Source organism: Paramormyrops kingsleyae, chromosome 18 (assembly GCF_048594095.1).
Source record: "Paramormyrops kingsleyae isolate MSU_618 chromosome 18, PKINGS_0.4, whole genome shotgun sequence".
Classification (NCBI taxonomy): domain Eukaryota; kingdom Metazoa; phylum Chordata; class Actinopteri; order Osteoglossiformes; family Mormyridae; genus Paramormyrops; species Paramormyrops kingsleyae.
In genome coordinates this window covers 27283891-27355979 of record NC_132814.1, presented here as the reverse complement: position 1 = coordinate 27355979, position 72089 = coordinate 27283891, and the positions used below count along the sequence as shown (strand labels likewise).

At 39.7% G+C, this 72089-nt stretch overlaps 4 protein-coding genes and 1 long non-coding RNA gene across 8 annotated transcripts in view; all 5 read left to right on the top strand.

Moving 5' to 3' along the window:
• The window catches only part of LOC111835467 (SLIT and NTRK-like protein 2), a 4892-nt gene extending 1158 nt beyond the window's left edge, over positions 1–3734 (top strand). Inside the window, exon 2 of the mRNA XM_023795821.2 lies at positions 1–3734. This exon is cut by the window's left edge and continues 15 nt beyond it. Coding sequence (XP_023651589.1) covers positions 12–1940 — 1929 coding nt within the window. The 5' untranslated portion in view covers positions 1–11 and the 3' untranslated portion in view covers positions 1941–3734.
• Positions 3735–47930: 44196 nt separating this feature from the next.
• On the top strand, positions 47931–50688 carry LOC111835469 (lysozyme g-like). Its single transcript, XM_023795822.2, has 5 exons — positions 47931–48321; positions 48668–48751; positions 49589–49785; positions 50120–50258; positions 50458–50688. The coding sequence occupies exons 1-5, from the start codon at positions 48318–48320 to the stop codon at positions 50589–50591; spliced, it is 558 nt and encodes a 185-aa protein (XP_023651590.1). The 5' UTR covers positions 47931–48317; the 3' UTR covers positions 50592–50688.
• Positions 50689–54718: 4030 nt separating this feature from the next.
• fam199x (family with sequence similarity 199, X-linked) lies at positions 54719–62744 on the top strand. 3 transcript variants are annotated; one of them, XM_072701895.1, is made up of 7 exons: positions 54719–54873; positions 57826–57996; positions 58206–58425; positions 58620–58772; positions 58893–59054; positions 59291–59545; positions 61311–62744. In XM_072701895.1, exons 2-7 carry the CDS (start codon positions 57833–57835, stop codon positions 61482–61484), a joined length of 1128 nt encoding a protein of 375 aa, XP_072557996.1. In that variant the 5' UTR covers positions 54719–54873; positions 57826–57832; the 3' UTR covers positions 61485–62744. The 3 variants fall into 3 exon arrangements, with proteins under 3 accessions (XP_072557996.1, XP_072557997.1, XP_072557998.1); XM_072701896.1 differs by having other exon boundaries at positions 54722–54873; positions 57823–57996; XM_072701897.1 differs by having other exon boundaries at positions 54729–54879.
• A 2754-nt stretch (positions 62745–65498) lies between these two features.
• On the top strand, positions 65499–69588 carry LOC140579391 (uncharacterized). The gene is made up of 3 exons (XR_011983451.1): positions 65499–65860; positions 68239–68346; positions 69441–69588. It is a non-coding gene; the product is annotated as an uncharacterized lncRNA (long non-coding RNA).
• Positions 69589–70824: 1236 nt separating this feature from the next.
• Positions 70825–72089, top strand: part of nono (non-POU domain containing, octamer-binding) — an 8005-nt gene continuing 6740 nt past the window's right edge. For both annotated transcript variants that reach the window (XM_023795978.2, XM_023795976.2), the window contains exons 1-3: positions 70825–70892; positions 71750–71889; positions 72036–72089. The exon at positions 72036–72089 is cut by the window's right edge and continues 140 nt beyond it. In XM_023795978.2, coding sequence (XP_023651746.1) covers positions 71751–71889; positions 72036–72089 — 193 coding nt within the window. In that variant the 5' untranslated portion in view covers positions 70825–70892; position 71750. The remainder of the gene's footprint in view (positions 70893–71749; positions 71890–72035) is intronic.

The window sequence follows — 72089 nt, the reverse complement described above, 5'->3', positions numbered from 1 at the left end:
TCGGAGGTATTATGGAGATTCAGCTGGAGGAGAACCCGTGGAACTGCACATGCGATCTGATTCCGCTGAAAGCTTGGCTGGATACCATTTCGGTTTTTGTGGGCGACATCGTGTGCGAGACACCTTTTAGACTTCACGGGAAGGACATTACACAGCTGATAAGGCAAGATTTTTGCCCCAGGAAAAACTCCGGAGATTCTGGCCAGCGCGCAATGAAACCTCCGACGGACTCCCAATACCAAGACCCATTCCCGACTGTACTCACGGGCTTCACGCAGGCAAAGGCACCAAAGGCGTCCCGGCCTCCGAAAATAAAGAATCGACCGACTAATAGAATGACAGAATCCAATAAGGACATGCAAGTATTTGGACCCATAATGGTTTATCAGACAAGGTCTCCTGTGCCGATAGTATGCCCCAAAGCATGCGCTTGCACGCCGCAGAAACCAGACAGCGGGTTAGGCATAAATTGCCAAGAAAGGAAACTGCACAATATATCAGACATCCAGCCTAAACCATCCTATCCAAAAAAACTCCTTTTAACTTCCAATTACTTGCAGACCATTTATAGCACCGATCTTACTGAATACAGTTCACTGGAGCTTCTTCACCTGGGGAACAACAGAATAGCGGTTATTCAGAACGGAGCCTTTAAAAACTTAACTAACCTACGCAGACTTTATCTTAATGGTAATTACATTGAAAGCTTATCTCCATTTTTGTTTGAGGGACTTCAGAGTTTACAGTATTTATACTTGGAATATAATATTATAAAGGATATATTACCGAAAACGTTCAACTATTTACACAATCTACAGTTGCTATTCTTGAACAACAATTTGTTGAAGTCATTGCCCGATGATGTTTTTGGTGGGACAATGCTGACACGGCTGAACCTTAGAAACAACCACTTTTCCCATTTACCAGTTAAAGGTGTATTGGACCAGCTTTCCGCATTTATTCAGATCGACCTTCTCGAAAACCCATGGGATTGCACCTGTGATATTATAGCACTTAAAAACTGGATGGAATTGTCCAGCACCAGCGTTGTAGTAAATGAAATCACATGCGACTCTCCTTCTAAGCAAGCGGGAAGGCTTCTTAGGGCACTGCGAAATGATGAAATTTGCCAAGAAAATGACATAGGGACCAGGACACCCAAAGTTATCACAAGCTCGTCGGCCGATTACACTGCGGGCGTAACTACAGACAGCATATATGATATGCAACCAGAAGTGCCATTGTCTGTTCTGATCCTAGGTTTACTAATCGTCTTTATTCTTTCCATTTGTTTTGGTGCGGGGTTATTCGTACTGATACTTAAGAGACGCAAAGGAGTTGACAATTTGCCAGCAAATGCTAACAATTTTGACTTGAACGTTTTCCAGGTCCCCTACCGTTCGTATAACACAGAAACTACTGCGGATAAATCCAATGCTCACGTTCATAATTACCTTCCTGCACCTGTGGGTCAAATGAGTCAGAACCCAATTTATCTGCAAAAAGAAGGCGATCAATTGTCTTACTACAGAAACATAAAAGAAGTGAGCTTCAGAAACCTGGATAATAAAAAGGACGAGCAATCGATAAATCCTGCATATACAATTAGCACAGCCGGATTTATCAAGAAGCAATCCAACGGGACGGGAGATGCGGAGATACTGTACCAGAATTTCGTGGAAAGGGATCACAAACTTCCAGCTGCAGGGGAAATGAAGTATACTTTTTACGCATTGCCGAAAGCACTTTCTACACCCATATACGAGCCAAATAAGAGCCACGGGCAAGGCCGTTTAAATAAGAACAAGTTGTCCACAAGTTGTACAAGGAAATATACAGAACAAACAAATAACGAACACTACCGGCAAACCTGGAAACGTAGGACGGTACCGGACTACCTCGAAGTTTTGGAGAAATACACAACTACCAGTCATTTGTAATTACTTCCCCTATATCGCAGTATAAATATTGCTCGCTCTCTCTAACTGTGAACTGTTGAATGTACCTCACTCCTCAAAGGAGAAGCTCCTTTTCGAGCTTTGTAAATTAGTGATTGTTAAGAATGATAGTTACACTCTGTTAAAAATGAAAGTGCTTGGTAGCAGCAGCATGTTATTTTTATCTCTTGCAAAAGTTATATTTTAGAACTCTGAGAGACTGGAATAATTCCGCGGCACTTCGTAGCATTTCAGTGTAGGTTATTGAAATAATACTGTATTTTATTTGTCGCTCTTTACATAGGCCTACGTCCTTGATGTGCCTAAGGACTTGACGTAGCTTATGGCAGTGTGTGTGCGCCTGTTTTGATGTGCTGTATGTCATGAGAGCAGTGCAGTTAGTCTTTGTGTTAAATGGAATTAATGGCTGCATTATTAGTATACTTAGACATTTAGTATAAGCCGGTGCCTTTTTAAAGTACAACATCGTGAATAAAACTTACCTTAGAATGTTATCAAGTTAATATACAGTGCAGGAAGGTCAGTCAAAGTTTTAATGCTTTCATGTGTTTAGCTTTTATCTAACTACAGGCGGGATTTCATGAAGCGAGTGAAGCCTCGTTTGAATGGTGTAGTAATGGAAGACTATGGGTACTATGCTATGTTTTTAATAGTTTTGGCAGCGTTTGGCTGGATTGCACTGTCAATGTAGAACAGTGATATAATATGTATTATTATTATTATTATTATTATTATTGAATTAAGTGTGGCAGCTGCTAATTTCACAGAACACTCATTCAGTCATTCATTATATTGCGTTTTGGTAATACTTTGCCGCAAAATATCACTAATTATCCATCAAGCAATCTGCTTACATTGGTTGGGATTTGGGGGGGGGGGGAGTTCAAATTAATTTATTATTTTATATTCTGCTAATTAGCCATGCTTTTCATACCCTGATATAGGTTCATCCAAATTCTCCTAAGGCATATCAGTGTCATTGTGCTTATGTTTATATCTAATTTGCCCAGACAACCATACAGTGATGATGACGACCATGAGGATGATGATGATGACGATCATGATGAAGCTCGTTGTTGTTATATTTTGTAGAATTAGCTTTTAAATGCCAGTATATTTTCCATTTACAAACAGCATTGTGAATTTAAAAAAATGATAATAATAAATAATAAGTTTTTTTTTTCAATATGTGTCTTTAACGCTGGAGTATTTTTATTTCCAGACCGGAGATTTGTAAATTCTGTTTAATCTTGAAGGAATATGTTCCAAGGCACAGTGGTAGACCTTAATCTTTGCACACAAAATACTGGAACTGAATCTTTACGAATATGCATTGTTAAAACTGAATGTACTTTAAGGATGATTGTGTACATACTAAAATCCTATAGAAATTGTAGTATTTAATCTTGGAATCGGTGTGGTTAAAATGTGTGTGGACAAAGCTCGCAAAACAATAAACAATAAGGAGACAGCTTTGGATTGCTACACATTTGCTGTTTTTATTTTTATTTTCTTTTTTTTTCTGTGGATCCTTATAAAACTTACCATGCCATAGTTTGACATTGTAATTCTTAAGGAAATCTGATTTTACCTTGTTGATGTTTTTTTCCCTTCATGGATCCATATAAAACAATGTGCCGCAATATTATAGTGTAAGTATTAAGGTTTTAAGTTTTGGGCAAACACTGATTGTGTATTTAAATAAATGCTATTTATATATATCTTCGAAGCAGAATTTATTACATATTTGCTTTTCCTCTGAATATGTGTACTTTTAAGTGAAATATATCATTAAAAATTATAGTTGTGCAAATATTTATATGTTTTATATAAATTAACTTATACAAATTAACTTATATAACTAATACAACTAATTTACCAAAATATGCATGGTGTTATTGTTTAAATGTATTATTTGGTCATAGAACTCTTATTTATCTGTTATTCAATAATTATTAATGATTATTCAATAATCAATTAATAAATGTTAAAAAGAGTCTGAAAATACACTTAAGTACTGATTCATCTATATTGCTTTACAGTCATGCATATCATATCTTTAGAAATTATACACACACAAATTCTGAGTATACTGACCTTATTAAACTGCAGCTCTGAGTGATTTAGTTGGTGTTTGTGTTTCTTATAGAGGGGACATTTACTGTGCAGTGCCCCAGAACTGCACGATTTCCTGTTGGCGTATCAATGGAACGTACTGAATGGTGTCCATGGAAACACAGGAGCACTATTATCAGCACTGACACTGTCAGCCAGGCCAGGAAGTAATAGCAAGCAGAACTTCTGCATTTTTAAACCAATCTCTAAACTGCCTTGCTATTCGTATTTGTTAAAATATTTTTAAGATTATATTTTATGGCCAGTACATATTTTTAAATAGAAACTTAATAGATTAAGTTAGCTAAACTTTGTTTGTCCCTGAAATGGAATGTTGGTTATTTGTGTGGTGTTTTCACATAGGTCTATAAATAAAATAAAATACAACATAAAATAAAAACGTTTTATTATAATTTTTTTTAATATTAACATAGCATTATTATATTAGAGTAACAAATATCGTTATGGGAAGATTAGAAATTTAGTGAATTGTCAGTTATTGGTATTATAAATAAACTTTTAATAATCAAAAACTATCGGGATTGGTTTTGGAATTTTCATTTAAAGTTTAGTATTTAAGTATTTTTTAAATAAATATTAAAAAATTAATTATATTAAATCACCCAGTTACAAAGGCCGGTACTCTCCAACATTTTCTTCTGTATCATGTAGAAATAGCATGTTTCACAGAGTCACAGAACTTGTGATCTTTTTCAGGAAGTGCTGTGACCTGCTTTTACTTGTTCTCTGCTTTTTGCACCATTGTAAACTCACCCTACACATCTCCCCATTTCAGAAAAAACACTGCGTGATTTATATTAGTGCCAGTCACCTCTGCTCTACATGAGTCTGACTGTTTCAGGTCTAGATCAATACGTTAAAAACCGCATATTTCTTTTTATTTTGTGAAAGACAACGGGCGTGTGCTTTGTGAATCTTTTGAAATGTAAGTCTCCCTCCTGTTTCATGCTAGTTGCCTGACAGCACAAAGAGGTCACATTGTACGCTTCTTCTTTCATTTCAGGAATCGCCACAGAATTCTAATGAAGATCTTGAACTGAAAATTTGCACTAAAAACTTTAACTTTTGGCACCCATCTTCTAGAGGGGAAAAAAAGTAGCAATCATTATTGCAATATAGTGAAAACGTATATTTTGGTTCTTTTAAACCTACATCAGAAGAAATAATAAGAGTTCTGAAGAAGCTTTAATGCCACATATCACCATTCTGTTATTGAATTTAACACTGACCAAAGTTAAAGTGATTTTTCAAATCGCCACAGCTGCCCATTGAAGCCCATATAACAGAAGAGTGATTGGGCTCTTCTCTGTAGTGTTTTGTTATGTAGTCTCGTTTAGTTACTGTATTCAGTTTTAGCAAACAGGGCAAAACTACAGCACTTAAGATTTCCTTAGGGAAACTATACCACTTCACTGTGAGGCTGAGAGAATGAACTCAGTCATGGGATTATAGTAACACTGTGGCACAATAGCACACTTATCTCTGGGGGGCAATTGTTTTTCTTCAGTGAAATCACTACCTGTAGCACAAAACAGGTAAGAAGTACTGTAGGGTCTTAGTGACATGGCAGCCTTTCTTTTCGCAATGTCTGCATAGCAACTAGTTAGCAGATCACAAAAACAATTTTATTATTTCATTGTACAGTTTCACAACCATAACAGCCTCTTTTCTCAGGACTACAGTAATTGCCGTAACTGATACTGCAGAGCACCACCAACAACAGGCTATCATTACCTTTTGTCTACATTTAGAACCGCAAATGTAAATGTGGGTCTTTTGGGGCTTGGAAATGAAGGGATCCTTATTTGCTTGTTGAAACAGGCCTAACCCAAGCATCCGAGGTAGGTTCTGGACCCTGTCCCAAGCAGCATAGGATCCCACACTGGGTACAACATGGATGGGATGTTAGTCCAACACTAGATACATTCAGTTTGGGCATTTCAGAGACACCATTTAGGATTTGGCTTCCCAAACCCGCAACCCCAAAATGCCAGAGACCTGCAATTGGCGGGGGAGTCCCCATTGGAAAATGGAATTTCTTGATGTGATAATATTTTTATAAACATATACTACAAATCATTTTGCAACCCCCTGCTCATGTCTCATCACCCTTCCAGGGGTCACAACCCCCACTTTGGGGTCCCCTGATTGATAGTGATTGCATGTCTACGGTCTACAGAAGGAAATCCACATACTATGGGGTGAACATGCAAACTCAGCAAACACAGGTCACAGGTGGGACTGGAATTCCAGTCTATGAAGGGATGAGACTACAGTGCTGCCACGGAGCCATCACAGCACTGAAAGCGAAATGAAACACAGAAGTAGGTGTGTTTGTGTGGGATGCATCATCTGTTAATAACCAGTGACATTCTTTTCATCTGTGAATGAGTTTTTACATCAGAAAATGCACACCACATTGCTAGGGCTACTGCATACTGACATTAAAGACAGCTGAGCTGGAAGCAGCAGCCTTCCCAGTCACAATATGTCAATGCATCTGAATGTCCGTGGGATGTGATCTGAATGTCCGTGGGATGTGATCTGAATCGTTAGGAGCAGAGGCCCCTTAGCAGCCAAGCTAGTCGTCAGATGAATTGGGGTCAGCATGGGTCAGTGTCCATGTGCAGCAATGAATTATGACTGTTTAGACGGGAAAACAAGGTGCAACGTAATATTCGAAACGAGGTTCCACATAAAACAAAAGGGTTTAGCATATTTTCTTATGACTAAAATAATTCTTGTGACTATGGTTCTTTATGGAACCTAAATTCCTTGTTCATGTCGCTGTTTTTATTTTGTGGGATTTTTAATTCAAATATTTCCCCAGCTAAGGAATCACCTCTGTGCCTGCTGCCATCTGCCTATGTACTATGACGCTGTGAGAATTCCATACGGAGGAGGGACCAGCCAAGAATGCAGCTCCCATAATCCCTCCAACAGGAACATTCGGCACAGAAAACGCAATGAGGGAACACAAGCAAGGCTGAGGAATCTACATGCCCATCTTCAGATAAGTTGTATATTTCAGGTCTCTACATTACAAAGATGGGGAAACAATAGCAGCATCTTGGACAATCCAAACTGATGGCTATATAAATACTATACATCATAATTTACAAGTAAATTAGTAGCGTAAACCGATATGATACACAAACCAGCATTAATATAATTCAGTTGCATAGGGATACAACTAATACTGAATTATGCGCAGTTTACAAGCTCAGCTAAACCAAATAAGTTTTCCATTAATTTTCCATGGGATTTTTTAAGGTGGGTGAAAAATTATCCATCAGTTGTTAATATATGATTTAGATGCTCTTTTATATGCACATCATTATATGACAGAATGCTACCATATAGCACCAAGGGGAAATACCAGGGAAGGACTGGCAGATCCTGCTATTACCCTCAACAGGTAAAAGGGATGAATGACTCTGTCACTCACTGCACCTGTCATACGACTTTCAACATAAGCTATACAAATCCAGTGCGACCTCCCGTGTTAATGTCTATGGATAATAGAGTCGTCATCTTATACTTAAATCGAACGTTCTGCTGATTCTGGGGCGCTGTGAAGTCACATGACTGGATGCAGTCAGTCATGTGACTTCAACTCCTTGGCCAAAAAAATACAGTGTAAATCCTACTTAATTATTTAACAAGTATTATTGGTTAGAAGATTAATGCAATGATTTGATTATGAAGAGAAAATTATGGTTATGGTGCCAAGACAAAACACTGATGTGCTTTATTTGATTTTACTGAATGATGTGATGTCACGAATTACAAAAATAAGAATATAGTACCTCATCCATTCATCCATCCTTTTCCTGAAACCGCTTAATCCCAACTGAGGTCATGCGGGGGACCGGAGCCTATCCTGGGAACAATAGGCACAGGCGGGAACCAACCCCAAGCGGGAGCCGACACAGCGCAGGGCGCACACACTCACACACACACACACACTCACACACACACACACACTCACACACACACGCACATGCACACACACACAACTACAAGGCCAATTTAGACTCACCAATGAACCTGCCCTGCACGCTTTTGGACCGTGGGAGGTAACCGGAGCCCCCAGTGGAATCCCATGCGATCACGGGGGGGTCTACAGATGCGCTAGAGGCTTTCTTCAAACTTTCTGTTGTAACAACACGTTATTTTTACACTGGCAGTCTGCATGTGAGCTTTGACAGTCAGATTCCTCTCCTCTAACATCTGTAATTTTATTTTTTTTTTTATCATCACACCGTAAACTCCAGATGTGAAAACCCCAGGAAGGTGGCTGCTTCTGAAATGCTGAAACTGGCACATTGGTCACCACCAATCTCACCACGGTGACTCTCACTTAGAATGTGAAAACAGTAGCTTGGCCTTCAGCCCTGTCAGTGTGCTGCATGTATCCACCTACAGCCACATGATTTGCTGCCTGCAGAAACAGGACGTTTGCATTAACAAGCAAGTATTATGCATATTACTATCCACATAATATTATTTTTACGTGCATAAAAAAGTGGCACATAAATTTATATTCAGCTGCAATATTTGATATCCACTGGGGGAGACTGAGAAGTGGTAACTCCATGAACAGTTTCCTTTAATGAGAATGACTGCAGCAGTCTGAGTACTAAAAGCAGAAGTATGTATATATATATATATATATATATATATATATATATATATATATATATATATATATATATGTATGTATTTTCTGTATAGGTTGTGCAGTTGAGTATGTGTTAGTAAAATCTGCCCACTGTGAGGGTCGTGCAGTACAGGGGTCACCCTGGACAGTTCGTAGGGACACTATCTGCCATTATGGATTCACCCTTCTGTCCTTTTTTACCACCAACTGCTTGTACATTTTTTGCACACTCTGTTTTATTTTAATTTCCAATACATAGTTACCAGTTTAAATTAGTAATACTTTTTAATGATGGGCCCACTGACTGAAAGAGTCCTTTTTATTTGCCAATTCATTAATCAATCAATCAGGCAAACAATTAAAATATAATTTTTAAAAGTGCTCACTAAATAATGAAACAACTGTTGTTGTTTTCAGTAAATATAAGCAATATGGTTTACTGTAAAATGGCAGGATAAATAGATTGGGCAGTGCCAGGAAATGTAACACCGTGTGTGCATGTAGAGACGTCACTTGTCCACTGGGAAATATCCCAGAGCTCACAATGGTCATGCCCCACTTAGCACGATGTCATCCATGTGAGATCTATCTAACTTCAGGTCAGGGTTTATGTGAGATTTTTTGAAACTCTTGAAACATTTTTTTTTAAAACCCCAGGATTAATTATAATACTGAAGACGACAGAAAATAATGTCCCAGATAGTTCTTTCTTTATAAATCGATCGATTGATGTAACCCTATAGCTTATCACAAAGGATTTGAATAGCACGTTTTCCACCATCTGCTACATCTGTCGTCGAGTTGTGGCCAAGAACCTGCCCGTGTTTTTTTAGCTAGCAGAGGCTGTCACAAATACACTGAGTACTAATTTGGTAGGTATCTATTATACAGGTATATCATTATGAGGTTATGTAACAACAATGAAATTCACAATAATTTGCTTATTAGTCCATATCCAAAATTGTGCAATGTGAGAGAGTACTGAGTAATGCTAATAGATGTTCATATTTGTAGTAATTGTATAAAGTCATTTGGGAGTCACACAATAAACATCTATGTGTCCAACTGACAACACTAAGGGCAGAGTCTTAGTTGATGTAAGTGCCGGAACCTAAATGCAGGTCATTGGTGGGTCATGGCATGGAGAGCTTATTAGCTGGATATGTTACTCTGTGAACATGATCTAAGAAATGAGGCAAACAAACATATAATAAGGTTGGGGGCAATAGCAAATTTGATCAAAATTAAATAGCTGTAACCGTCATTGAATTTGTGCAACAGTTTACACATATTCATGCAGTGAGTATGTTTTTTTTTTTGGTTTATATTTTTATGTATATGTATCAAGGATATTTCACAAATAGCATAATGCTCTTCTATTTCGTGTAGATTAAAAATGTTTAGACTTGAAGACTAAATCATTATTTGAAGTGCAGCAAGCCAAAACATAATTATTAATGCTAATAAACGCCTGGACCTTTTAAGCTCCTAAATTTTCATGTATAATTTTGAAACACCGTAAACTATCTTCGGTTTATTGGGCTTGTAAAATGCTGTAACGTCTAGGGAGAAGTGAAACAGCTTGTGAGGAATGAAATTAAAAGGAGGAAAAAAACTTTAACGCTTTGCTGTGTCTGCACCACAAAGGAGGAACAACAGGAAAATTAACAATTGGAATCAGTAATGATGTCAGGCCACAGAGATGAGAAGGACTTAGTGTAGTCAGTTGGTATTAACTATCCGAATGTGTGACACCGCTCTGTATTATCTTGCCATAATGTACCTTCATAGGTGACAAGGCATTTGGTCAGTCTGAAGAAAATATATACTGTAGGAAAAAGAATAAGTAAAATGCCCTTACTCTGGGAGAGTAGGAGAGGCAGACATTTAGTCATTCATAATTTAATAAGAGTTACAGAGAGGGACAGGGACGTAAAACATATGATGAAATTATACATTACATTCATTGTATTTGTTTGTTTTTTGTTCTCCGTATATTTCTATATATACCGTATATCCTAGCATCCTGGTTTATTGCCTTAAGTCAAAAATGATTTTCTATGATATCAAGAACCTAAAAAGCAACACAAAAGTAAAACAGTCTCAGTCCTTCTTAAAATGTTGTCATGCTAGTCATGAAGTATGTGTAATGAGATACTGAACAGCCTTCAGATGAACATCCTCAGCTTCTCTGAGAAAAGCAGGAGGTAGAATTTTACTTTGCAGTCTGATCTCCAGATTTTTCTCATAAATGTCCAAAAATGTTTGGATCTGGTGACTGGGAAGTAAAGGAAGACATTTGTGTTCATCTTGCTGTTCATTAAACTGCATCACTCTTAAATTTCGGACTAAAGGCTGCGATGGGTTAGCGCCCCATCCTGGGTTGTTCCCTTGCGCCCGAAGTCTCCAGGATAGGCTCCGAACCCCCCACAACCCTGAATAGGACAATTGGTTACAGAAAGTGGATGGATGGATGGATGGATGGATTGTGGGTTAAAGGCATGACTTTCTTCAAAAGTAAACCCATCCACATGTAGGAAATAGTGCATAGGATTACCCACCAGACCATTTTAGCCTTTTAATTGCTCAGGATTTTTGACCCTTATTCTAAGCCATGCATCTGTGTATTGGGTTGGAGCTCCTTGATATGATAAGCAGTAGCTTCTAGATTCTCAGTGCTATTAGTGTGGAAGTGCTTCTTTGGCACTATTGTAAGCACAGCAAGCAGCAGCCTGTGGGGCATGAAAAGCAGTTGGGTGCTTTACTGTATTAGCAAATCTACATTCATTCAGAATGTTATGATATTTATTGTTTGAGTCTTGTGATCAGCTCACTGCGTGTGCTGCTGTCCTACCCGCTCCAAAGAGGCTGGCGCCCATGATCTCGGAATGATGACTTAACAGCCCTGTGTGCAGGGGCTGTATGGGCAGAGCAGTGCACCCTGCTTGCAGTTCAATCTTGTAGCCCCTCTTCTGCAGCTCTTGTTGCTTCTCGAAAGGTTTCTCCAGCGCTTTGGGCCCCCTGGTTCAGTGCTCCTCAGCTGTTTTCCTGTTAGTGGTTCCGTTTTTGTAAAGCTCATTCTCCCACTTCCTAGTCCTCTCACCTGCTGCTTCTGATTTCCTATTTCCTTTTTTGCTGGTTCCTGTCTGCTGGTTCAGTTTCCCAGTTTCTCCTGGTTGAATTCTTGGTGCCTGTCCTCTGGCTACTTCCTGATCTTTCTGCCCAGTCTGCCCAGTAGGCAGCCCCAGGCCTGAGGCATTCACATTGTCAAGGCTGATTAAGTCTTCAGTGAACTACTAAGAAGAGTCTTTTTTATGCAAAGTGACTTAGTGGTGGATACTATATATGTGAAAACCTTACATCCCAATATACTATATAGGTAGAGACTTGTATTGAAGCAAAGGGAGTTAACATGGTTCACAAAACAAACAGAAAACTTAACTGAGATGAAATTTGTGACCGTTTAAAAGAGAGCATGTTGTCGTGTAACAGTGTAATTGCATTGTCCAGGATAATGACTACATTACAGACAAAACAAGCAGAAAGTCACAAGCACATATTCTATGCAATAGCTCTTTCATGTTATGTTATGGACTTTGAAATAAATCAAGCTTTTTTATTTGACACTAAAACAACCTGTGTTCTAGCCATCTGTAGCTGCAAAATAAATCATTATTCATCATGTGTCTGTGAGGAAACTGCAGCTTGTCAATAAAAGTAATGACTTCTCTGCTCCCTACTGTTCTGTTGAGCTAAGTGGCTGGCCACCGTTCAAGACTCAGAGGAAAGCAACTATTGATGCAGAGAAAACTCCCACAGGCTGCTGCTTCCTGTGTGCACAATAGCCAAAGAAACACTTCCACACTAACCGTACTGAGAATCAAGAAGCTACAGAACGTTTTTTTTTTTTTTCCCCATTTTGTACAAATACAGGTGGAACCAATGAAGTGATGCAAATAAGAACCATAATGAGCAATGCATTTTTGGAGGTTTGTAGAATACACCAATCACAATACATTTGGTGCATTCTCACTAATATCAGTACACTCCCTTAAGAGTATTGACACAATATATATTTGGATATATACATATGCAATTCAGAGTAAGATTACAATCATCACTTATCAGGTCTATGTAAATTTCAGCACTGTATCTGTCTCCACCACTGCCACAGATGTAAGCCGATAATTTAAACACCATTGTGCAGATCATTTACAAGCTTTACGGCAGCATTATATGGGTGAGGAATCAAAACTTACTAAATTTAGAGACAGATCATGCTTATTGGAAGGTTTCTCCAGTGCTTTAGACCTCCTGTTTCAGTGCTTCTTAGCTGTTTTCCTGTACACTGATAGCAAAATCAGGGCAGTTTTGATATTTGATTCCTTTAAAACAATAACTCAAAATGTGTTTTATGGATCATTTTCCAAGTTTGCAGAGACATCCTATGGTTGCCAAAGTGGAAGTGAATAAAGTTTGACACAGATTGACCCAAAATCAAAGTGATGCTGCTTAGTGGCAGCAAAGGGAAGGGTAAAAGCTAAAGAAGTTTAACCATGGGAATGTGGTAAGTCAAAAGGTATTTGATTATTATTATTATTAAAAACATTATAAGGATGAAGATCTATCTTCTTTCATTTTCAGGCAAATTGCCCCAAAACTGAAGCAGCAGCACTATGTGGCAGCAAAGGAAGGAAATGGCAGCTGTAGTATTTACTTGGACTTAGACATTCGATCCCACTAGCATGATAACAACTCAAAATGTATTCAACAGATCTTATTCAACTTTCGTAGACATGCTGGAAGGTTTAACCTGCGCAAATTTTGGGACAGATTACACCAGAATTGAAGTGGCACCACCGACACACAGATAACATATATATATATATATTAGTGCTATCAGGCGATTAACATTTTTAATAAGATTAATCACAGGGTTGCTGTGGTTAATATCATTCGTTTTTAATCTGTATTAATCACATCTCATTTTGCATGAGCAAACAGACTCAAGAAAAAAGGGAATATATATGTACTTAACATGTTTATTGAACATCCTGAACACAAGTCGGATGCATTCCATCTGCCACAGAAGTGCAATACCATGGACCCATATCAAAAAGATTTTGCTTAGCCGGACAACTTGTTGGATTTAAAGTACCTCAGTTTAAATGGTCTTTATCTTAGTTCACTTACAATTAGCCCGAACTACCATATATCCGACAAATAACCTGACTAATCATGAAATCCAATTCTAGCCCAGTTAATTGCCATTATTAGCAATATCAGTTGATAACACATTACGCGCGGTGCTTTACGTATAAAACTCCGTAGCAACACGTCCACAGATAAGTTGGACGGTATAGTGTGTGCGACCGATTTAATGAGCCACAAATGAGAAGTAGTGCTTAAACAGTATAAAACTACAACTTTCCCTTCTGTTGATAAAGGGCGCAGCCATCTTGGATTCTGAACTGGGGATCCTCTGTGCTGCTCCAAGATGTTTCTGGGATCTCCGAGAAACGGGAGCGCGCATGTCGTCACTTCTGGCTTCAAAACTCGGAATCCGACTCTTAATACGAGTTCCGAGGGCAAATGGAACGCACCAACACTGCCCCAAATGGGTTGACAGACATTTCAGGGATTTTGAGTCATTCTGCGCTGCAGATGGGTTAATTGCGTTAAAAATTTTAATCAGATTAATCATGATGATGGATTAAACCACGTTTGTTATTATTTAATCTACCTTATTCAATCTTAATTTGCTCCCAGGTAAAATGAAGCATCTAATGCACTGTATGTTGTGATCAAAGTGAATCAAGATCACGGTATTCACTGTATATATGTATCACTTGAATAAAACTCAATTGCAAACACATTCATGCCTCTGGCCCCCTTTTTACCATTTTACATACATAACTGCGTCTTGTATTTGCATTCACATGACTACCTATAAATCTCTCACCCGCTTACCCTGAGCAGGGTCAGTGGAGGTTGTACTCTGCTTTAAAGAATATAGTCCATTAGAAATGTTTATGAAATGAATAAAAATGCAGAAACACACAAAAAAACAGATTTATTATAAAAACAACCTGGGGCCCGCAGGGCTGCCACCGTGACCCTGTGTTTGGGTAGCAAACTCCACATGACAAAGCCGCCATGCCCCACACCTGCAGATCTGGTGGTGTGGGGCTCCTCTCTCACCCACGGAGCCACCTGCAGCCTGGTAATTACCCGGCGTCTTTGGCACTGCACCTGTGTTTAACTCACAGCCTCATGTTAAACTCCACCCATCCATACATCCACCAAACAGGTTCAGAGGGAGCCTGTGTGATTAGGAATCACCGTTCAGCCCCAACCTGGAATCTGTGAGGATCCTCTGCTAAATGTTCTATCTATCTATCTATCTATCTATCTATCTATCTATCTATCTATCTATCTATCTATCTATCTATCTGTCTATCCATCTATCTATCTATCTATCTATCTGTCTGTCTCCATTTGTCTATCTGTCTGTCTGTCTTTCTCTCTGTCTATCTATCTGTCTGTCTATCTATCTATCTATCTATCTGTCTGTCTGTCTGTCTGTCTGTCTTTCTGTCTATCTATCTGTCTGTCTGTCTCCATTTGTCTATCTGTTTATCTGTCTTTCTGTCTATCTACCTGCCTGTCTGTCTGTCTGTCTGTCTGTCTCCCAACAGCTGCCTTGCAGCAGATGCCCTTCTCTGCTGTAGTTGCCGCCCTCCCCCATGTTTCTGGTGGGAAACACTGGCACTTTTACAGAACAGTGTCGCACCCCCTGGCAGAGCAGCACACCCACTGTCACTACAAAAATCACCTCACGGAAATTCCTGAGACACAGCTGTCAGCCAATGTCTCTTTTTCTGTCTCCTCCATGGTCCCATTAATGTAGCAGAAAACCTGCGAGTATGAAAAGCAGAGAAACTACTTAGCTGCATGTACAACTAAAATGAATATTTTAAGAAATGGAATATGGGAAATAGTTCTCAAATGTAATTGTAGGGAAATCAAAAGGACAGGAGTAATATACCTTAGCAGCTTGTCCAATGATTGTGAAATAAAGCTAGAGCACAATTACCCAACAGTCTGAGGTAATGAATTATACATGACTCAGTTAGCAACGTATCCTACATGTATAATGACTCAGTTAGCAACGTATCCTACATGTATAATGACTCAGTTAGCAACGTATCCTACATGTATAATGACTCAGTTAGCAAAGTATCCTACATGTATAATGACTCAGTTAGCAAAGCATCCTACATGTATAATGACTGTTAGCAAAGCATCCTACATGTATAATGACTGTTAGCAAAGCATCCTACATGTATAATGACTCAGTTAGCAAAGTATCCTACATGTATAATGACTCAGTTAGCAAAGCATCCTACATGTATAATGGTATCCTACATGTATAAAGACTCAGTTAGCAAAGTATCCTACATGTATAAAGACTCAGTTAGCAAAGTATCCTACATGTATAATGACTCAGTTAGCAACGTATCCTACATGTATAATGGCTCAGTTAGCAACGTATCCTACATGTATAATTTGACTCAGTTAGCAAAGTATCCTACATGTATAATTTGACTCAGTTAGCAAAGTATCCTACATGTATAATGACTCAGTTAGCAAAGCATCCTACATGTATAATGACTCAGTTAGCAACGTATCCTACATGTATAATGACTCAATTAGCAACGTATCCTACATGTATAATGACTCAGTTAGCAAAGTATCCTACATGTATAATGACTCAGTTAGCAAAGTATCGTACATGTATAATGACTCAGTTAGCAAAGTATCCTACATGTATAATTTGACTCAGTTAGCAACGTATCCTACATGTATAATGACTCAGTTAGCAACGTATCTTACATGTATAATGACTCAGTTAGCAAAGTATCCTACATGTATAATAAAACAGGGATCCTCTGCCTATCCTCCTGTCTTCTAACTGCTCGTCCTGGTCAAGGTTGTGGTGGGGGCACGTAGACTGGAGCCTATCCCAGGCACTGCGGGGCACAAGCCTGGGATACACCCTTGATGAGATGCCCGATCACCAGAGGGTCGTGCACTGGCAGAATCTAATAAGCATTATGTTAATGACGGGTGTGCAGGGGCACAAAAGCATGTATAATAATAAAAATAAATAAAGCATGCATAATAATAAAAATAAATAAAGCATGCATAATAATAAAAATAAATAAAGCATGCATAATAATAAAACAAAAACAACAATAATAATAATACACATAATAACACCTGCACATAATTCAGTAACATCTTCTACTACATTATGCATGAAAAATTGTTACTGAAGGAGGATATTTATTAAAGTTTATCATCACAGTGCACCATCACAGTGTATCACCACAATGTATCATCATCTCATCCTTTAAAAGGAGGTAGCATTAGCTACAATGGCACTGCAGTGTGTCATCACAGTGTATCATCACAGTGCACCATCACAGTGTATCACCACAATGTATCATCATCTCATCCTTTAAAATGAGGTAGCATTAGCTACAATGGCACTGCAGTGTGTCATCACAGTGTATCATCACAGTGCACCATCACAGTGTATCACCACAATGTATCATCATCTCATCCTTTAAAAGGAGGTAGCATTAGCTACAATGGCACTGCAGTGTGTCATCACAGTGTATCATCACAGTGCACCATCACAGTGTACCACTGCAATGTATCATCATCTCATCCTTTAAAAGGAGGTAGCATTAGCTACAATGGCACTGCAGTGTGTCATCACAGTGCACCATCACAGTGTACCACTGCAATGTATCATCATCTCATCCTTTAAAAGGAGGTAGCATTAGCTACAATGGCACTGCAGTGTGTCATCACAGTGTATCATCACAGTGTACCACCGCAATGTATCATCATCTCATCCTTTAAAAGGAGGTAGCATTAGCTTCAATGGCACTGCGGCTTCACAGTGTATAACTGAAAGAAAAAAATGTCTGTGTGGGCACAGCCTGACTTTGCCCAGCATGTCTGTCCCTAATCCTGGTTTCTTGCCTTGGACATTTCAGACAGATCATAGTCATAGGACACCACTTGCATGACAGACTCTGATAAATATTTATGCAAACAGCCACGAGATTAGAGCAGAAGTTTGTAAGTTCCAGAATGAGGCAATGAGGCAAAACCGATCATTACTCATTGAAAGAGAGAGTGTGGGGAACATAATGAGTTCCACCTGTCTCTTGTTTATGCATTCTGACATGTTCAGTCTGTGTTTTGCCAGTCCACATCTCTTTACCAGTCATATCTGAATGCCAGTACAGTGACTGAGTATGAAGTGATCATTATGGCACACATCGGGCTGCATTTATGTCAGGTATGCAGTACTCATTTAAAGACAAATTGTCACAAACCTGGAGCATACCAAAGGGGATAATGGCATTGTACCACAATTTAATAAAATGGAAAATCAGTGCTTTGACCACCAGTTGTGTTGACAAGTAATGTGAGTTTACTGCATGTTGGTGTTTCACGGCTTGTTATGTGATGTAGGTTGGATTGGGTTGTACCATATTGTTTCATGTCAGTGTTTGTCTGAATGTTTGTGGAATTCCCAGGCTGGGATTTGTGCAGGTGGGGGGTTTTCCCAGTGAGAAAGCTGAACTGTGAATTCTGTGGTCATGTTGGATTACTTCAATACATGTATGAGAAAAGCAGGACATAGCTGGAGATGCGTGATTGGGAAGAACGCCCTACTGGTTCTAAGCCTGATAAGTGAACTCTTATTGGACTTCTGTTCTGCTAATATGTTTACTTGGTACCAGAGCATACAAGTGTCATTGATCAAATGTCACAGTGTGTCATCTGACTTAAGCTGATCACCACCTGATCAAGTGAATTGGATTCAAGATATAAAGAGGATGCCGCCTGGTCCAGAAAGATTGAGATGAGCAGTTCGGTTGCTGGGGATGTCGGACTGACATTGACGTATGATGTAAAGGCTGTATGAAGGCTTTCGTTTTCAAAATTCCCAGTTGTCACTGGAAAATACTGACCATTACTTATTGAAGCATATGTGGTCCTTTAATAAAGATCACAAAATTATAATGAATATAAAAAACTGTGATAAAAAGAAAACATAAACACAGACAAAATGCTCACTGTAGTACGGGTGCTATAGCTATTATTCTGCACATAGAATCAGACACACACTGGCATTTAGCCAGCATTTCCTCTTTGTTCAATGATTATTTATTTGTTATTAATTCGTTTAGAAGGACAATTTCATCTTTTCTAAAGATTTAACAGAAAAAGTGTGAGAATCACTTTGAAGTAATAATCCCTCCTTCAGGCTATGTTGTCAGCAAGGTTTGCAGAGATCCGAGCAGAGATTGTTGTGTTATTATGAAATATCAGGTGCAGTTGGGTGTCATCAGAAAAGTGATAGCAGAAGCCATGTATAGAGAGAAGGGGGGGGACCAAGAACTGAGCCATGGGGGACACCTATTACCTCTTACCTCATGTGATTTGGACACCTCTGCATCTCAAGACATTTGGAATGATCTGCCTGATATGTTATAATAGAAACATCTCACAGCAGTTCTTGTAATGCAATAATTAATTTAACAGAGGGTTGCCAGAGTGATCTGGTGGTTCACTGAGTTGAAGGCTGCCAAAAGGTCTGGTAGGATCAAGACAGATTGATATGCAGCTCTTGCAGATGTCAGGGCATCCACAATAGTCAAGACGGCAGTTTCAATTGAGTGCCCAACTCTGAAATCTGATTGGAGAGGGTCCAGATGTTGTTCCACATGAGAAAGTAACTGAATACAACATGTGCATAAGTTTTATATTGGAACGAGAGGAAAGACATTAGTCGGTAATTTTCGATTAGTGATGGGTTAAGTGTAGGTTTGTGTAGGTTACACAAGCTGGTTTAAATGTAGGGAATATACTAGTTGTAATTGATTTGTTGATCAAATTAGTGAGTGCAGGAGTAAGGATAGGACAGATGGTTTGGGGAAGATGAGAGGGATTAGGGTCCACAGGGTATTCTCCACCGTTTCCACGCATCAACACTGTGCATTGTTTGTTATTCCCAGATGGTGAGCCGGGGGGGTGGGTGTCAAGGTATGATATAAGGTCAGAAGCTCTATTAGCATCAAGTCAACAGAAGGACAGAAGAAACACAAAAGCAAGTGCTAGAGAGGCAGCTCAGTTCATGGTGGAAGGAAACTCAAGAGGAGGAGGCAGAAGGACTTATAGGGTGAACTGAAGACTGAACCAAAGAGACATGTGAAGGGCGGGGGACAAGTGGGTTATCAGTTACTTATCAGGATAAGGTTCACTTTGTGTCCAGCCTAGTTAATGGGAGGAGTGCAAAACCAGGTCAGGCAGAATGAGATCAGGAAGGTGACATGGTCATCACCCTCTGGTTTATTGACGTGGATGATTAGGTGCCCAAGGATGACGAATGCTGAGTTATCATCAGACATAGCTGACAGCAGAATTGAACAAGCCAGGGAAGATCTTAAATAGAATGTTGTAAATATTCAAGAGGTGCGCAGTTAGTCCACCTAGCTAGTCTTGTTGAGAATTATTGCTTGATGTACTGTATATTATTAATAAACTGGAGTCAACTGAGCTTCATTAACTGGAATTTCTTTAGGCCCAGTGCTATTTCAGTTTAGTGAGACTCAACCCTGTGCATTTGCTGTCCCTCCTGCTGGCTCACACAAATGCTCCTTAAACTTCAAGCGTACCTTACCCAAAGCAATCCTGCAGAGCGAGCTCAAAACAGCAGGGGGCATTTCAGGCACATCCTCATCTCATTTGATCCCTTTCCAGCATTTTCTACATAAAAATTCGGTATTTTCCTAAAAGTAAACAACACAACAATACAATAATAACTGTATTACAACAAAACAATAAATCATTGAATAAAGTATCAAAACAATTCATTCATACAAATATGGTGGAGGCTTGAAAAATATACATTGTGGCTTTGGGGAAATGCTGGAGTTTGAGGACTAGACTTTTCATCTTAACAGACAACAAACAACTAAGCTAGAAACCATCCTTGTATGTCATGTATGTTGTATGATTATATGCTCTTGATGAATCTGATAGTTGTTACTTGTTACTACCTCGCTAATTCTTTCTTTGTCAAGTCATAGTTTTTGTTATACCATAGAAGTACAACTGGCGCTTTCCTTAAACTAGCTATGTAGGAATGTAAGGGAGGGCATGATCAGTGTAATTAAAATTCCCATCGCTTGCAATGCTGAACGCAGTTCTCTTCTAGCTGCATGATATGGGGCAAAGATAATAGCCATTCCTAAAATACTGAGGCTTTTCCTGAAGCCTCGCTGATAGGAGGACGGCAGGAGTGTGGGCCCTTATACTGAAAGCAGCTGGACTAAAGTCACATGCTGATGTGAGAAACGGTTCCAATTTCTGGATCCAACAGACATTACTAGGTGTTGGGAGCAGATGGCAGCTGTTATTTGCCATAAATTTATTTTACAAAGTTACTCAGTGAAGGTCATTCCACTTTACATGGTCAGAAAACTTTTTTTTCTGAATTTGAAAATGCTACAAAATAAGTTGTGAAACATTTTTACACATGCACATGAGTGTGCATTCAGAAATGATTGGAAATGGAGAGCGGAAGCATATTAACAGAAATCTGGTTTCAACATGCCCAAATTCCCACCATCGGACGGCTTGCTGCCAAGCACGTAACTCACAATAAAAGCTCTGCTGATGCTTTTGAATATCGTCACACAAAACACAGAAGAATTTCAATTGCCTGTAACTTGACTTGTCACCAGTACATTCTAAAAAAGGTACTACGTCATCACTTTTACTATAGACTTAGATTTATATACGTCCTTATATATGTCCTTTGTCTCTTCTTGGATCAGAAATTAAATGGAATAAATGCATGGAAGAAAGCAATGCACTGCAGAAGTAATTATGTTTACTTGGTTCAGCCTGCAAATAAATACGTCTTTCTGTTTATTATCTCTTCTGAGGAGATTGCTCATGCTGAGACTTTGATCCAGGCTGCTGAGGTAGAGTAACGACGGCACTCCTTTTCAGTAAGCCACATATGGCACCTCTGTGTGCCCAGTGGGACAGCAGCAAAGCTGTCAAGCTTGATTTCATCTGATCAGGAGTGCTCATTCTGTCCCGAGAGGAGCTATTGGCAGCAAAAGGCATCAAAGGAAAACAAAAAGAATCAGGATCTATTCATTTTGCTCCAGGAATTCTGCCGGGTTTGAAAGTAATCTTCATATTTCAGCATGCGGCGGTGTGAGCTGAAATGTAATGTTACCGTAAATCACCCTGTATCACCTCAGCCATAGTTTTGGCATTGTGGGTTTATTGTTACCAACCAAAGCATTTATCTATCAAAAGAAACCATCAAATAATTATAAGCAGCCCATTCCCCAGTCAGTTATTAACTTGAATATTCCTCTCATATTTCATGTTCAAATCTGCTAACATGCAGTTTACATAATGTTCTCTTAGCATAAAATGTTTTATGGTAAAAAGTGTCCACAGTGTTACTTCTTTTTATGAGTAACTCTTATAATTCAGAATGTGGTTGATAATGTTCTTTTCTGGAGGATTAGAAAGGTGACTCCATACTCACTTTATCACATCATAGACCACTCCACATCATAGATTACTCTGTAACATTGGTTTCACCATTAAGGTAAATAATAACTTGAATATATGGGCAGTTGCAAAACAAAGCATGGTTCCACTAATCCATATTTCATCATATTTACCATCCATCCATCCATTTTCTATAACCGCTTCTCCAATACAAAATGGCAGTGCTCATTTCACTCCGCTCACTTCAAATATGTAGAAAGTAGATTTTCTCATGAATGAATCAATTAAAATGTTTAAAAACTGATAAAGCAGCATTACATTGCTGGTTATATATGAAGAGCTGCTTGCATCATTTGGGAAAAGGAAATCAACGACATAATATGTCATATTTCACATCACTATTGAAAATGCAGCCTTATATTTATTTCTTAAATATGAGACAAACTATAAAACAGTTAAGTTAATTTGACCCAGCACGCTGTGCGGTGTAATTACCGACTGGTGAACTGTCACAGCTTCATGCCGTCATGAAATATCCCTGAAAGCTGACACAGAATGGTGTGACTATATAAAGGAAAAAAACACTAACAAAGTTCCCAGACTGAAAATATATATTTTTTCTGTGGCAAGCAAATAGTTTCTTGAATCGTGTACCTGCCTGATAATGTACTGTATGAAGTGAAATAAAACATTTCACCTAAACATCTATACCTCCATCCTGAACCTTTTCCTCTGGATCCACATCACTGCAGTTTCTCCTTACAAGCAGAGCCCAAATGGCATTAAGCTATGCTATCCACATCACTGCAATTTCTCCTTACAAGCAGAGCCCAAATGATATTAAGCCATGCTGTCCACATCACTGCAGTTTCTCTTTACAACCCGAGCCCAAATGGCATTAAGCCATGCTGTCCACATCACTGCAGTTTCTCTTTACAACCCGAGCCCAAATGGCATTAAGCTATATTGTCCACATCACGGCAGTTTCTCTTTGCATGCAGATCCCAAATGGCATTAAGCCATGCTATCCACATCACTGCAATTTCTCCATACAAGCAGAGCCCAAATGGCATTAAGCCATGCTGTCCACATCACTGCAGTTTCTCTTTACAAGCCGAGCTCAAATGGCATTAAGCTATACTGTCCACATCACTGCGGGTTCTCTTTACATGCAGATCCCAAATGACATTAAGCCATGCTATCCACATCACTGCAATTTCTCTTTACAAGCAGATCCCAAATGGCATTAAGCAATGCTGTCCACATCACTGCAGTTTCTCTTTACAAGCAGAGCCCAAATGGCATTAAGCCAGGCTGTCCACGTCACTGCAGTTTCTATTTACAAGCAGAGCCCAAATGGCATTAAGCCAGGCTGTCCACATCACTACAGTTTCTCTTTACAAGCAGAGCCCAAATGGCATTAAGCAATGCTGTCCACATCACTGCAGTTTCTCTTTACAAGCAGAGCCCAAATGGCATTAAGCCAGACTGTCCACATCACTACAGTTTCTCTTTACAAGCAGAGCCCAAATGGCATTAAGCAATGCTGTCCACATCACTGCAGTTTCTCTTTACAAGCAGAGCCCAAATGGCATTAAGGCAGGATGTCCACATCACTACAGTTTCTCTTTACAAGCAGAGCCCAAATGGCATTAAGCCAGGCTGTCCACGTCACTGCAGTTTCTATTTACAAGCAGAGCCCAAATGGCATTAAGCCAAGCTGTCCACATCACTACAGTTTCTCTTTACAAGCAGAGCCCAAATGGCATTAAGCAATGCTGTCCACATCACTGCAGTTTCTCTTTACAAGCAGAGCCCAAATGGCATTAAGCCAGGCTGTCCACATCACTAGTTTCTCTTTACAAGCAGAGCCCAAATGGCATTAAGCCAGGCTGTCCACATCACTACAGTTTCTCTTTACAAGCAGAGCCCAAATGGCATTAAGCCAGGCTGTCCACATCACTAGTTTCTCTTTACAAGCAGAGCCCAAATGGCATTAAGCCAGGCTGTCCACATCACTACAGTTTCTCTTTACAAGCAGAGCCCAAATGGCATTAAGCCAGGCTGTCCACATCACTACAGTTTCTCTTTACAAGCAGAGCCCAAATGACATTAAGCCAGACTGTCCACATCACTGCAGTTTCTCTTTACAAGCAGAGCCCAAATGGCATTAAGCCAGGATGTCCACATCACTACAGTTTCTCTTTACAAGCAGAGCCCAAATGGCATTAAGCCAGGCTGTCCACGTCACTGCAGTTTCTATTTACAAGCAGAGCCCAAATGGCATTAAGCCAGGCTGTCCACATCACTACAGTTTCTCTTTACAAGCAGAGCCCAAATGGCATTAAGCAATGCTGTCCACATCACTGCAGTTTCTCTTTACAAGCAGAGTCCAAATGGCATTAAGCCAGACTGTCCACATCACTACAGTTTCTCTTTACAGGCAGAGCCCAAATGGCATTAAGCCAGGCTGTCCACATCACTAAATTTTCTCTTTACAAGCAGAGCCCAAATGGCATTAAGCCAGGCTGTCCACATCACTATAGTTTCTCTTTACAAGCAGAGCCCAAATGGCATTAAGCCAGGCTGTCCACATCACTACAGTTTCTCTTTACAAGCAGAGCCCAAATGGCATTAAGCCAGGCTGTCCACATCACTACAGTTTCTCTTTACAAGCAGAGCCCAAATGGCATTAAGCCAGGCTGTCCACATCAAACATCACAATCATTTGTTTCAAATCTGTCCCTTGCTGTGTTGTATCCTTGCCACCATCCTGCAGTCTGCTTGGCAACCTCTTATTGTTCTTCAGACAGTTACACAGTTACATGTTGGTTTTTGGCACACTCTCAAATTGCTAAATAACTGCATTAATTCATAAATGATCATAAAATGTATTAAGCAAACAGAAAATGAATAATAATGATAAAATCAGTTTATCCTTTTTATGGCTCTTCTTACTTTAAACATCTCAGCTAACAGAACAGAGAGAGAGATGAAGGAGAGCGAGACAGAGAGAGAGAGATTTTGAGGACAGCCTGTTAAAAAAATCCTACAGCGACTCTGAGTCTCAGGGGTGGCGCCGCAGAGGTGAGAAGATGCCTGATTAACTCAGCATGGCCAATTTGAGCCAGTTGGTAACTCATCTACAAGAAAATTTCAAACACCACAGTATACTGTTATGTATGCTGCTGCTTAGTGCTTTAATGGGAGAAGTAACTCACATATATAGATGAACCTTTTCATACCTGGCAGATTATCAAAGAAATATCCTTTTAATGAAAAACAAGAATTGCTGAAAATTCCACAAGTTCTAAAGCATGATGTCCAATTGAGTTGGCTTCAATATCTTGTTGTGTGTGTGTGTGTGTGTGTGTGTGTGTGTATGTCTCTTAGAACTTTGTAAGTAGTGTATATTTTACAGATACATTTATCATCATTTGAAACACTGCATACATCATTTTACTGTTTAGTATATTGATTTAATTGAACAAAGCAGTATTGCGTGATCCAATAAAAATTAAAGAACTATACAGTTTTACAGTTTCAGAAAGACCAATTTGTGTTGCTCAGTAAATTCTTTATATGGTTTGTTTTTATCAAGGGTGCGAGTGTAATCAGTTTCTCTAATTATTTTCTGTTGAATTTTAATTAAGAAAATGAAAGGAAATATTGAAGGTTTGTTGTATTTCAATTTCAGGATAAAGCCGTCCAGTTGGCAAAACAATAGATTGCATAAAAACATTTACATATAATATAAATTATGTAGAATTGCACAATGTTACACTGAAAACTTACAGGAAAAGATGGATCAAAAGATTGCAATTTTTAATTATAGAAATTATATCTTTAGGTGTATATTAAGTAAATTAGTCAATAAAATTTAAAATACTTAATGCAGTATTGCAGCTGTTACATTACAGAAGCAAACTCATACAGAAAGATTACTTTTAAAGCAAAGCACTGGTGACACCTAGTGAAGGATGTTTAAAATGTGCAGCAACCATAGAATATTGTATTTACATATATTTATTGTGTAGTAGTCTGTGTGCCTTTTATACCCATATCAATGCCATGATGTTATTATGAATTAATTTCTAATTCATGCACTAATTTTTGCCCTACAAAGGACTCGTGCATGACTCACATCCAGGGTGTCCTTGTGCCTTAGAGCTTTATGCTGGGCTCCAGCTTCACTGTCACTACAGGCAGGAAAAGTGGTTGTGAACGATAGATTGATGAACAGAATATTTTGGCATTTGACATTCAATTCACAGGCAATTCTATAAATACTGATTATATTCTGAAGCATTTTTCTCATTAGCCACTGATGTTTGAATAATGAGCATCTTGCTGTGTTTATGGTCTTAGGTTGAGTAGTTGGCTTTGTGCCTGTTGGGTGATGCCTGGAAGAGCAGGAAATAAGCCAGAATGACATCCATGCACAGAGCGTCAGAATAGAGAACAGAATTTAAGCTGTTTTCTAGTGCAGCTTTTCCAAAACTTACAGTCCTTTAAAAAATGAGGCCAAAAAAAGGCCAAAATGAGAACTCACTACATTTCTGCTATGGGAACATTTAAATCTCTATTTCTGGGAATTAAAAAAATTCAAAATGAATATTTAAAGAATAATATTATTCCAATAATGCAATTTAATTAGCATATGCACATAAAATACCGTATACACATAAAACAGTCACTAAATCCTTACTTTTTTGAGGGGATATTTGGTACTATTCCTTTTATTTCTTGCAATGGTTTATGAAAGAAATTGGCTTATTTTTATTCATAATTCTGTATTTCAATTATTTGAGGAGTATTCCGGATTCTACTTTTGGTTCAGACCGTGTAGGTTGGCACAGTTGGAATGTCGCATTTGTCATCTTCTTGAGCATTTTTGACATTTTGCCTCCAGCTAAAAGCTGTAAGTAGCTTATAATGGTGTGAAGGAGAGAGATTATGACAATGACTCATCGAACCCAGTGGAGAAAACATATTTGTCTTACTCCAACCATTGCTTTGATCTGGCTTCTGGGGCTCAAACATTCTGCCAAATTTCACACAATACCCAGACTAATATATTCAATTGAGGGGAAACAAGGGAGGGGGGGGGGTGCTCGACACAAGGATGCTCAGCTGTCACATTAGAATAAAGCAAGATGGTACATACAGGACTAACTCAGTGGGTAGCAGTGTTGCCTCATGCCTGGGGGGGTGTGGATCTGAATGCCACCCCTGCTCTGCGTGTGACGGTTGTCTGCTTTCCCTGTGTTCTGTGCGCCTTGTGCTGTCTAGGACAGGTTCCAGACCCCCTGTCCAGCTGACCAGGATAAGCATGGATATTTCTGCATTTTTTTCCTGCATTTGTGGCCATATTTGAATAGTTGGACTTTAGTTACAGAGGTCCAGATATTACCATAGTGCTCTGTATAATTCACCAAACAGCCACTGACATATATTGCTCAGTCTGAAGAGAGCTTGATGGCTGTGCTCTTTAAGGCTGTTTTCTCATGTCTACGGTGTGTCCGAAGCTGTTTAACAAAGAGAGAGGAAAAGGTGAAATGGAAAAATGTAGCATTTTAGTTAAGCGTGTGGAGCTGTAGCGTTTTCATATGGAGCCTGCAGGGGGCGCTCTCCCACTCACACATTTTTCAGCTGCATGCCCCCTTTAACGCGTGGAGCTGTAGCGTTTTCATATGGAGCCTGCAGGGGGCGCTCTCCCACTCTCACACATTTTTCAGCTACATACCCCCTTTAGCCGTAGCATTTTCATATGGACCCTGCAGGGGGCGCTCTCTCACATTTTTCAGTTACATACCCCCTTTAACACGTGGAGCTGTAGCGTTTTCATATGGAGCCTGCAGGGGGCGCTCTGCCACTCTCACACATTTTTTTTGTGTTTTTCTGCTTCAGATTCTGACCTCCTCCTGCCTCTGCGTTACTCTAAACCTTGCAATGCTAGCAATCACACGGCTAAATTACCATTTGAATTCAAATCCATGCCACTGAAACAGACTATTTATAGAGCTATTTCTCCAGAATGAATGCATACAAACATATTTAGTGTTCAAAACACTAACTGTATGATTATAAGATTTAAAAAAAGTAAATCATATGTAATGTTTCACACTGGCTTTAAAAGTGAGGATGAATATTAAATAAAATTATTATTTCATATCATGTGATATTTATAACAAAGGATGTGTCTGTGATTTGTCAGTTATATAAATGCCATTTCTGCATTTTACTGTCATACTTCATTTTTGAGCTCCCCTAATTGTCTGTGTAAATAGGAAATCAAATGCCAGATTATGTTTAATGATAATTTGTTTCTGTTTTAAGAAGAATCTGCTTTTATGTATAGAAAATTTACTTCATCAGTGAACATTTCTTGTAAACAATTCAGCTAGAAGAACTAAAGGATTTTTTGCTGGATGGGACATTTAATTCATTTAATTTCAGGCAGGCACATATGTATGCGTGAATCGAACTAGAAGGTGGAGTGGAGACATGTAGAGGAATATTTTTGCAATCAAAAAACAGCTACAGGAAACCGTAACGCTTTGTTCAGTTCTTACGCCTCGTTGTATGAGAAGGAACCTCGTTTTTTCAGCTTGGTTGATAACACTTTAGCTGAGACCCTGGAAAAACCCAGTGGGAAAACAGCCCGTCCTCCTACTTCTTATTTCTCCTGTACAGAAGAAGTGGCAGACAACAGGAGATTAGACAGAAGTCAATTAAACCATTGCTAGCACTTGAGCAGTCTAACTGTGCTGCATTCCTGACAGAAGGTAATCTGATTTTCACGTGTCACCAAGTTTAATGTGCAAAGCGTAATAACAGTATCTCCCTTCATTTAGCAAAAATTCAAACCTATTTTTAAACTTTGACCTCAGTGCTTCTTTAAGATGTTATCTACATTGTTTTTGCACTTTTATTTTGGGGGTGTCCCTGGCAGTACTGTACATTTTCTTATCAACCCCCATGTAACCACCTCCATATTCTCAATGTACCGGCTATAAAGATAAAGAGGAACATGATCTGAACAGCATACAATGTACTCCATCCAAAACCCTGCATTCAGCCTACAGGTACTCACCAGCTACAAGAGACCATTCCTCCCACACTGCAGATAACTAACAACTGGCTGACGATCTGTGGAGCAGACATTTACCAGTTCTACCAGAGACAAAAGCCCAGGAAAGAGCTACTGATCCACTTCTACACATTACTCATTGAGTCTGATATCAGTAAGCACCAAAATACACAAGAACAGGCTACAACAAACAGTCAGGTGAGGAGAAGAGACCATCAGCGTTAACCTGCTTACCCTCCCGGACCCATACTCAACGCGGGTCAGGAAACAGGAAAACCATCACAGACCCCTCACACCTGGGACATGATCTCTTAGAACTTCTCCCCTCCAGCAGGCTCTACAGATCACGGTGCATCAAAACCAACAGGTACAAGAACAGCTTCTTCCCATAAGCCATCACTGTCATGAACAGCCTGGCCAGTTGCCCCAGTTCAGTTGCACTGTTACCACACATTATCACACAATACCTCATTGTTGAAAATAACTCACTGTACTTCTCGTATTGTTTTGCACATATTGAATTTATTCCAACATTCCTTGCACTGACTACTGCACTTTTTATGCATTTATCAGCCACACATGCACATTGTATATATTAACTGGGCTTCATGAGACCATTGTCTTTTCTTTCCAAAAACTGTGTATGTAATGTGTATGTATGGGAAGCTGTGTCTGCAAACATGCTTGGCCAATAAACCCAAATCTGATTCCCATGATTCCTAACCAATCAGACATAGTGCAATACAATTTGGAATGCAAATTATGGAAAGGCTTGATTTTGGTTTTTAAACACTATCAAAATATGTCACCTTTTCAACAATTATACTTGTTAAATTTCACCACTTACCATTCTTCACTGCAAGTCCCTCTGTTTTTAATATACATCATATTTTTATTTAGAATGCAACTGAGAAATCTTGAAATGTTTAGAGGAGCATCTGATTTTTGCGAAGTGGACCATCTGATTTTTCAAGACAAGTTACATTTAAAATTCAGTATATACTACATTGCCAAGCTGAGCTTTGGGTGCTTCACTGCCTTGATGCTTCACTGCTTTGGGTGCTTCACTGCTTTGATTTAAAATTCAGTATATACTACATTGCCATGCTGAGCTTTGGGTGCTTCACTGCCTTGATGCTTCACTGCTTTGGGTGCTTCACTGCTTTGATTTAAAATTCAGTATATACTACATTGCCAAGCTGAGCTTTGGGTGCTTCACTGCCTTGATGCTTCACTGCTTTGGGTGCTTCACTGCTTTGATTTAAAATTCAGCATATACTACATTGCCATGCTGAGCTTTGGGTGCTTCACTGCTTTGATGCTTCACTGCTTTGGGTGCTTCACTGCTTTAATTTAAAATTCAGCATAATAATAATAATAATAATAATAAATTTAATTTATAATGCACTTTACATTTTACAAAGAAGATCTCAAAGTGCATACAGACAGTGAGAGAATATCACAATAAAAACAACGATAAAAGAGGGAAAAAAAAAAACATTTAGTTAAGTAGTCATTAAAAACATTGGTTAAAAAGAAATGTTTCCAGGTTTTTTTTAAAACATGTAACAGTCTGTGGAGCCCTCAGATGTAGAGGAAGGGCATTCCACAGCCGTGGGGCAGCACTGGAAAAGGCCCTATATCCAGTGTTACGGGAACGAGTCCTGGGAGGTTGGAGAAGGTGTGTGTTGGTGGAGCGGAGAGTGCGTGGGTGACAGAGCGGAGTGAGGAGTTCTGTTAAATACACAGGCGCATCACCATGCAGGCATTGGAAGGTAAGCAAGGAAATTTTGTAGGTGATCCGTGCAGTAACGGGAAGCCAGTGAAGGGAGCGGAGCACGGGAGTGATGTGCTCATGTTTCCTTAGTCTCATCAGGACCCTGGCAGCGCAGTTCTGAACATACTGAAGTTTTTGTATGTTTTTTCCAGGAATCCCGATGAGAAGCGCATTACAATAGTCCAGTCTGGAGGAGATAAAGGCATGCACCAGTTTTTCTGCATCAGAAAGGGAGAGTGTAGGCCGGAGTTTAGCAATATTTCTAAGATGGAAAAAGGAGATTTTGCAAATGTGCTTGATATGGTTTTCAAAAGTAAGTTGAGGGTCAAAAATAACACCAAGATTGGTGACTGTTTTCGAAAGAGAGATGTCCTGACCGAAGAAAGAGATAGTGACGATATATAGCATATATTACATTGCTATGCTGAGCTTTGTGTGCTTCACTGCCTTGATGCTTCATTGCTTTGGGTGCTACATTTGCAGTGCTCAGTCACTGACCAAAGGTATACACACCGCGTGGGCATCCCCCTGCTGGGGACACCAAAACCTTCCGTTCATGACAGTTTCCCAGTGATCATGAGATGATAATTCCCTTATTCCTGCTCTGCTTAAACTGAACTTGAGTGGAAAACGTTTGAATAGTTAGTCCATTAAAATGACTGCTATTTCCATTCCATTTTGATAAATGTTTTGTATTATTATTTGTCCTGGGTACCTTTCAAATTAAAAGCTTGATAGTGTCCAGAGAACCATCAACATGTAAGCACTTGCGGAGGTTCATAGAGGTAAAATATACACATAAATGTAAAATGATTACTCCTTAAATATGTCCCAGGGCCCATTTAATCAGCTCATTATATTTTCACCGCATTGTCATATCCATGTGTCCTCTGACTCCTGTAGAGTGACTAAATTAAAATGCCCAGCAGGGACTCAGATTTTACTGTAAGTTGCTGGTGTCATGGAGGCTGAACCTTTCATTCTCTGGAAGACAAAGCTGCCTTGGGTCACAGCACAGTCCAATGATTTCTAATCTAATTTTCTCAGCTTATCCCAGGCTGCTGACCCCATTGCCTAATCACAGGCACCTTTATCACAGTGAAATAAAGACTTTAAGGGCAAAATAAAAATCAAGACAATAAGAATTCGGTAAAATTATATTTTAAAATAGTTTTGTAAACAACAAATTACATGGTGATGAAAAGAAGGAACAGGAACTTTTTTGGAAAAGGTTATGGTTAGGGAATTTATCTGGGAATGGTTATGGTTAGGGAATTTATGTAGGAATGGTTAGGGTTAGGGAATTTATCTAGGAATGGTTAGGGTAAGGGAATTTGGAAATGGTTATGGTTAGGGAATTTATCTAGGAATGGTTATGGTTAGGGAATTTATCTAGGAATGGTTAAGGTTAGGGAATTTATCTGGGAATGGTTATGGTTAGGGAATTTATGTAGGAATGGTTAGGGTTAGGGAATTTATCTAGGAATGGTTAGGGTTAGGGAATTTATCTAGGAAAGGTTAGGGTTAGGGAATTTGGAAATGGTTATGGTTAGGGAATTTATCTAGGAATGGTTAGGGTAAGGGAATTTGGGAATGGTTATGGTTAGGGAATTTATCTAGGAATGGTTAAGGTTAGGGAATTTATCTGGGAATGGTTAGGGTTAGGGAATTTATGTAGGAATGGTTAGGGTTAGGGAATTTATCTAGGAAAGGTTAGGGTTAGGGAATTTGGAAATGGTTATGGTTAGGGAATTTATCTAGGAATGGTTAAGGTTAGGGAATTTATCTGGGAATGGTTATGGTTAGGGAATTTATGTAGGAATGGTTAGGGTTAGGGAATTTATCTAGGAATGGTTAGGGTTAGGGAATTTATCTAGGAATGGTTAGGGTTAGGGAATTTATCTAGGAAAGGTTAGGGTTAGGGAATTTGGGAATGGTTATGGTTAGGGAATTTATCTAGGAATGGTTAAGGTTAGGGAATTTATCTGGGAATGGTTATGGTTAGGGAATTTATGTAGGAATGGTTAGGGTTAGGGAATTTATCTAGGAAAGGTTAGGGTTAGGGAATTTGGAAATGGTTATGGTTAGGGAATTTATCTAGGAATGGTTAAGGTTAGGGAATTTATCTGGGAATGGTTATGGTTAGGGAATTTATGTAGGAATGGTTAGGGTTAGGGAATTTATCTAGGAATGGTTAGGGTTAGGGAATTTATCTAGGAAAGGTTAGGGTTAGGGAATTTGGGAATGGTTATGGTTAGGGAATTTATCTAGGAATGGTTAAGGTTAGGGAATTTATCTGGGAATGGTTATGGTTAGGGAATTTATGTAGGAATGGTTAGGGTTAGGGAATTTATCTAGGAAAGGTTAGGGTTAGGGAATTTGGAAATGGTTATGGTTAGGGAATTTATCTAGGAATGGTTAAGGTTAGGGAATTTATCTGGGAATGGTTATGGTTAGGGAATTTATGTAGGAATGGTTAGGGTTAGGGAATTTATCTAGGAATGGTTAGGGTAAGGGAATTTGGAAATGGTTAGGGTTAGGGAATTTATCTAGGAATGGTTAAGGTTAGGGAATTTATCTGGGAATGGTTATGGTTAGGGAATTTATCTAGGAATGGTTAGGGTTAGGGAATTTGGAAATGGTTAGGGTTAGGGAATTTATCTAGGAAAGGTTAGGGTTAGGGAATTTGGAAATGGTTAGGGTTAGGGAATTTATCTAGGAATGGTTAAGGTTAGGGAATTTATCTGGGAATGGTTATGGTTAGGGAATTTATCTAGGAATGGTTATGGTTAGGGAATTTGGAAATGGTTAGGGTTTGGGAATTAATTTGGGAATGGTTAGGGTTGGGGAATTGATTTGGGAATGGTTAGGGTTGGGGAATTGATTTGGGAATGGTTAGGGGTAGGGAATTGATTTGGGAATGGTTAGGGGTAGGGAAATCGTGGTGTGGAGTTTGGTTTAGAAAAAATAGCAGGAGGGAACAAAACCAAAAAGAGTTATTTAGGTGTCAGCATAAGGTAGACAGAAAAAACACAACGGGCATCACAGCACTTTGCCTTCATTTATCTTTTGGACCTGGTAATGGAGTCAGGGTGAATTTTCCCACTCCTTCCATCTTTTTGGAAGAGATCTGTTCCTTTTGCTCAATCTCCACATCTCTGATAATAATGAGGTTTTTCATTTTGGTGACACTGATTGATTGCTGTGATTTTGAAAGATTTAGCTGCACAGAAAAACTGATTCGGTACCTGCACTTAAAAATTTTAATAGTAAAAATTTGAAGTCTGTTTCAGAAAATGTAGTTAAACAGTTGAGGGAAAAAAATGTAAAAGAAGACCTTGCACATTCTGAGGAATTACAACAGATGGTAGTGGGAGGGGCAGGTAACACAACAGTCATGTTGAAAAGGGAAGCAAATATGGCAACAATGTGGGGAAGTAAAAGATTCTGGGAGAGGAGCCCAAACAGCTTATGCATGATTTCTTAGTCTGCTATTGTTTTCACTGACCCAATTTCCATTTTTAGGAAGTATGGCAATTTTAGGTTTTTGCAATTGGCTACAAGCATTTCTCAATACATCCATACAAAGGCAAAATGCAGTAAGTACTCTGACACTGAAGCCAAGAAAAGGCTCAGCCAGGATCATCTAGTTATATGGCTGATCTATGAGTACAGATACATTTGCATTTGCATTGATATGGTCACTGCACACAATGGATCTCCGGTGCTAATACGTTCAAGTACTTTAGGTATCTATACAATAAAGTATTGTCTTTGGACAAGGATAGAACACATGGCCATACAGCCACATATTTAAATATATGTAATGGGGACTCATGTAACAGTATTACTGGTACTGTATGTTGTCTAGTGGATTTCCTGTGTTTGCAGAGAGGCATGAAGCCTGAAGCTGGACAGGCAGCCCACACATCTATCATTGAGAATGAAGCTGGTTTCTGCTTGGCCAAAGCTTACTGGTGAGGATGGGATGAATGCAGCTAAATCCTGATAGGGACTGGTGTTATATAAACTGCTAATTACACCACAGAAAACTGAGCGCCACGTTCCTGGATGATCTGAATGAAAGGCTCAGCTAGGAGAGATCAGCATTCGTAACTGTATGGGACAGTGTAGCATTTCTTCACAGAATGGTTTGCAGCTCTTCCTCACGCCTTGCTCTATTTCCTCAGTCACACAGAGGATTGTTTTCTGTAGCGAGGTGGAGAGTGGCTGCCATCAACCTGACCAAACGCCTTAAGATATCTGCAGAAGAGACAGATCAGGCATGCCAAGACATTCCTTCCCAGGAATATTGTGGGAGGACATAAGGAGTGATGTGCATGAGATCCAGATGCAGAGACAGGGTCGTCAAGCATTTCTGTCTATGTGTTATCAATCAGTACCTCATGTACTGTAGGTCTGTATGTACCGTGGCACTCGGGAAGCGGTGGGAATACAAGCCCACACTCCAGGGAGGCAGAATGTTTCTAGAAAAACCCGATTCAGAGAGTAGGACACATCTGGGGCAGCTGGAGCTCATCAGCAGTGTCCACTTCAGACAACACCGGGGAAACCAGGAGTAATGAGATGGACTGCAGGGTTGGGAGAAAGAAGGAGTAGGGCAGAGAAAACAGGGAAGCAGAGGGAATGCCAAAGCAGCTCATCGATTTTCAATAGTTACTCTGTCAAGGAATTTTAGCTGGAGTATCAGGCACCTATTATTATGAAGTGTCTGGAAAGACTGGTGCTGAAACATATAAAGGCAGCCACCATGTTTGATAGCAGCAATACTGACTGGGAACCAACAGTGAACAGTGCTGTGTCCTATGTTCACTGTTGGTTCCCAGTCAGTATTGCTGCTATCAAACATGGTGGCTGGTTTGCCTAATGTGAAAGGATATGAATGGCCTTCAGGATATGTTTCCACATGGTGTTTCTAAAGCCACCTTACCTCTCACACATGAAAAAATCCATGACATTACTTGTGTTCATGATAGCATCAACCGCCACAATTATAAATAGGTGTCTGTGAAGCAGAGGGCAGTAGATAAAAGGTCCTTGTTCATGCAGTTACTTCACCAAAGCCTTTAAATGTTTTCCTCCAGTCATTACAGTTACAATGTCCTCCAGCTGTGAGGCTTGGTTTACCATCATTTAATACTCCCCATACAGATGTGGACAGATTTGTTTGTACCCCTAAAGAGACTATTTATCCTTGCATTATAGTCATGTTTCAAACTAAGTGTTTAACCTTAATTAGTATCACAGGTGCCTTCAAGCATTTCATCAACCATTCAGCCTATTTAAGGGGGAAGAACATGCTGCTGTGTTGTTTGGTATCATTGTGTGCACCACACTGAACATGGACCAGAGAAAGCAGAGGAGAGAGCTGTCTGGGGATCTCAGGAAGATGATTATAGATAACCATGTTAATGGTAAAGGCTATAAGACCATCTTCAAGCAGCTTCATGTTCCTCTGACCACAGTTGCCAATATTTTTAAACAGTATAAGGTTAATGGGACTGTAGCCAACCTCCCAGGACGTGAACGCAAGAGGAAATGCAACCCCAGGTTGGCGAGAAGGAGAGTGCGGATGGTAGAAAAAGAGCCAAGGAAACCATCCAAAACCATTCAAGCTGTTGACAAGTTTCTGGGAGAATGTCCTTTGGACTGATGAAACAAAACTGGAGCTTTTTGACCAGTCACATCAGCTCTTTGTTTACAAAATGAAGCTTTAAACAAAAAGAACAGCATACCTACCGTTAAACATGGAGGGGATCAGTTTTGCTTTGGGCTGCTTTGCTGCACCTGGCACAGGGAACCTTGAATCTGTGAAGAGCACAATGAAGTTGCAAGACTACTAAGGCATCCTGGAGCAAAGCATACTGCCCAGTGTCAGGAAGGTACTGCTCCTCCAGCAGGATAATGACACAAAACATACAACTAAAAGCACCAAAGAATGTCTGAGAATAAAACATTGGACTATTCTTAAACAGCCCTCCATGAGCCCAGATCTTAATGCTATTGAACATCTATGGAAAGATCTGGAAATTGCTGTGTGGAGACACCGCCCTTCAAACCTGTGACAGCTTGAGCAGTTTGCTCACTACCTGTTGGCAAATGCATACGTCTCATTGTGAAATACAGAGAATTATTTGGCAGTGATTGCTGCAAAAGGTGCCACAAAATCATTATGTACATTTTTTTTTCTTTTTTGTCTGTGCCATTTTCATTTGTTTAATTATAGAAATTATTAAACTGAACCAATAATCAAAAGCAAAGTCTGATTTTTGTTAAACAAACAATAAGGGATGCCACTGAACTTTTGTCAGTTTCAGGTTATTAGAGAGTGGGGTTTTTGTGAAAAGGTACCAACAAATGTATCCATGTCTGTATATGTTAATCCCCACATGCACCTGATGAGTCATCCTCTTTTATGACTGCTGCAGTATGCGCTACCTAGTGGGAAAACACAATCACCTCAACAATGCCTCACTGCTGCAGCGTAGGCCTTCATGGCATATGGCACTGTACAGTTGCACTGGGGCAGGGTTCCCCAGTTCCAGTCCTGGAGGGCCAGAATCCAGCAAAGATTTCCCTGCTCAAACACATCTTAATCAGCTAATTTACTGGGTTTAGTAGGTGTGTTTGAGCTGGTATTAACAGAGGAGCTGGTATTAAAAGAAGGATCAAGCAACAGCAATACAGTACAATCCCCTGAAGATTGTTACATGGAAAGTAAGATCATTTGTGAATAAGATGGAGGAATTAATCATACTGACAAGGACCCAGAGTGAATACTGCAGCTTCGTGTGCTTCTCTAAAACCTGGAAGCATGACAATGTTCTGGATTCATATGTTTTTACTTTGAGGGGGTTTGTAACAGTAAAAGAGGACAGAATTCAACAGCGTGGCAAGAAAAAGGGAAGTGGACTTGTCCTTGTGAACAACTAATATCTTAACGCTGAACAAATTATACCACCAATGTCCATCCACACCAAGCTTTGTGTTTGCTTTGGGGATTCTCAATAGTATAAGTTTGGCAGTACAGGTTTTGTAAGCAACGGATGAGTTTTGCAGCAGGTGACACAAATACGGTGGAGACAAATGTAGAAGAGTTTTATAGAAAAATGTACACTCACCTAAAGGATTATTAGGAACACCATACTAATACGGTGTTTGACCCCCTTTCGCCTTCAGAACTGCCTTAATTCTACGTGGCATTGATTCAACAAGGTGCTGAAAGCATTCTTTAGAAATGTTGGCCCATATTGATAGGATAGCATCTTGCAGTTGATGGAGATTTGTGGGATGCACATCCAGGGCACGAAGCTTCCGTTCCACCACATCCCAAAGATGCTCTATTGGGTTGAGATCTGGTGACTGTGGGGGCCATTTTAGTACAGTGAACTCATTGTCATGTTCAAGAAACCAATTTGAAATGATTTGATCAGAGGATGGGTACATAGTGGTCATAAAGGGATGGACATGGTCAGAAACAATGCTCAGGTAGGCCGTGGCATTTAAACGATGCCCAATTGGCACTAAGGGGCCTAAAGTGTGCCAAGAAAACATCCCCCACACCATTACACCACCACCAGCCTGCACAGTGGTAACAAAGCATGATGGATCCATGTTCTCATTCTGTTTACGTCAAATTCTGACTCTACCATTTGAATGTCTCAACAGAAATCGAGACTCATCAGACCAGGCAACATTTTTCCAGTCTTCAACTGTCCAATTTTGGTGAGCTCGTGCAAACTGTAGCCTCTTTTTCCTATTTGTAGTGGAGATGAGTGGTACCTGATGGGGTCTTCTGCTGTTGTAGCCCATCCGCCTCAAGGTTGTGCGTGTTGTGGCTTCACAAATGCTTTGCTGCATACCTCGGTTGTAACGAGTGGTTATTTCAGTCAAAGTTGCTCTTCTATCAGCTTGAATCAGTCGGCCCATTCTTCTCTGACCTCTAGCATCAACAAGGTATTTTCGCCCACAGGACTGCCGCATACTGGATGTTTTTCCCTTTGCACACCATTCTTTGTAAACCCTAGAAATGGTTGTGCGTGAAAATCCCAGTAACTGAGCAGATTGTGAAATACTCAGACCGGCCCGTCTGGCACCAACAACCATGCCATGCTCAAAATTGCTTAAATCACCTTTCTTTCCCATTCTGACATTTAGTTTCGAGTTCAGGAGATTGTCTTGACCAGGACCACACCCCTAAATGCATTGAAGCAACTGCCATGTGATTGGTTGATTAGATAATTGCATTAATGAGAAATTGAACAGGTGTTCCTAATAATCCTTTAGGTGAGTGTATATTTCGACGTGTGTTTAAAGGCCAATTTACAAAAGAGTAAAGCATGTAGTTTTTGAAGGGAGCATTTTATAGCAAATTGTATAGCAGACTTGTGAAGAACATCAAGCTTCTACAGCACACTCTTATAAGCTGACCTGTAAATGGCATCACCATAATCAGGGATGGGAAGAATAGTCATTTTAACAAGTGCCAGTTTTGCTGAACAAGTAAGAGTAGAATGAATTCTATACAAAAACCCAATTCTGAGTGTAACTTTGGACTGTAAACAGTTGATATGATGCGCAAAAGATAGAGAGCTATCTAGCCAGATACCCAGATATTTGTACTCTGTGCCACAGTCTTCAAGAGTCCCATCAACAGCTATTCTGCAAAACCACATAACCTTAGTTTCTGTTACATTTAAAGCTAGGTGAAGAGTACAGAAAGCCCGATGGACCCTAAAAAACTACCTTGAAGTGTTGTAAATACTGTATCAGGAGATTAACCTGAGGCATAAAGGACCAAATCATCAGATGACTCCAGTAAAAATAGGAACATCATTTATATAAACAGAAAATAATGTGGGACCAAGGATTGAGCACTGTAAAACCCCTTCAGTGACAAATAACAGTTTGGAGAGTGATTGTTCAAGTTTTCCCTGTTGTACCCTTTTATCGTTAACATCTAAGAAGTCTGAGAACCATGTTAATGCAAGACCAGAGACTCCAATACTGCTCAATCTGTCAAGAAGAGCAGTATCATCAACAGTATAAAAAGCTTTGGCAAGATCTATAAAATAGCTGTAGAATATGAGCGGCAGTGATATCATTTAAAACCTTAAGAGTTGCTGGGACACAACCAAACCCAGTTCAAAAATCAGACTGGACTCCAGTCAAGATTTTACAAACAACCAGATAATTTGTCAGTTGCGTGGGTTGAAAGATGCATCATGACTGATTAATGAACAAATATGAGATTAGTGTTTAACTTGTGTTATTCATGACTTGTTTCATCAGCAGTTCCTTCAGTAGCTGACAAAGGTTTACAGAATTAACAGATATAGTAATAAATATAGATATATAGATAAAGCATGCATCGCGATTCATTAATGATGAATTAACATGAGATCAATATGTAACTAAGGCTTAATTTGTGGTTATATAATACATAAGTAATATCACAATACTATATTATCTGTACCCCGTCAAGTAAAGTACTGTAATAAATAGAGTTATCCTGTTCACAAGGTTAAGCTTGTTATCAACTCATCCTTCACTTTGCTGTCACTAAGTGCTTCAGTTTTGGTGTGATTTGCCTCAAAATTTCACCCCTTTCAGGTTGTTACTGCAAAGTTTGAAAAATATCTGTAAAATACTTTGAGCCTAAATAAGCCTAAATGTATATAACAAAAAATATCAACTGACAAAAAGAGACACGTGCAGAGATGACATGAGGCCTCAGGTGTATGTAGTCAGATGGAAACATTTTAATTCCATCACTGATTGGGAAGTCTCCCATGTATGTGGCACAATTGTCCTCTAAGTGATCTTCCTTTCATTCCTCACACAAAAAGGGAGTTCTTTTCTACATAGGATAAACGCCCTTTTGATTTAATGCCACAAAATCCGATAATTTATGCAGGTTAATACAATCTCTGCAAGGAATGATTGAGACATGCCTTGAGATATTTTTATATGATCATCACCCATCTGATTAAATGCTACAAATCCAGATAATTAATGCAAGTTGCGTCAATCTCTATAGGGAATGATTGAGACATGCCATGAGCAATTTGTTATCTTAACTGGGCGTTGTAGGACTTTAGCTGCAACATTAAAATCCTTATTAAATGACAAACAGTGTTCTGATAAGTTAACTGGGTTTTCTCAGGTACGTAACCATGTATTAAATGAAGGGACTTAAACCTCACATAAAATCTGGCACCCAAAATCCTGCCCCCCCTTCAGTCAGCTAAATCACTGTGTGGGACCCCCCACTTCCCTCCCTGTCAGGAAAATTTACCAAGGGGGAAATTCATTTCTGGCTACTGGGCTGGGTGTTCTGATAGTCTTACCACTTAATAATAATGAATGAATTAGTTAATAATAATGAAGTTGCAATTCATTATGTTAACTGTTTGATAATATGTGTGCTTCAAGAAATGTGCTTAAGGACATTTTTAAGAAAGAGAATGAAGTTCTGATTTGCCATTCCATGACACAGATGTGGACAATTATTTGCATATATGTACAATATGATATTTGAATATCAGTATTTTCTACTAGGCACCATTAATCATAACAACAGCTATCATTTATGCTCAGGGCTAAATTCACTATACCCTCACAGCTACACTAAAAGAACTGACTGTTCAAGCTTTCTTTGTAATATAAGGCTACTTCAGCCAATAGTGAAATAGCATTATTTTAAAAACTGTTGTTGCATGTCTTTTTACATAGGCAAGCAGTCCCCACTATCCTGCTCCCCCCCAATATTGGTTATTAATGTAGCTCTATAGCATGATAAGAATAATTGATGCTTATATATCCTGAAAATACCAGTATGTCCTGAGACTCAGAGACAGTTTCAGACAATTCCCCAGAAATCCTCTGAAACTATCACCTTGTATTTTTAACCTGCCCAACCACACCCAAACTACTTACAGCCGTGTTTGTTCATTGTTCTTAAAAGGTGTGACTGTAAGAAATTATGAGAGAGGATTCAGCCACTTGCCGCCACAGGCCAGAGTCTGCACCACTAATGTGGGAGATAAAGAAAACAAAAGGACAAGAACCAGTTTGTATTCCTAGCTATGTGGGGACAGCAATAATCATTATTGGGCGCTGTTTAGAGTCTGGGAAAATAATTTACAGCCTTTAGCATAAAAACATTAACATACAATAATTTAGAAGGAAGGTTTCAAGAGTGATTAATAGATTGTTGCTGTTGTTATTATCCAACCAATTTCATACTGCTTATTTATTGATATATGAAGAGAAATACCAAAATATGGACATGGTGCATGTAAACGACCCTTACATGAATAGGGGTCTATCAGGAACTTAAGTCAAAGGCTGTGTCCCAATCCAGGGGCTGCATCCTTCGTAGGCTGCGGTCTACGTATCCTCGTCCTTCTAAAGATCTGTGCAGTGGATCTTGGGATAGATTGGGCTGCCAATGACCCTGGGGTGGATCCTTAGCGAAATGTATTAGTTTAATATTAAAATGTTGTTCTTCATAATTAGTTTAATAAAAGCTTTCAAATTAAAGAAGCAGATTTAAATCAATGTTGCCTTTAGAAATTGGTTTCACTGTGAGGTAGGAAAATATAATAGAAAATAGAAATATAAAGACAGTTGTGGTATTTAAAGCATTAATGAAATATGAGCAGCATTAGCTGATAACAAAGTGAATCAGAACCAAGAAATATATATAAAAATTTTATGCTGCAGTGTATGGATATGATATGGATATGGTATAGATATGGTATAGACTTGCTATAAATCCAGAGTTAGAATAGATGCTAAGGACCATGAAAACATTCCTGGAAGGTAAAAAAAACATGGTCCCATTTGCACTACTTTTATTCACCCTGAGCACCTGCCCCTTTGCCAGAATGATTGAAAGTACCTCACATTTACTGATGGGGGCGTCCCTCCCCGGTCGAGCACCTGCTACCTTGCCCGAATGATTGAAAGTACCTCACATTTACTGATGGGGGCGCCCCTCCCCAGTCGAGCACCTGCTACCTTGCCCGAATGATTGAAAGTACCTCACATTTACTGATGGGGGCGCCCCTCCCCAGTCGAGCACCTGCTACCTTGCCCGAATGATTGAAAGTACCCCACGTTTACTGAGAGGGTGCCCCTCCCCAATCGAGCACCTACCCCTTTGCCAAAATGATTGAAAGTACCTCACATTTACTGATGGGGGCGCCCCTCCCCGGTCGAGCACCTGCTACCTTGCCCGAATGATTGAAAGTACCTCACATTTACTGATGGGGGCGCCCCTCCCCAGTCGAGCACCTGCTACCTTGCCCGAATGATTGAAAGTACCCCACGTTTACTGAGAGGGTGCCCCTCCCCAATCGAGCACCTACCCCTTTGCCAAAATGATTGAAAGTACCTCACATTTACTGATGGGGGCGCCCCTCCCCAATCGAGCACCTACCCCTTTGCCAAAATTATTGAAAGTACCTCACATTTACTGATGGGGGCGCCCCTCCCCGGTCGAGCACCTGCTACCTTGCCCGAATGATTGAAAGTACCCCACGTTTACTGAGAGGGTGCCCCTCCCCAATCGAGCACCTACCCCTTTGCCAAAATGATTGAAAGTACCCCACGTTTACTGAGAGGGTGCCCCTCCCCAATCGAGCACCTACCCCTTTGCCAAAATGATTGAAAGTACCTCACATTTACTGATGGGGGCGCCCCTCCCCGGTCGAGCACCTGCTACTTTGCCCGAATGATTGAAAGTACCTCACATTTACTGATGGGGGCGCCCCTCCCCAGTCGAGCACCTGCTACCTTGCCCGAATGATTGAAAGTACCCCACGTTTACTGAGAGGGTGCCCCTCCCCAATCGAGCACCTACCCCTTTGCCAAAATGATTGAAAGTACCTTACATTTAATGATGGGGGCGCCCCTCTCCTATATAAAAAATATAAGCATGATCTCCAAAAGCTCATAAAATATGCAAAAATTCAATATCACACAAGAGCAGAAAGCCAGTAGAGAGGCTTCCAGGATACACAACCATTTTACTTCAACTGATTTATTGTTTATTTTTATCCATATATGTGCGTGGCATACAAACAGTAATCTGTGTGCATGCGAGTCTTTGTCGGTCCAGGAAAGTGTTGGAAGCTAATGCTTGTATCAGTTAGCTGTCTTTGGAATCTTTCTTGTGAAACCTAAAAGTGAAGACCACACAGATAACCTGGCAAATGACGGAATCCTCCTGGTGATTGGGGCAGTTCTCCTACAATTTGAGTAGTGTGGCGTCTGCAGTGGCAGTGCTGTTGAATCTTATGTCAATAAAAATGTTTTAATCGAGCTCTCCTGTCGTTACAACCTTGAATGTAATGTGCAATCAGTGTAGCATGATTTCCGTAAAAATAAAAAAATGAATATACTGTAACGATATGTATTGAATGCTAGATGGCAATTTTGTCTGTACACTATAATGTATGGGAGGTATTTTCTGCAAAAAATAAAATGAAAATGAAAATGATAAAAAGAAAATACAATCTCCACTTTGCCATTTAGTTTCCATAGTCTGTGCGCAAAAATCCTGCAAAAATGAAAAAGAAATCAAAATAACACCATTTGCATTTTCATTTTCCACTCAGGCACGAGTAATTTGTGCAAAAATTAAGTATAAAATTAAAAGAACACTTTGTCTTTTCATTATCTCTTTTGCATTTTCATTTTCAATATACTCGCGGTATTTTAGTGTCATAATTAAAATGAAATCGCTAATCGGTAAAAGAAAGAGCAATATCGACTTTGCATTTGCTTTATCTTCACAGCATGCACATTAACTGCTAAAATGAAAATGAAAATGAAATCTTTTCATCATATTTACTTTTCTGAGGCTTATCGGTACATCTATGACAATATTAAAAAGAAAACTCAAAATGGATAAACCGAAATCAAAGTGCCCGTTTGGATTTTCATTTTCAGCACAAACAGCACTGAGGCTGTAAAAATGAAAAGACAAACACAAATGAGTTACAGCGCCATCTACTGCACTTTGACTTTTCGTTTTCCATTTAGCATTTTCGTTTCCTACTTTTCATTTTCGTTTTCAAGTTCACATCATGCAAATATATGCTAATAAGGCGGGTGGGTCGATGGGCGTGTCTACGACTACAAACCAGTAAGGGTTCAGTCCCAAAAAGGCAGCTGGCAGGAGAAAGTGACGTCACAGGCACCCGTCAAGGCAGGTAGCGGCAGCTGCCACTTCTTAGCGGCAGCTGCCACTCCGTTACAGGCACCCGTCAAGGCAGGTAGCGGCAGCTGCCACTCCGTCACAGGCACCCGTCAAGGCAGGTAGCGGCAGCTGCCACTCCGTCACAGGCACCCGTCAAGGCAGGTAGCGGCAGCTGCCACTCCGTCACAGGCACCCGTCAAGGCAGGTAGCGGCAGCTGCCACTAAGGAGCTTGGCAGCTGCCAGTTCTTAGTGGCAGCTGCCACTTCTGTCCGTCGCTAGTGGCGCTTAACAGTGGCAGGTCCCGTTCGAATACAGTGCCTGCCGGGGTACAGAGACAGCCACCGCCGCTCGTGGAAGTAAACCCGAGATGCTGTGCACGGCTACGATAAACTGGAATACGGAAATAAATTGAGGACTTGTTTAATCTTTGTAATCTTTGTCGATTTGCACTTTGTAGACGGTACCTAAGCTCTCCTCAGACAGCGGACTGCTCATAGGGAGCAATGTTATCCGTATTTCTGTAAATACATATTGTTTGGACGAAAATCCAGTTGTAGCTCATTGTCTACCTTACCACTGTTAAATAGACCCGTATATTGTGTTGTAAGAACGTTTTGTTTAAGATTTATTGAGCCGCGAAGTTCGAATCTGCCAATATCGTCCCAACTTTACCGAACTATTGCAGTTGATCATTTAGCCGATGTACAGAATCTCTGGTTTAAGCTACTTCCAGGAGTGGCGGGTAGGTGCCTCTCTGCTGTATCTGAACGGCACCTGCCACTAGACCTGCCACTACCGGCAGGCACTGTTCCCGAACGGCTCCTGTCACTGTTTAGCGCCACTAGCGACAGCACAATCATTGCTTTTGATCATTTAGCCGATGTACAGAATCTCTGGTTTAAGCTACTTCCAGGAGTGGCGGGTAGGTACCTCTCTACTGTATCTGAACGGCACCTGCCACTAGAGCTGCCACTAGACCTGCCACTACCGGCAGGCACTGTTCCCGAACGGCTCCTGTCACTGTTTAGCGCCACTAGCGACAGTACAATCATTGCTTTCTCAAATACTATCTTAAAGAGATGTAGAGTCAGCAACAATAATATAATTCGTAGTCATACAAAGATTAAACAAGTCCTCAATTTATTTCCGTATTCCAGTTTATCGTAGCCGTGCACAGCATCTCGGGTTTACTTCCACGAGTGGCGGTGGCTGTCTCTGTACCCCGGCAGGCACTGTATTCGAACGGGACCTGCCACTGTTAAGCGCCACTAGCGACGGACAGAACTGGCAGCTGCCACTAAGAACTGGCAGCTGCCACTAAGAACTGGCAGCTGCCACTAAGAACTGGCAGCTGCCAAGCTCCTTAGTGGCAGCTGCCGCTACCTGCCTTGACGGGTGCCTGTGACGTCACTTTCTCCTGCCAGCTGCCTTTTTGGGACTGAACCCTTACTGGTTTGTAGTCGTAGACACGCCCATCGACCCACCCGCCTTATTAGCATATATTTGCATGATGTGAACTTGAAAACGAAAATGAAAAGTAGGAAACGAAAATGCTAAATGGAAAACGAAAAGTCAAAGTGCAGTAGATGGCGCTGTAACTCATTTGTGTTTGTCTTTTCATTTTTACAGCCTCAGTGCTGTTTGTGCTGAAAATGAAAATCCAAACGGGCACTTTGATTTCGGTTTATCCATTTTGAGTTTTCTTTTTAATATTGTCATAGATGTACCGATAAGCCTCAGAAAAGTAAATATGATGAAAAGATTTCATTTTCATTTTCATTTTAGCAGTTAATGTGCATGCTGTGAAGATAAAGCAAATGCAAAGTCGATATTGCTCTTTCTTTTACCGATTAGCGATTTCATTTTAATTATGACACTAAAATACCGCGAGTATATTGAAAATGAAAATGCAAAAGAGATAATGAAAAGACAAAGTGTTCTTTTAATTTTATACTTAATTTTTGCACAAATTACTCGTGCCTGAGTGGAAAATGAAAATGCAAATGGTGTTATTTTGATTTCTTTTTCATTTTTGCAGGATTTTTGCGCACAGACTATGGAAACTAAATGGCAAAGTGGAGATTGTATTTTCTTTTTATCATTTTCATTTTCATTTTATTTTTTGCAGAAAATACCTCCCATATATAATGTAGTTATACTGATATTTGTACCTTTATGAATTTGTATGCAGTAGCCTACATGAACCTAATGATGTTTTTGTTAAGAAAAGATATCAGCATATGAGGTGATACCTTTGCTTCTTTTAAAAATCGCAGTGTAGCTGTAGGCAGCTAAATATATTTTTTACTTTCAGTTCATCATCGTATTGACTCTCACCATTTTAAATAGCCCGGGGTCGGTTCCCGCCTGCGCCCACTGTTCCCGTGATAGGCTCCGGTCTCCCCGCGACCCCAATGGGATAAAGCGGTTTCAGGAAATGGATGGATGGATGGATGGATATGTCTCTACATTTAACCTTCAGTTAAAGGCGTATTAATCGCAACAATACTTGCTTAACATTGTTTAAAAATGCTACTGTATATGCTGAACCTTTCATTACTGTGCCAGATTCCTCCAAATAACTTAACTGTAAGGAAGAAAAAATACACTTGTTACGGGAACAACCTTTGCGGCCGGGAAAATGCAGACAGACCTGTTGACTACAGTACTTCCCTGTTTAACCTAAAAGAATACGATCATCTCATTGGCTGGAGTGATTTATCAATGTTGCGTAATGTTATTGTCACAACGGTATTTAAAGAGAGGGTTTGTGCAGTTTGAAGAAGTTTTATGCACAGAGCAGGAATCCTGAAAGACAAATCCTATCACCATGGGTAAGTATTGCACAGTGCATCGTCAAACGTACGTTTCACTTCATGCTGTGACAATAAAATACAATTAAATATAATACATTTCCTTATTTCCTTGATACAAGTTATGTGTAATTCCGTTGCTTCTTTTTGTTATTACGACACACGCAGTAAATGTTTATAATGAACTGTTGCTTTGAGAAAGAATGCAGAGACTTTTGAGGGGCAGAAGCGCGCGGACAGAGGTGCCCCTTGGATGACCGTCGCTGATCGAAAAGGGGAACTAGGGACGTGAAAGTGGAGCCGTGCACCCCCCATCATCATTGAAAACCGAAAGTAATGTTTTCTCTTTCTGTTATTTCCCATTCAGCTTGCATTTACGGCGATGTTATGAAGATTGACACCACAGGCGCATCAGATAAAACAGCTAAACAAGACAAACTTACTGTTCATGGTACGTAGAAAATACGATCATTTTATAAACTGTAGTTATATAGGGTGTGACTGTAAAGCCCACAGGACGGTATGTATGTCTTTTATGCTCACAACAAACCCCACTTTTATACCTTGGAGATGTAAAATTTCCCGTGATTCTGCGTTGCAAACATTTAGTTTATTGGATAAGGAATTTTTACATTCTTGCTGCACATTTGACAATTCGACTAATAGTTGACTAAAGGCAAAGCATCCTGAGAACGTTGTTTAATAGGAACGCCATCAGATTAGTCTTATGTAGGATTGTAAAATATGGATCAGCAGATGCGCCGTTCTCAGGCCCGGCAGCAGCAATAACTTCGCAAACGAGCAAAGGAAATTGCACCATTGAATTACATCGGCAGAGAACGGCGAGGTTAACAATTTAGCCCGTTATCTCGGTAAGTCCTTTACACGACGCGTAGGCTTTTTGCGATTCTGCATTCGGATAGAGGAAACAATACCTAGGCGTCTGACAATTTAAAACAGAAGTTGGCGCCCTAGGCGGCCGTCTGTGTTGCCTATGAGATTGACCAGCCCTGTGTTTGTGTGTCAGTGTACCCTGCAATGGGCTTGCTCCCCATCCTACATTATTCCCTGAAATGTGCTTGTAGTTTTCAGGATAAGCTGTGGACCCCCATGACCCTGCATAGGACAAGCGGGTACAGGGGGTTTATGGATGGATGGATGGATGGATAGAATACATTATTACCTTAATACCGCTGAAGTCTGGTTGGTGTGTTTGTGTGTTGTGTACCATATGCCATGTGACAAAATGAAAAAAAATTGTTTGTTAAAAACTGTACTTTTATGAAAGGTGTGGAGGCTTCCAACCAACTTGCCAAGAATGACTCAACCAGGATGAACAACTACAAGGCGCTGATTAAGAAGGTGGGAAGTGAACTGAAGATGGACGCGGCTGTCATCTGTGGCATCATTTCTCGCGAGTCTCGAGCTGGGGCTGCATTAACTGATGGCTGGGGTGACCATGGAAATGGATTCGGACTGATGCAGGTGGGCGTAAACCTCCGAAATGAACCTTTCAGCACTTATTTCAGTTTACAATTTGAGCTGACAGCATCAGTCTAGCCTGAAGTAATATGGAAACACAGCTGCCAGTCACAACTTCTTCCTCTCTTATAGATGAAAGTAAAAAAAAAACACGAATTACATTAAATTTAAATATTTGCTGTACATGGGTCATCCTTTGAAAATTGTGTTTGATGTTAACTTAATATAATGTTTTTCGTGATTCACAAGCTATAAAGTTTAGATTTGATGCATAATATCCAACATGCGCTTGCACACAAAGAATTAAAATCAAGCAAATTATTCTGTGTTTGACAAGGTTGACAAGCGACATCACACACCAGTCGGAGGGTGGAACAGTGAGCAGCACGTCAGACAGGGAACACAGATTCTGATTGATTCAATCAATGAGATCAAGGCTAAATTTCCAAGCTGGCCGAAAGAGCACATTTTTAAAGGTACAGTATGTTACTCAAGAACAGATTTTCAGTTTAGTGGATGTGCACAGTATTTATGTTAAATGAAAATAGCAAATGTGTTTTGCATAATGGTAATAACAAGCACCCTATAAAACTTATTGCTATTAATGTCCCTGATTGATTCACTGAATAAAGTTCTCAGGAACCAAAGCATAATAATTTGATTTGATCGTTTCAGGAGGAATTGCTGCCTACAATTTTGGAAGCAAGAATGTCAGGACTTACGAGCGCCTAGATGTGGGAACCACTGGCGATGACTATTCCAACGATGTTGTGGCCAGAGCACAATGGTTCAAAAGGAATGGTTACTAAGAATATTAAACATTGAAATGAAAGAGATAAAATTACAATGAGATTCACTTGTTTTTTCTGATTTGAATCTTCTTATTAAAGAGCTTATTACATGCAATTTGTTATTTGTTATTTCATTTGTTATTTGAGATTAAATTCTGTGCTTGATTTGCCATTTGCAGACATGTACAACATATGCCATGTCGCTCCCTGTGAGATACACACACATATGGGTAGGAGCAAAGATTGGGCTCTGAGCCCGTGGTCTGCCCCTCGAAAATGGAGATGTCTGAGCTGAGCAGGAGTCAGACCTAGAATCCGCTCTTTCATGGTCATGTGCATTATCCATTGGGCCACCAGCCCAGTGTCCTTACAGTACCTAATATTCCCAGGTGGCCTCCTATCACAGTACTATCCAGGGTCGACCCTATTTAGCTTCCAAAATCACATTTTCAGGGTGGTGCCGCCAAAAACTTCAGGTAAACAAGAGTATAAATTGCTGTAAGCTTCTTATAATGGGCCCCAGAAATATCTGGGGGGGGGGCCCTCCTCATCTTGCTGGAAGCATGACCATGCATGGCAACAAATCTAAACAAAATGCCCCACCCTGAGAACAAACAAATGAGCTGTACTCATTTATGATGTCAGTTTTGGTTATATAAGTGTAAACGTTTCACTCTTTGTTTGAGATTCTCTTCCGAGCTGTAATTCTCCTACATATATGTGCATATGTCATTCAGTAATAGGCCATAGTCTCATCATTTTCACAACCGTGTGATTTTTGCCTCTGGTTGGTTGGTTGGTAGCATAAGTTTCTTAATGGTTAATAGCGAAACGCAGCTTAACTTCTTATATTTTTATTGCTGTTACAACAGTTCACAAGGTGAGACGTGCACCTCATTTACACATATTTACACATCACTTATTCGTGGTTAAATATTACAGATGCACCATATATCTCCTTAAGATATACAGTATGAACCTTTGCAGACTTGTCATAAAAAAAAAATTGGAAATCAGACACTCTGCGGGAGACAGGTTTCCCAGGAAGGTAAAGGCTAAATGCATCGTTTGGTTCCCAGCAGTAACACACTTTGGTAATTTAAGCTAATCGATGGCCTCCTGAGGCTCACTGCGAAGGGGCCCAGTGGCCCTCTGCAGGAGCCCAGTGCGGAGGCTCACTGCGAAGGGGCCCAGTGGCCCTCTGCAGGAGCCCATCATGAACCCTCCTCAAACTGAGGCCTTGGAGCCTAACCACCCACCAGAGGAACCATTACCAAAACAATTAACAATCAGAAATCAATTAACTAAACAACAACACTGTTAATAATAAATAATAAATAATAATAATAAATCAAACACACAATTACAAAATAAACAATATCACAAAACCGCCTTGCACCCCCAGATGCCCCCTATGCTCCTGTAAATACATCTTTGGTAATAACCATTAAAACACAGTGAAGATAATGGGAATAGTGGCTCACAAGCGACAGGTCAGCTGAGATATTTAAGTTTGCCGGCACATGGCTGCCTGTGTGCTGCCTGCTTGCATAAGCATCACGGCTCACTCTGTGACAGAGCCTCTCGGAAAGCATGGGTGCAAGGCAGGGAAGAACCCAAGACTGGGTGCCAACCCATTGCACTCAGCTTTCACTCACACATGCACCCATCCAGGCAATTTGGCAACTCCAATTAACCTCAGCATGTTTTGGGACTGAGGGGGATCCTGGGACTGTGGGTATGACGTTAAACTGCAGCCGGCCCAGCAAGCGGTCCTCCAACTTAATTAAAGGGAAATATTTTGGGGGTTGGTGGTGGGATTGGCACTAATGTGAGGCGGCTCTTCCAGAGCAGGGCCAGTCCTGGGTGTTCTGGCCCCCTAGGTGAGATTCTGATGAGCCCCCACCCCCAGGACCCCTTATCCTGCCCCCAAACACAACAAAATAAATACATAACCTTGCACATATTCAATCTGTATGGCATAAGGATCTTCTCGACCTGTTAATTTATTCAAAACACCAACAAAATATAACCATAAAGTTATTAAACACAATATGACCAAAAAGAGCAAGATCCATCCATCCATTTTCCAAACCGCTTATCCTTCTGGGTCGCAGGGGGGTCTGGAGCCTATCCCGGAAGCTACGGGCACGAGGCAGGGAACAACCCAGGATGGGGGGCCAGCCAGAGCAAGATCTGCTGAATAAATAAAAAACACAATGAGGTGAACCCCGCAACGCTCATCTTGGCAATGTAGTATCAGGCTAATTTTGAATGTAACATGTTTTGAAAATCAGACAGTCAGCTTTGCAAAAATCAGACGGTCTCAGTTACATTCCAAATTAAAATGTTATGTATATTAAAATGGAGGGATTATCCTGACCTGGGGCTTGCAATGGAAAAAGGTTTGAAATCTGACGACTATACAGTAATTGTAGATTTGTTTTTTTTTCTTCTCAACCTTATCATCCCTAATCAAACAGCGCCTATGGGATCGCCTATAGCAGAGTTCTTCAACTCTGGACCTCGATTCCAAATCCAGGCCTTGTTTTCAGTTCCCCCAGGTAGTTGTTTAATAATTACTGATTCTGATTGGTCAGAGGCTTCACACCTGACTGACAGGTAAAGGAAGGCTGGAAAACCAGCAGTGCTCAGACCTCGAGGACCGTGAGTTGAATAACCCTGGCCTATAGGGTGTAAGTGCCGGGCTGGCCCTGGTCCAGTGCGATTGCCTATAGGATTTAAGTGGCGGTCCGGCCCTGGTCCAAAGTCTTCATTGGTGAGTGTTAGTATAATTAAAATTGACCAGTTTTCAAAATATATTTTTAACTTTCCATCAGCAATAAACACAAAGAGATCGTACACTGAAGCAGTTTGCTGAAAATATACTTAAGATGCCAACTGACTATATCATACGTATATGAACATACAGAAACAACATACCGCCCTCTGGTGTTCTATTTAACAGGGTTCAAGCTATTAACTAAAGCTAAGAATATGTGGTTGCATTTGTATCGCGTTAATTACGTGTCACCCATTCGGTTTTATTAATTGTCCAGGTAAAGAAATTCAAGAGAATATTCACTTTAAAACTGAAAACCTTGAAATGTTTTTAAATGTGGTCCGTTTTTCCACAAAGCTACTGGCCACACTCTTTTGCATGACCGGTAGGTATTACTCGTTGTCAAAGCTAAGTATCTTGCACTGAAAATATACTTTTAATTCTGCTTGATGAAACCTATAAACGTGACATTTTGAAACTACAGTCAAGATGCTGATACAATTACTTTAAACATTAGGGTGCAGTAGTCGAAAACCTTAAACTGCTTTACTTGTCTGTCATTCATTGTTATTCATATTTAACATGTGATATTCATGCAATTAAACTAAATGGCATTTGGTGTTTTATCTTGTGGGCACAGGAAACAGATACAGTAGTCCGTTTATCCACAAAGTTACAGGCCACACTCTTTTGCATGCCCGGTAGGTATTTATCTTATGTGCCATAAAGAGATTTTCTGTCATATCATTAGTGTTAGTGTCCATATTTCATTTACAACAAATGTATCTACTGGTTCATTGACCTGTGTTTTATGCAATCCTTTTCCCCTCAGATACCAAGTCTTTTTGCACCGAGATCTGCCATATATAAGTTTTACAAACGACTAGCCACTCAAATCACTGTTCTTTCAAATTGCTCGTTGCTGGGCTTGTCAAAGCTAAGTATCTTGCACTGAAAATATACTTTTAATTCTGCTTGATGAAACCTATAAACGTGACAATTTGAAAGATGATGATACAATTACTTTAAACATTAGGGTGCAGTAATCGAACACCTTAAACTGCTTTACTTGTCTGTCATTCATAGTTATTCATATTTAAGATGTGATATTGGTGGCGTTTTGTGTTGCATCACCATATATTTAATGATGCAGTGTTATTTAATAAAACATATTTTTAATTTTCTTAAGACAGCAATATTAGTAAATACAATGAGATACTCAGTGGTGGGAGAGGTATGTTAATAATAACAACAGCACAATAATAATGATAATAATAATAATAATAATAATAATAATAATAATAATAATAATATCGTCATCATTCGTCGTCATCATCATGGTGCGATGAGTCCTCCACAGTAGAGGGCGCTGTGGAAGTATCTCTGCCTTTTATGAAGTGGAAAGTGGCGCAGGTTGAAGTATGTATACAGCTGGACGGAGCCTCCTGGCCTTTGATTTCGCTAAAGTGAAGTAAAGCGAAATAATCCGAAGAAAAACAGCAAAGAATAAGAAAAAACGTAAGGGTTCGTTTGAGCATCTTGATTTTTTGTTATTTAAAGAAGCGTGTTTAAAGCTTTATGTTTAAGCATTATTGTCGTTTGGCTGTTATGTACAATAGTGTTGGTTTTCTCAGCTTGCTAGCATGACCCTTTTTGTTCGTCTTTGAGGGCATTTTTACTCTCACCTAATTTATCCGTGATGGACAAGGAGGCCGAACGAAATCTCAGTTGCATTCGTAGAACGCGTATTGTAGATTCTGTCGAAAACTTTTAGTATAAGGATTTGTGTGTGTGGTCGTTCAGTATAATAAATTGTCGGATTAATATGCTGTCAGCAGAAACAGCTCATTGCATTCTACATTTACTGTAGACTAATGTATTTGCTAAGATGCAGGTGTTTTGAAACTAAGGCCTGAACATCATTATTATGTTGAAATGTCTTTTATTCTGATTTAGCGTTGTCCACCGTAAGAATTGCTTGGTTAGAAATTCCTCTGATTATACTTGGTTAGCAGCGACGTTAATATTTTGATAGATGAAAACTCGTTTTCTTACGACGAGCAAGGTACTCTTGTTATTAATGTTTGTTTGTCTAGACGTGTCTGGATAATATGAACCAAAACTACAGGAAAATCAGGATGACTGAGTTGTTAGTTATTTAACTATTTCGCGACTACGTTGACATGCAGCGGTCCCAACACTATTTGTTGGTAGCAATTCAGGTCAGCGATCCTGAAATGTGTAAAATATAATTTTTATAATCATGTAACGTCAGTTAATGGGCTTATAATGAAAGAGTAATATTACATTCAAGGAGAACTGTTAATTGAAAAGTCACCGTAGCTTCACACCTCCAGTTTGAATCCTGCCCCCGCTGTTTTCATACTCTTGGTTACGTCACTTTACTCTGGGTTTACTCTCAGAATACAAAGGCATGCAGTTGGGTGAACTGGCATCTGTAAATGGCACGTGTGTGTGTGTGTGCGTGCGTGCGCGCGCCCTTTGATAGACCAGCATCCTATCCTCTGTGTATTCTGCTTTGTGCCCTGTGCACAATCCTGTATTGCAGGGTCGTCAAACTGCAGTCCTGGGGGGCCGGAGCCCTGTGTAACTTAATACTTTCCCAGTTCCACCACAAATGATTCAGCTCAAGAGCTCTGTGGTAATTAGCACAAGGAGTTGAATTATGTGCGTTAAATGAGTGTAAACCAAAAACTGTGCAGGGCTCTGGCCCCCCAGGACTGGAGTTTGACACCCCTGCTGTATTGGATAACAGGTTGGAAGTAGAGATGGGCATTTCAGGCAGAATTACTTATCAATATTTGCCAGTCATTATTCAAATAATATTCAGTTAACCCCACCCCACCCCCACCTTTCCTGTCTAAACAATGCAATTACAGCTAGGAAAATCTAAAATTACGCAGCCTAATAATAATTTGCCCTATTTGTGAATATACGATTGTGGTCCGATTAGATTATAATGGTGCTGTAAGCCGTCGTATTGCAGCCCATTACTCACGTTTGTGGTGAGGCTGGTGTAAACAAAGCTACTGCTCTGGCAGTCATATAAAAGTATAGCACATACTGTTATGTACAGTACATAATACTTGATAATTATAATGCTACTGGTTTATGTATTTTCTGTACTTTATATTTTAGTGTTCTCTTTCCGCTTATATAAAGCTTACTGTGTGGTAGTCTAAACCATCTAGCTTTGTGTAAGTACATTCTGTGATGTTCACACAACAACAAAATCAGCTAACAGCGCATTTCTCAGAACGTATCTCCTACGTTACATGATGCATGACTGTAATTATATTGTTGCTAAATAAAATAGCTGACTGTTACCAGCATTAGCCATAGCCAAATCACAGCCACCACTGACCCGAAAGTTATGTACTGAGTGATATACAGTGTACACATGTACCATTAAAGCCCTAGTACTGAGTGATATACAGTGTACACATGTACCATTAAAGCCCTAGTACTGAGTGATATACAGTGTACACATGTACCATTAAAGCCCTAGTACTGAGTGATATACAGTGTACACATGTACCATTAAAGCCCTAGTACTGAGTGATATACAGTGTACACATGTACCATTAAAGCCCTAGTACTGAGTGATATACAGTGTACACATGTACCATTAAAGCCCTAGTACTGAGTGATATACAGTGTACACATGTACCATTAAAGCCCTAGTACTGAGTGATATACAGTGTACACATGTACCATTAAAGCCCTAGTACTGAGTGATATACAGTGTACACATGTACCATTAAAGCCCTAGTATTTTTTATATAAAATAGACTGCAAAAGGATTTAAGGATTGACACAGACATACATTTCCAAATCAAAATTATTTAAAAAGTTCATAACTGCTTATGAATTACTGGTTCACTGTGTGTCTTTTCCATGGAACAGTTTCATTGCAGTGTGTGCACACATAGCAGTTGGGCCATTTTACATGTGCAAATGTCAGTATGTTTTGCTAATTATGTTTATTTGAACTGTTGAAAGTATATGCTTATTGCTTTTTAATTTTTAAATGAAGTCTCTCTTGTTTGGTGAATAGTGTTTTGATAAAGAAGGATATTGGTTTTTGAGTCCCTTTCCCCTTTTTAAAAATGATTTTGAAGACTGCAATTTCTATTTTTGTATAACGTATCTGTGTTTCTTTTATTTCAAGTCAGATCTGAGTGTTATTGTGACTGCATGATTTTGGCACCTGTAGATGTTATTTTTACAAGCTGATACTGCTGTGTAAGAGTTACAAATGTCTAGTTTATATTATTTCTTCTCTGAAAATACAAGGCTAAAATTTTTTACTGGTTGTTTGTATGATGTTTCTGATTATTAGTGATATAATTCATTGAAGAGCCAATATAGCAGTTTGTGGTTCATGACAGAATTATGAATTTCTAATGCTGTGTGTGTCAATTCCATGCACTTTTGTTCTGTCAGCAGCACAGAAATGTCCGACCTTTATGAAAAGTTCCTCACCCCTGAGGAACCTTTTCCATTGCTGTCTCAGCATGGAAACCTCAGCGAAGAGGGGAACTTGGATGTCAGTGATTTTGGGTGTCAGCTATCGTCATGCCATCGAACAGACCCACTACGTCGGCTGCATAGCAACAGGTGAGAGAACAATCCCAAAATCAAGTTCCCTCCTGGACTGCAGTACAACAGACAAACAGCTTGTGTCTAGGGGAGGCTTTTCACATGACATAAAATACAAAAGTGTTTATGGGGTCTGTGCTATTTTGGCAGCTGTAAGATGAGAGGGAAGGTATGTTCTGGGAAGACGATATGGGTTATTGAAATCTGACTAATTTGACTCTCTTCAGATGGAATCTCACTTCTTGTGGGACCAGCGTGGCGAGCTCAGAGTGCAGCGAGGAACTATTTGCATCCGTTTCAGTTGGAGACCAGGAGGATTGCTACTCCCTGTTGGATGACCAGGAGTTCACCTCCTTTGACCTCTTTCCTGAGGGCAGCGTCTGTAGTGACGTCTCCTCCTCCATCAGCACATACTGGGACTGGTCGGACAGTGAATTTGAGTGGCAGGTATGTCAGCTGTAACTAACTGTTTAATTTGTTACAATGCAGAAATTTTAATTAGATGTGATTTTTAGATAGTTAAAATGACTCTTTTTGGCTGCAGTAATGACAGGGAAAACATTTTATTGCTGCATAACTGTTCAGGTTGTTGTTCATGGTCAGTGACCATAATTTGCGTAATTTCAACGTCTGACTTTCAGTTGCCTGGAAGTGACATCGCCAGTGGAAGTGATGTGCTTTCAGACATCATCCCCAGCGTTCCCAGTTCTCCATGCCTAGTTCCCAAGAGAAAGGCCAAAGTACACAGGAACTTGGATGAACTCCCCTGGAGTGCTATGAGTAACGATGAACAGGTGCGGACAACACCAGTTGTGTTGTTCTCTGAAACCAAAAGTCACACCATCGTCAGAGCCTGGTGCCATAACTGTAACATTGTTTTGTTTGAAAACCAGTTGTCACTTTGTTTCTTTCAGGTGGAATACATTGAGTACCTTAGCCGGAAGGTCAGCACAGAGATGGGATTACGAGAGCAGCTTGACATCATTAAGATCATTGACCCCTGTGCACAGATCTCGCCAACGGATAGCGAATTTATCATTGAGCTCAACTGTCTAACTGATGAGAAACTGCGGCAGGTAAGGAACTTTTTTATGACCGTAAATAAAGTTCAGTGAACAGTATCTAAGTGATTTTGTAGAATACAAATATCAGATAAGATGTACATTTCACCAGCTCAGAGAAGGAAATAGATGTTTTATAGGAATTGATTTTCGCAAAAACATTTTGTTCTCCATTAGAGACAGACTATGATATAAATTAATTAGATGTTCCCTTTGCTATACTGCCAGTAATGGAATATTGCATGGTTCAGGTGAGAAGCTACATCCGCGAGCAGGCTCTCCGGCAGCGTCCGGGCAGCATGCGCGACAGCTGGAAGCGAGGCGGCCACAGCACCGTCAGCGCGACCAGCAGCAGCAGCGCCAGCATGGTCAGCAGCGGCAGCAGCAGCAGCGCCGGCTCCACCGTCTCCAACGCAGCCTCCAACTGCAGCGCGGCCAACATCAGCCGAGCTCACAGCGACGGCAACCTGTCAGCCAGCGCTGCCGAGCGCATCCGGGACTCCAAGGTGCCGTGCGGCGTTATAGAGCAGGGAGCCTTTATTTTGACGTTAGCTAGGGGTGTGCGATTTGACGATACGAGATCGTGAGCGATTAGCATGCCTCCACGATCTGCCTTTACTGAGGGGTTGTCAGGATTGCACTACAGTGCACATTCTATTAGCCGCACTTCTATGACTCATACGTTGTTTTGTCAGGCGAATCTGTTTTTACAAATGGTAAGTAGTACCTTGGATTTCTGATGGGAACTTGACGAACCTTTTTAACCACCTCAAAAGAAAACACCAAAAACAATACGCTTTTAAGCTTTTTCCTGAAACGGCTTTATTTTTTAAAATAGGGGAACTAGTGTGGTTGTACTCAGTAACTTTCAAAATTGTCTTAAAAACCAACAAGAAAAAGAATTGCAATGATTGATTGTGATCCCGCCTTAAAAATATATTTTTGTCATATTACCCACCCCTACCATTAGTGTGCCAATACTGCAGCCATCAGTACAATTTCTAGTCTTGTCTTTCCATAGCTAGTATCCATAGCTTTTCTGTAATATCAGATACATTTGAGTTGCAAGGTTACCTGATAAACAGTAAACAACACTGGCAATTTCATTTTTTTTTAACCCTAAAGAATAATACAGTAAAATCCCGTTATAGTGGACTCGCTTAGAATGGAATATCGTCTATAACGGACGCGGTCCGCCGGTCCCAGAACATGCAGAAAAAGCATCGGATATAGCGGACTCACATATAACGGAATTTCGCTTATAATGGACAAACAATTTGGTCCCCAGCGCCGCTTTTAGCTGTAGTTTTGTTCGCTATAACAGACATACAGGCTCCGCCTACAAGGCGTGTGGCGTGCCGGTGATATCCAGCGCAGATACGGAGTCGGGATTATTAATAGTCACGCATCTGGTCAGGTAAAGTTGGATTACTACATGTACAATATAATAATCTATACCACAAGTGTGTCTGCTGGGGTGTGGCATGAGTAAATGGTGTCCTGTAGTTGTGTTCTGGGCATACAGCAACTCTGGATATAACGAACTTCGGATATATTGGACTATTTTGCCAGGTCTCTTGAAGTCCGTTGTAACGGGATTTTACTGTACATCAAATTCTAGTGATTTAAATTTAAAGGTTGCTAGTGAACTCAACGATACATCCGGTCATTACTTGACGTTCCCTATTTTCTGCTTGCTCGGTGTGCTGATCCATCCGGTCATTACTCGACGTTCCCTATTTTCTGCTTGCTCGGTGTGCTGATCCATCCGGTCACTACTCGACGTTCCCTATTTTCTGCTTGCTCGGTGTGCTGATCCATCCGGTCATTACTCGACGTTCCCTATTTTCTGCTTGCTCGGTGTGCTGATCCATCCGGTCATTACTCGACGTTCCCTATTTTCTGCTTGCTCGGTGTGCTGATCCATCCGGTCATTACTCGACGTTCCCTATTTTCTGCTTGCTCGGTGTGCTGATCCATCCGGTCATTACTCGACGTTCCCTATTTTCTGCTTGCTCGGTGTACTGATCCATCCGGTCATTACTCGACGTTCCCTATTTTCTGCTTGCTCGGTGTGCTGATCCATCCGGTCACTACTCGATGTTCCCTATTTTCTGCTTGCTCGGTGTGCTGATCCATCCGGTCATTACTCGACGTTCCCTATTTTCTGCTTGCTCGGTGTGCTGATCCATCCGGTCATTACTCGACGTTCCCTATTTTCTGCTTGCTCGGTGTGTTGATCCTGACTTCTCACTCCCTTGTGTTTGACAGAAGCGGTCTAAGCAGCGCAAACTTCAGCAGAAGGCCCTGCGCAAGCGGCAGCTGAAGGAGCAGAGGCAGGCCCGCAAGGAGAGGCTCAGTGGCTTATTCCTTAATGAGGAGGTGCTGTCACTCCGAGTCCCAGAGGAGGAAGATCATGAAGGAGACGTTGAAGTCTTGATGTGACAGCAGTGAATCACTCAGTGTTCCGTCTAAGCCGCTCATTCTAATTGTACGTGGGGCTTATGGAATTTAAAAAGAAAAAAAAAAAAAAAACTCCCATGCTAAATTTGGAGACATTGATCTGGTTTTGACTATTGGTAATGGAAGCTAAAATGGCCTGCACGTGTTTAAGGATTCCTTGAGTAATGTTCTCATGGGTTCCTGTAATGGAAGCACCTTAATGAAGGACATATAGCACTTTCTCACTAGGTTGAAGATACTTTCTTCATGTTTTATGAGCACATGCTTGTCCTAAAACTTACTATGGAACTACTGCAGGTTGTTCCTGATTAGGTAGTTCTATAAAGAGAAATGTGAGATTCTCGTTCTCTGGGGTTTAAGAACTTGAAGGCATAGAGGGAACACTGAAATTTTGTTTTATTTTTTGAACAACTATATATATATATACATATATATATATATATATATATATAAATGATTTATACAGTTGTTCAGTTGTGAAAAATTATTGTCCATATCTGTTCGTCAGATTAAGATATTTTAAGATATTAATGGCACAGTGGTAAAGCCTGTTTGTTTTACATCTTTCCATTCTTCCCTGTTCTGTCTGTCACTTATACGTGCTAAATTAGATTATTCTCTTAAAAGGTTTTGGCTGTATATTCATGTAAATTATTGACTGAGATGTTTTGCAATGTAAAGATAAAAATGTGTATACTTTATGTATGTACACTGAACGAATGTAAGCCATAACTCTAACTGGAGTCGCTTTTGTTTGTTAAACCTTGTGAAACTATGTCATTGCATTTTTTTTGTGATTGTCTTGATGTTTAGTCATTTCAATTCAATTTCATTCCATAATTTACAGCTGCCTACATCAAACTTGATAGTTTTATATTTTCGATGGACACTTTGTAGGATAATGCATTTTTTCCCCCGTATGTATTGCACTTCTGTAATTCAGTGCATAATACAAAAAGATAACCATTCATTAATGTATTATCCTTGGAAAAAAATGTTAATTTTAGTTTTCTTCTGAGCTTTGAGACTGAACTATATATTTTGCATTGGTTCTGTTAAGAGTCTCACTTGATATGTCAGTACTGTTCAAGATGACATTGTTGAAATGCCATAAAACATGAATCTGTAAAATATACATTAAAAAGTGTACTTAATGCAGGACAGCCCAGCTTATAAATAAGGGGAAGGTATGTATTAACATTGTAACAGAAAAAAGTGTACAATAAAGTGTCAAATTTATAAGACAGGTTTTTTTTGGGACAATTGAATTAAAAGTGATTTGGAGGGCTTGGGGGGTCATGAGGCTGCTGGAAAGGGATGTGTGGTGCTTCCTGTATGGCTGTGAGACATGGATGCTCTCCAGTTACCTGAGATGATTGGACTCCTTTGGTAATTGGTCCCTTTGGGGAATCTTTGGGTGTCGCTGGTTTGTGGCAAACGAGCCTTTGCACAAGGAGGCCTGGATTAGGCACATTACCTGCATTGTGAGGGAGTGTCAGTTACGGCACTATGGCTATGAGGTGCGATTCCCTGGGGGTGATCAAGCTCATGGGATCCTGGTCACTGAGGACCTGAGAGGCTGGACCGGGCCAAAGCGACGCCCTCACTACATTTGGCTGTGGCACACTGAGGGCAATTTTCCACGGGGTGAGACTGTACTGTTTCAGCTTGGGGGGTTGCTAACCGCAATTCTGAGGTGTTTCATTGTCTGGTGCAAATGGCAGTGTGCTGTAGCAATGCATGTTGCCAAACTTGACCTGACCTTTGTAATGACATAAAACACTGTCTTGGCCTGCGTGCTTCTGTAGCCCACGATTGTCTGAAATCTCTGGTGGTGTGAAATCCTAGAAATGAAAGCCCAGAAGTGTTTTCTCAATGAACAGTTCCATTTAGACCAGTGTTTCTCTACCTTTTTTCATAATCCCAGGCATGTCATTGATAAGGGCATATTACTAAATGACAATTAGCAATAGCACATATCACGTTGCTCTTAACCTGTTGGTTCAGGGGTTCAGAATCAAGTGCGTTTTCTCAAGTTTTCACAAAATTCTGTCAAATCCCTTCAAACCATATGACAGGGCAGCCTGCTGTACAGCAGGTAACATCATGGTCTCACACCTTTAGGCTTTTGGTTCTAATCCCTTCCTCGGGCTGTGTGCCTATGACATTTTCATGTTCTCCTCATGTTTCCTCCTACACAGTTTTGATATGTTGCTGGCATGTCATGCTGAGGTGGCCCCTGTCAGACAGACTCTCTGGAATAGACATCAGCCGACATACATAACAAACGCATTTGCAGTTAATTTATCAAACATTTGAGTTTCCATAATTTGTATTCAAAACTGTAAGATAAAATACACAGCACAGAATGAGTAGGCAAGTACTATTCCTGGAGATAATTTTAAGCTAAAGTTGGGCAGACTTAAAAGTGAATTCAGAAGTTTTCTTTTGCTACAAGTAAATGTTACATTAGAGTTTCAAAAACAAAAATAAAACAATTGACTATCAATGTGCACAATTATCAGAAGAGGATTTTGTTTCTTCACCATTGACAGAAATAATAATGAGAAACAGTTTTACCCATTCAATCTGTATAAAGAACAACAAGCTGTCATTTGATCTGTACAGACCACCTTAATGTCCTATATGGCCTCCTTTCTTCTCAATGACCATCAAGAGCCTGTTGTCCACTGAACAAATTAAGGGGGCATTGTCCATCATCAATATCACCTTTTAGAAAGCTGCTGACTACTTTGATGTTTGAAATTGGCAGTAGATCTTGTGGTAAATTTTTACACCATCTGCAAGTCAAAAAGGTCAGACAAGTTCATCACTGATAATTGCAGCCCACATCATCTCTCCTGCAGCACCTTGTTGGTGCTTGAAGATGGTTTCCATCTACTGGCCCATCCATCTGCTCCCTGAAGATTCACCGTCATCTCATCTGTCCACGCTCATTATTAATATTTTACCTTGCATGCCTTATTGAGTGGAGGTCATGTTTTGGCCAAGCAGCACACTGCACCTAGTACTACCGGAGATTCTGTTCAGATTGCAGCTTTGCCAATGGTGCCATTTGATGCTAAAGAGTTTCTGGAAGTCTCCCCTTTAATTGGACACCGATCTTTGGCAGTTAATTTGTGTCTTCTTCTTGGCCGTTGATCACAAAATACTTGATTGTACAGTGATTGTCCAAAAGTTGGGCAATTTTGATTGGTTTGCATCCCTTTGACTGGCACTTTGCTATTTTGTTGTTCTGCTCCCTGTAAGGTTCTTTTTCAACCCATTTTAATAGTAATCTTTAATAGTAATAATAATCTGCTTAATAATTATGCACAGGAAAGTATCTATGGTTTTCTGTTTTTCTCCAAAGAGTTCATTCTTAATTAGAGAATCATCTGGACAGAAAATATTGGTTGGAAGAGAAAATACAAGTACTTGCCTAATAATTCTGCACACAATGTATGTGGCTCTATATTTATTACTATGATTTATACACTAATTGCAATGTACATTTAAGTACAAAATCTGGCATTTAGATTTCAAAGAATAATTTTAACTGAAAATGTTCATTTAAATGTGAGCATTGCATGAAAAATAATACTTTTGGACTTTCACAATTTTAAGGTCATTTTAATTAACATAATTATTTCTGATTTGAATGATCTTGTACAAAATTGTATAGATTTGATTATTAAGACTGGTCACTAGTGATTTGCTTGGGCACTGCTATGACTGCAATAGTGTGTATCTGAGTCATCTGTACTATGTGTTAGTCTGCATTTTCACTGTGCTGGACATATGGCACACTGCATTCTACGCCAGTCCACAACAGGAAGCTGAAGCAGGCTGTAATAATGAGAATTCCAAACACCCACATACTGGAGGTGCAAGCCAGCCTTTAGAGGAGCAAATAAAAAGAGGGTAATGGTGAGAGAATTCCCAGGATTCAATTGGCCTGTCCCGCAAGCTTCAGGTGTTCATGCTTGTCGACTACTGTGCTAGACAAACCACCAGGATACACATTTCTGCAATGACCATTAGAGTGGATTCCTCTTAAGACACTACACATGTATAGATAAAGATTAGCACAATAGATGTTTTTTTGTCTTATAACCTACCGCCTACAATTGAAATCACCTCCGCCTCCATCTTACTGTACACGGATATCACTATTCATTACTCTCGCACAGCTAAATGCACACCTTCGCCTGAGTGTCTCGCTGTGTGAGCTCATGAGAATCACACGGCAAAGGATTAAAATCGCACTCCACCTCTGGATGCCAGTATTAATGCTGAGGATTGTAATGTCGCAGCAAGTTGAAGAGACAGTTTGCAGGCAGAATGCTTTTGACTGGGCAAGTATAGAGACCAGACCTTCCTGATATAACTGCAGTAGGGCATGATTTTTAATGAAGGATTGTTCTCAGTGTCACCTGGAGCAATATTTAGCCTGCATGTGTATTTTTGAATGTCACTTCGGGTGTAGGAGGGTGAATATTTATCGTTCTGATTTATATTCATTTTACAATATAAGAGAACTCTAGTTATCTGGAAATGCTGACTTCTAGTTTAATCTGTTTTAGGATTTTAAAACCATTTGCTCTTCAACTTCAATGAAGACAAAAGTAAATAATCCAGGTTTTAGAATATGCTGTTGATGTTATGAAACATATCGTCTTATGTAAGCTCTGTGTGACTATCTCTTAGGGTCTTGGCAAGATCTTGAATGATCTTGGAAAATTCATTATTTAGAGACGATAAAAAGGAGTGTAAAAGCCTATTATATAACTAACGTATCTGTAGGTATCCGATATGAATCTAACATCCAATAATATAAGACAAGCTAAGACAATTTGCGACAGATCATGACAATATATCTTTCACACTTAAAAGAGCTGTTATTTTGTTCTTTTTCAATAGACATTAGTATATATTTAGTATCTGTACAATACTGCATGTTCCCTTTTAACAACATTGTGTCAGCTAGAGCAATATTCCCATTAAGGGCCGGGATGGATATCAGTTGTGCTTCTGATTTCCCCTGGTAACCGACTGGTGGCAGATCTATATTACTGATCAGCACAGGGTCAGCTGGTGTCCCTGGCAGGACTGAATAGCCTTCATTTGCTATTGCATACTGATGTGGAAATAATGTAATGTAAAATAAATTGTTACATCTCTAGGGATATGCATTAACAATTAATGAGATACCGTGTTTTCAAAACTGAAATATAAAACATTTGTCAAATGTCGAAAAAAAAGTAGCATGTTAATGCCCCGTAATACATGAGAATATTGTTCCAAAGCAAATTGTTCTACACAAGTTTTTTTTTCTGAGCGGCAAAATTACTATAAAGGTTCTTAAAAATGTATGTGTATATATATATATATGTGTGTGTATACATACCTGTGTATACATGTATAAATATGTATATGTGTGTATACAGTATGCGTGTGTATGTGTGTGTGTGGGGGGGGGGCTTACATAGATCACATTTGAGGACCAAATTGTCCCCAAAATGTAGTAAAACCTGAAATTTCCCTATTTTTAAAAATTTACCTATTCCCTGTATTTGGGTTGGTTACTTATGGTTAAGGTTAGTAATGGGTAGAGATTAAGGGTGTCGTGATTGGAATTAGGTTTTTATTAGGGTTTTTCCCATAGAAACGAATGGACGGTCCCCATTTAGATAGGAAGACCAACATACAAATATGTATATATGTGTGTGTGTGTGTGTGTGTGCGTGTGTGTGTGTGTGTGTAGGTGGGTGGGTAGTCACCAGAATGTAATTTGTTCCAGCTGGCTTCCTAATTCATTTGACTGGCAACATCTTCTCTGGATGAATTATCAAAACGCAATAACCAGTTAATTTGGCAGGGAATGATTGATCAGTTGGGGAGGGGATTTCCTTTGCAGAGATTTCAGAGAGCAAAACTCAGATACATAGCAGAACTGACATCAGCACTTGAAGACAGATCCAAAGGATGCAGGGGTGGAGAGGAATGACTGGATGTTTGGGAGAAAAATAAGCAGATGAGAGCGAGTTACCTGCAGCCGACGTGGGCAAGTGAAGTGAAGTTTATGGAAGACTGCAGTCACCAGAATCTCCCTCCACAGGCAGCGGTCAAGCTGTTCATTGTATTAATGACACAATTCAACTCTCATTTAAATGCATAATACGGGTAACTTGATATAATTGCATTAGTTTAGAAATACTTGAAAGAAAGGGTGAGCCCAGGAGCACTAAAATTGAAATACCGAATAAATTTACTTAATTTAAAATGCATATTATATGTCAATTGCATGTGGATTGTAGACTGTAGATATCGAGGCATCCTTCTTCTACAATATGAATATTGTAATATTGAATATTGTAATATATAAACTGCATTTCAATGCATATTAAATTCTTGTTTAATGTGTAAAAAAATGACAGAAACTCTTATATTTTGTCATATGCTTTATCAAATATCAAAAACAAACAGTATTATATTGCTTAAGAGTTAGAACAATTCAAAAATCATAAAGTACTCAGATATGTTTGATTTAATACATATTTTACTGTTATTACATGTAACTTTTTTGGTTATTCAGCAGTTCATCCAAAACTAATTAATAGTTTGAGCTACATTCTTCCTCCAGAACAGAAGTGCAGGATATGTTTTTGCTTTGCAATGTATGTATACAGTAACTTTCACGTTCTTTCAATATCACTGTGTGTTAATGTTTCAGTTCAGGTTTCATGCCATCGTTCCCTGGCACAATACGAGCGGCCTGGAGGAGCTGGACAGCTACAGGGATCAAGGCTTCCATGTGGACACCTATGTGCATGTGACCAAGGTGATTCACAGTGCGCTGCGTACAGTATTATCCAGGCAAAAATGACCCACTATTTAACTATTAAGCTGTTCATCTCTGTTGGTTGGATTTCTTTATGTATTTATGCCAGTTTCTCTAGTAAAGAAGTCATTCTGTTACTATTTTTGCTTCCAGTTATATATCCAGGCATGATTTTCCATGTACTCCGGCAATGTGAACATGTGCAGTTTGAAGTCTGCCGTTTAATCAGCGACAATCTGTCCTTCATGAGTTCAGATCAGATGTGCATGTGATGTGTCACTGTACCCTTTCCTGCTGATCAGTTGTTCATTTTATGCATGTGACTTAAACTGTGACTAAGTGCAGTCTCTATGCCTGAGAGAAAAGGCCTAATATGCCCTCTTTTCCTCAGTCCACAAGGCTGTGTGTGTGTGTTTAATGGAATTAGGTCATGGACTGCAGGACACTGAGTGCCATGCAGGCTTTCCCATTACTGAGTGGTTAAAGCACAATATATGTTAATATGAGTGTTTCTGAGCTCCGTAACACACAATGGGAAATGTGTCAGTCATACAGAAGGGGAATCCAAAATGAAAATTATGGATTATTGCCTAATTGTGTGTGAATTCACTTTATCCCCCCTTAGCAGTGCTAAAGAAACACACTGTAAAGAAAGGCACAGCACTGGCCTGCAAAAGATCTCATTTTGTCTATCTACTTCCAAATTAAGAGCAAACATAAACTAAAGACCAATTCAGGGGACCAGTTCAGTTCATGGGCCAGCTCTGCGGTTTGAACACCATTGAATATTTTAAGCTCTATTAACACCACAGTACTTATAGTTCTTATAAATACCCACAGCAACTAAAGCTAACAGTCCAATCAAATTGCACTGTTGTAAGGAAATAAAAATCTTGAAATATGGTACGATTACTTAAATTGTCCCCAACAAGCAGTATTTTCTAAAAAACAAATAATGCGAACATTAATAATAGAAGTTTATTTCTGGGTTGCAACAACTGACAGTATCAGCAAAACACTATTGCTGTTGTAATGCTTGAATAATCAGAGATAGTTTAATAAAGTATTTTTTTCTGTTTTCTCTTTATCTTTAGGAGATCCTAAGAAAGGAACCTTTCCCTTTGATCCCACTTTGGTCTCTCCATTAGAAAACTTGACTGCAATACAGTGCAATCAAAAATTTCTTTGTTTTTTTCCCCCCTCAGTTTTAATTAATGAAACAATAAACCAGTTGACTGCTAATTACCTCATGCATGTTTTATTTCTGTCATCTGTGGTTTACAGTAGCTTACCTCAGTTTTAATTGAGTGCTACTGTAGTAACGTATTCCAAATATTATTTTAAGTATATGTTCATGCTTATCAATTTAAATAAGCCCTGGTTTTATATTTTTCAAGTTACTTACATTTAAATATTTCTCATATAATGTTTACAGAGGTAATAACTATTAATAAGGGTATTCTTGTCACGCCTGGTAGGGACAGAGTCTTGGCGAACCAGATATCGGGGAAATCGGTTTTTATTAAGGAGCTCTGACAACCAGAAGTGAAATGGCAAGTAGATATCGTTGTCCGGGCTCACGAAGGATCGATAGCCGGCAAGATCTATCCTACACACGTACGAAGGACGGGAGAGAAACACACGGGGTAAGTAAGTACCAGGGCAGCGGAGACGAATGAGGGCAGGAGAAACAAGAGTAAAGATCCTCCATAACTCTGAGTGTGAGAACAGATGGGAGTATAAAGGTAAGGGCTAATCAGGGGAGTCTTATTGATAATATGGGTAAGATTAGACTGCAATGCAATAGATTTACCAACACTGAATCACAAGTATCCGAATTAACAGAAGACAGTCAATATAAACATGAGAAAGCAAATGTCTTGTAAACATTAATACATTTTTATGCTTTAATAAAAATCGTTTTTAATATTACACGGTACTTCTTACACTGATTCTTCACAAGAAATTGGAACAATTGTATAAAAAAAACGGAGAATACTCCTGAGATCATGACAGGAAATGGGACAAATATTAACATTATATCTCAGTAACAAGCAGATATACAATACGCAAACACATACTGTATAATACAAACCCCTAGACTAATTTAAAGAATAATGCTGCTACCTATCGTTCCACTTAATCCTAATATTCATAACAAATTATTCAAACGAAGCTCGCCGGAAAGAGCATATAATAAGGCTGTTTTGGATGTTTACGCCCCCCTTCCCAAAATCTCTCAAACTAACTTACTACGTTTTACGTAACATTTTTAAACCAATCCGTTTTACTAGACGCGTTTAAAAATAAATACGTACGAATAGCGTATTCCGTGGGGTTTGCCGACTTTGGGGGCGGAAATATTATCCAATGACAATGCGAATTTTCTTGAGTGACGTTTTTCTGTCGCAGTAGTTTTGACCACTGGGTTCAGGAACAGCCAATCAGACGCTTGACCTGGCCAGTAGTAGCCATCAAGGTAAGTTGCGCGAAATAGACACACTTCAGATTTACTGGTAGCTAGCGTAGTGTTTTTGCCTGGGAAGGTTCGTATTGTTTTTTTCTTATTGTTTTAAGTCAATTTGTAAACTGTTTGCTTTGTATTGTCCAAGGAAGGTGTTTTGGAATACTGAGTACTAGCAGAATTAACATTTTTTTTTGTTTATTTTTGTTAATAGTTTTGCGTAATTAATACTGTTTCAGGGCTGCCCGAATAACAGACGAATATCAAATTATTTTTTAATGACAACGAGAGGCTTAATTTCGATGGCGACCTGCACGACTTGGATAGGGGGATTATTGTTGGTTTTTCTACCAACTGTCATTCGAGAACAAATGAATGTTGCCCGTATAATTTTGTATTGGCTTTCACGGTTATCCCTCACAATAAAGAAAACGTACTGGCTAAAACTCCAGTGCTAAATAAATTTCTTATTATATATATAAGGAGACAATAACCGTGTAATGCCTCAAAATTGACTTTTACGGTTAGTCTGCAATCACGAAGAACCTTTGTTTGGTCTCCTTGGCTGACGTTTTAAAATGGGACAAAAACCTAGTGCCTGTTATCTCATAGATAAATAGTACTAACATTGGTCATTCTTCTAGATTTCATTTTAGACCTTGCTAGATGTATGTTCTATTGCTGACCTATTTTACCGATGTGTTTTAGCTAATTACTGTGAAACCATAGAAGTAATGTATTAATCATTGTGATCTTTTGCATATGAGTTTTTTGAGAAACGGTTGTTTTAATACATTAAGTTTAAATGCCAACATTCAGTAATTTTAGAGTTTTGTGGAGCACTAACATGTCTAGATGAATAATTGAAGCAAACCACTCATCTGTTGGAAAACTGAATTCATAGATACTCATATAATTTTATTTCTTTTTATTTTGCAGTATGCAAGGAAACCGTGCACCACGTCCTGAACAGCAAAACCATGGGCCCACTAAACCAAATTCCCAAGACTATCAAAAAAAAGGAGGGATCACAAACAGCAATGGACAGCATGCCGACTCCAGTGAGCATCCAAACACAAGTAAGGACGTTTATAATAATTCAGATTTATAGCTGTATATTTGCCATTCTCCATAATGCCTAGGAGAGGACTGACTAATAATGTCATCGCTATATCTTGAGACACTTCAGTTTTATATTGACTTTTATTTTTATGCAACACTCTAGATTCTGCCTTGACCCTCGACCTTCAGAGCTTTAGGAAGCCTGGGGAGAAGACTT

Bases quoted from the DNA above. Each gene is read 5' to 3' on its own strand.
- LOC111835469 (XM_023795822.2), top strand. The intron at 48,752-49,588 runs GTACGTAGAAAA...CTTTTATGAAAG, and splicing joins AGACAAACTTACTGTTCATG to GTGTGGAGGCTTCCAACCAA. The intron at 49,786-50,119 runs GTGGGCGTAAAC...GTGTTTGACAAG, and splicing joins ATGGATTCGGACTGATGCAG to GTTGACAAGCGACATCACAC.
- fam199x (XM_072701895.1), top strand. From the start codon at position 57,833: ATGTCCGACCTTTATGAAAAGTTCCTCACCCCTGAGGAACCTTTTCCA. The intron at 58,426-58,619 runs GTATGTCAGCTG...TCTGACTTTCAG, and splicing joins ACAGTGAATTTGAGTGGCAG to TTGCCTGGAAGTGACATCGC. The intron at 59,055-59,290 runs GTAAGGAACTTT...TGCATGGTTCAG, and splicing joins CTGATGAGAAACTGCGGCAG to GTGAGAAGCTACATCCGCGA.